The sequence below is a fragment of the Homalodisca vitripennis genome, unplaced genomic scaffold (assembly GCF_021130785.1).
Source record: "Homalodisca vitripennis isolate AUS2020 unplaced genomic scaffold, UT_GWSS_2.1 ScUCBcl_154;HRSCAF=1419, whole genome shotgun sequence".
Taxonomy (NCBI): domain Eukaryota; kingdom Metazoa; phylum Arthropoda; class Insecta; order Hemiptera; family Cicadellidae; genus Homalodisca; species Homalodisca vitripennis.
The window spans coordinates 139,174-211,262 of NW_025776275.1; the positions used below are offsets into that span (position 1 = coordinate 139,174).

The following is a 72,089-nucleotide window of genomic DNA, read 5'->3' on the forward strand; positions in this document are numbered from 1 at the left end:
CATATAACTATAATGTAGACCACTTGTAATTTATAAATTTATTTTCCACATGTTTACTATATGTTACATGAAATATGATGCATAAATATTGAAAGTAACTGTTCATTATTACTTTTTACATCTTTAGAAAGATAACTATCTCAAAAATAAATCCTTTAAGTTATATATTTTTACATTTGAAGTTACATAATGAAAACATGATGTACAAACAGAGCAATAGAGAATGAAACTAGAATTTCTGAACATTTGTACCTATTAACTTTAGAAAATAATCATTACATAATGTTATTATAAAAAGGTATGATATTCCTTTTGTGCGAACCATTTAGTATAAAAAATAAAGTAGATATTTGAATAGTTTTCTTTGAGAAGTGCTATATTGCATGAGTAAAACTACCTTACGAAATAATTATATATGATATATTCTTTTAAGGGTTTTACTTATAACATAGCCAGTGAAACTATAACCGAATACTCACAACACAGCTTTTGGATATTGGCTGGTTTGCACAACAAAATGTTTGTTATTGTTGTTGGCCAATTTTGTATTCTGTATATATAGGAACCATACAAATAAACATATGTCAGGCTAAGGTTGTTATGTTAAAAACTTACTAATTTAAATACTATCTAGGAATGAGCCTGGATAGTAATGTGATTACTGTAGAAATGAATACGAGTTTCATAAATACAAAAAATAAAATATTCCTTTGCTTAATTGATATTTAAAATAATAAAATTAATATTTGAACAAATAGTTGATATTTTATATAGAGGAAACAAACTGTAATCACTTTATATTTAAATAATATAAAAGAAAAAAATAATTAAAACTTAAACAAAATACGATTAGAATTATATAATTTTTTTCGAACCGATAGCATAGGACATCAATGAAACATATGTGATGTTTAGTATTTCTGTAAGACAGAGAAGAATACAAATCTTTTATGTTATTCAAAGGTATATGTAAACATGTTTAATACCGAATCAAAAAAATACTTAATCAAATTTAGGTAATTTCTTCTCAACAATAGTAATAGATAATATAAGGTCAATATCTAAAGAATGTGTAATAAAGGGGGAGGATATTTAAATCTCATCCAGTATACATTAAAAGTTTCTAATATTGCTTGTTTTCAGCTAAAACTACAAAAAATAAACGTGTCATAGTGTTTAGTGTGAAAAACAATATATAAGTTAAGTTAATTTTAAAATGTTTTTAATGACGTTAATAAAATATATTTTCCTGCTACATATTGTACTTGTTATTCGTTTAACTATGTTATCTCCAATAATATACATACATCCTTTTATAAGAGTTCATGAAGTCTTGTTGGCATCAAAATTAACGATGTCGTTTAAGAGATAAAAATATACTCTAGTGCAAGTATATACGGCATAATAAGGCTGACGTCTATGTTAAATACGTATATACTAGGAATCTGTGTCAGATGCAAGGACCCTCTAGCAGAACGTGACTCAATTATTTACTTTCAGGTTTCCTAGTGGCCATTATAAATTACAAAATATAATACACTAATAATCGGTTTATTACAGGCTAATCCCACGGAATGAGATGTCACCATATCGAACTCGTTGGTACCTATATACAAATGAACCCTAATTACTAATTTGTATGTCACTAGTTTAGTTCGTTATCGAGATTTCCCCTGAGTTTTGCTACACTCGGTGGATAAGGAGATGTTCTGCCAAAACGGTTGTCCTGTAAAAATGTGGTGTGAGCTGAACATCTTCATTTAAATTCTATAAATAAAATTTAAGCTCGTCTTTTATAAGAAAAATTTAGAGATATGTGATGTATCATATGGAGAAAAGTATGTTTTTAAATGGTTTAAAGTACCAGCATTTATTATTATTGAGATACAACCCGACTAACTGAAAGTATCCTGGGACTACGAAATGGAAAGCAATTGGCTACAGATGGGGAAAATTTCCAAAATCCTAAAAAAAATTAAAAGTTACAGGATGCAAGTATTCTTTTTCAAATAAAAACAATAAATTGTTTTGTTTCTTATCCCATTTTATACTCTTTTAAAGACATATAAACCATTTCCAAAAGAAGAATGGATGACATTAAATACTAATAATACGACAGTAATCAGTTAACTCCGCATGGTTCTTGTACAAAAATAAGAGCAGAAGCTTTTTAATCTTTAAAATAGTCCGGTAACACTCTGGTTGTACAACAACGATTAGAATATTCCTTTCATGACTTTCACGATCGAGATATTATTATTTTATATTAAATAATGTCTTACGTTACTGTATCTGTAGTGTCATATTCATTTCTTCTAGCGTTTTTCATGAATATGTGTGTTTCTTTTATTAAAATTACTTTTTTGATATCATAGTTCCAATAAAGATTAAAACTTTATTTTTATTACCACCTGTATAAAGAAATAGATTGTGATAAGTCTGTAATTATTAAGTCAATAATTGAAAGTATCTTAATAACAATACAGAGATTGTAACAACGCCACAATTAATAATCACATCTCGGTCCGTACTTATGACATTAAAACACCAGCAGTAATATTTATAAATAAGTGGTATATCTTCTTCGTAAAAAATATTTTAGAAATATGTATTTGTAATTCTTTTTACAGGAACTAAAACGTGATTACATTCAGATTCCTTTCAAAATAAATATCTTTTTTTATAAATATTATAAAATTGTATTATACATATATTTTCTTCCAAGAAATTTATTATAGTATTTGTATTAGTACATTAGTGACACATCCCTTACCGATAATTAATAATCCGATGAAACTGAATGTGTTAACACCGTGTTAACATTAAACTGTGTTAATTAATGAAATTTACATCTTCCTTGGTTCAGAATTGCGCTGTAAATTGAAGATAGAGGTGGAACGTGCTCCACGTTCCAGTCTTGCAAGAAGCCATTTGTCAAAGTAACCACCTCGTCTTGGCTTTCTGCTGACAGAACACATTATGTTTCTCCGTTGACTTTGAAATCTGTTCTTAGACTTGTTAATTATTGATACTTCTAATAAATATAATATACAAAACATATATGTTTAAACAATCGTATAAACTTAATAGTAAGCAGTAAAATTAACCCTTTTTAATATTTGTTCAAAATTTAAGTTATTTCGTTCATAATTTATTTACAAAGAAGCATACTTTATGTTTCAAAATTTGTACGACATGTTTTATGAACAGTATATCATAAATTCAGAATATTTATAGACATCAACATCCTAATTTAGAAAGCGGAAAATGCAGCCAGTGTCAAGATTGCTATGTCGCTTAAAAATACTATCCTAATAATTACTAATCAACAGAACAGTAAATGAGCGAAATTCGAAACATTAACATGGTTTACGTAAACTGAAAGTAAAATAAAATGTAGTTTCCATTCAACACGTATCAACATTCAAACTTATAAGTGAATTTTCGAAATCTTAACGATACTCTTACAGTAGGAGTGCGACAAATTACATGTACCGTTAACATGAGTTACTCGAAATCAGTTGGCTATTTTGACAATGTGTTTGATATTTTTATTAAGGGGTGTCTGTACCTTTTTACTCCACAATGTTATTTAAATGGGAGAACACGCCCTCTTTTAGGTACGCTTTGTTTCACTTATCTATTTAACAATTAAATGAAATTTTTACAGAATGCTCTTTATAACTTAGATTTCATGTCCTGATGGTCAATATTAGATTTTTTATTTTTACTTATTTTATAAAAAAAATTCTAACTATGAAATTTTTTTAAACCCTGTTTTTATTAAGTTTATACTAAAAATATTAAACTATAACTTTAGTTTATGAAGAAAATAAGTATCAAGCACTACTTACCATATTTTGAAGTACATCTGTGCCAAATTTCATGTTGTTATCTCTTTTAGTTTTTTTTGTAAAGCATACCTTAACTTAAAAAAAACACAAATGTCGGTAAATCGCACTTATAAAGTTTGATATATACAATATTTAAACTATGTTTGTCTTATTAAAATCCTCCTGCACAGTAAGTCTCCTCCTCATCTTCCTTCTTTCACTTTGCAAGTCTTTTTCTTTCTTGTTTTGTTCTTGTGCCTCAATTTCTGCTTCCGAACCCTGTGTTCATCGTACTTATTCAAGCCGTCAATCATGAACTTACAAGGATCTAAACCAAGTTTTTCCAAGACATTACATTTTGCCTTTTAGCCATCATTGAAACATATCACAGCATCAGTGACTCCAAGTTTAAGAGTCTCCAAGCCAACAAAAACAGTTTTTTTTGGAATTCTTTGCCAGATGGTACTATTAAAACTCTCATTCGGGTTTTGAGTCTTTCCATGTGTGAACCTTTCTAATAATTCTTTTTTTGACAAGTCCTTAAACACAGGCTCTATGGCCTTCATAACAGGAACAGGAATTACATGGTCATGGGTGTAGTAAGTTTTCAAAGCCTTAGCCTTGTTGTATTTGCATGACTCAGGTCCAAGAGGACCAACGTTCATGCTGCGGTTTATCGTCACTTGAAATTCTGTGGTAGTATATAGCCCAAATAGCATTTTCCATGGCTCCCACATCATGAGTATTATTTCTTATGGCCTTGCCATAATAGTTTGGAAGGTGATCTATTTCAGTATTAGTTAACCGTCCTTTTCTGCCAAGGCTCAAGCCGTCAGCTAACTTAGTTTTTTTTTTTTTTTGTTTCAGCCTTCAACCGTCTCAATGTTGTGCCTATTCTCTTTTGAACGTGGCCTACACATTCTAGTTTACTAATCTGTACATCATTTCCATATGGCCTATCTTCCATTGGAATCGCCGTCCCCTAAATATCGTGTATAGCGAAGGGAGAAGTTTTTTCCTCTGAACGAGGAAATAAAGCTTTAGCTTCAGCAACCTCCATTCCGCCACTAGAACCAGCATAATTACAGCTGCAAAGACCTGATTCTTTATGTAATGTCTGTTTTTGTTGAGGCCTATTAGATTTTTGCACACAGGCAGTACAAAACTTTGATAGACATTCAAAGTCTAGCACTTTCCCAGTATCAAATGCAATCACCGTTACCACCCCGTTCATCGATGTATGGCCTCGCTTTAGCCACGTACCGTCAAAGCAGGCGGCTATGTCACTGTTTCCATCATTTTCTGGTATAGCTTGACATGCGGCATTTCTAGTGGAAGCATCACCTACTTCAGTAGCGGCTCTAAGCAAAGGACTTAGTATATTTCCTACTTTAGTGCAAGGCGGTGTTCTCATTACAGCAGAAAATAATTGTCCTGCTTCCAATCCTTTGCCAATAGACCTTAGATCATAAACATAGCGTGTGTTCACCTCGTATGTATTTCTAATAATTTTGGAGGTAATTTTATATGCTTCAAAGTCACAATTTTTACATTTCAGGATTAGCCTATGTGCTAAACCTTATTTGAAATATTACTTAAGAATCTGTTTTAACATTTGAAAAAAAAATGTATATGATAAAACTAAATGTTATTACTTACTTATAAATTGTTACGCTTTGTCATACTGACGCCGTACCTAACAGAATCCACAATAACGATGACGTGACCTCAATGCTACACAGATACATAGCAGTCTTTCTTGTTGGACTATTTTGAAGACCAAGCGCCAGGGTAATACACTGCTGGTATTGAACTTCCAACCTCCTACATACATATGTGTTGACCCATATTCTCTTCCTAATTGAAAAATCGCGGCATCACCACTTTTATATTTCTTTATCGGTTACCAATAACAATAGAATACATGGTGTCATGGTATGTAAATAAATTAAAATGTATGCGATTAAATGGCCGTTATATTCGACTTGTACGTACCGTATGCTGGTGCCATTGATGTATAATACACCCATACATGATGGGTTGGTAATCGTCATCTGTTTACTGTCAAGCACCTACATTACTAACACGGATTACAGTTTTATAGTATGAGGCTAGTTGAGTAACTAAATGTAAAATTAAATAAATGTATTAAAATGCGTACTATTCTAATACATACGATTAAACTATTTTACCACCCACAGTAAAAAGCTTCCAGGCGAGAAGGTACCTGCAACTTCTGGTCTACTTGTTCTTAGAACATATTTAATATAAAAATTTCGCTCTCTTGTATTCTACTACTATTCATTTTACCTTGTGCCAATGTATGACCAATAGCTAATTACAGCTAGACTGTAATAAGTATTCACGGGTATTCCTAAGTTTACGATTTCACAACAACCTAGAAATTTATACGGGAGATTATGCACATTAGGAAGCTGTACCGAAGCTCTGTACTGGGATGTGTTGCAGATTATTAATGAAGATGACCGACAGACGCCCTAATCAGGAATTATTATTGACTATGGATGTGCGCAGCAACATTTATTTGAAGACTGTTTGTTTTGTCACACTGCTTACATTTACAATTTTACTGTACACACTCTGAAATTAGTTCTATATTTACAATAATATTTACATTCATGTCACTACTTACAAAACCTTTTTGTAGCCTAGAGTTATTTGTTTTCTTGGAGCTGGATGAGAGGTTAGTGGTAGGCCTAGGACTTTGAGTGCCACTTTCATTCACAATATTATTAGTATTGGACCTTTTCCTTTGTTTTGGTTGCCTGTAATTCGATATTTTGAATAAAATTTTCCAACTCTAGGCAATTTTTTTTGTCAATGAAGCACTATTTAGACCAGAAATAAATCAAAACACTTTCACAACACTGACACCAAACAAAACAATAACAAACTACAATCAAAGCAGAGAGACTTCAGCTGTGTTGTCTAAACATAAAGTAGGATTGCCAACATAACAAAGTAAATAAATTAAGAATAATCAACTGTTTTTACACTAAAACAAAGTATATTCTAAACACAAATTTCAGTGCTAATCCACAGCTTCTGACCCAGCACTGAATCCAAGCAAAATGTTGCGCAGACCTATTTGTTTAATTTTTTTTTACAGTAACAGCATTTTACAAACATAAAGTGTTATTATATCATCTTAAACACAAAGAATTGGAGAATGTTTTCTGATAAAAAACAAAAAAAACTATTTTTTTGTCCAAAAAGGTACAGACTCCACATAAGAAAAACAGGGTGATAAAGACAAACACGCTTCAATGAGCTATTCATTTTTTTATTACAGCCTGAAAAGCAATACTACTTCTATCTATAAACAATTATTTTGTAATATGAAAATCTAATACATTATACTGGAAGAAAGTTTAATCGGGGGAATAGACACATTTTAACAGAAATTTTACTCGACTTAAATGAATTTTTATATAGAATGCACATTCTCTTCGTCGTTATAAAAATGTAATCTCAAATATTTCACTAAAGATGTGTAATACCGGAAGTAGCTTACAAGGAACAACAGTAGACGATTTTTGACCTAAATTTTAGGTATACCAAACTAATTTTTCACTGTAGGTATATTATGCTGGAAGTAAATATGCATTTTGGGAAAGTACTATCTTAGAACTTTTATAGATAAAAAGGCCATAGATATAGGCTTCTCAGTCCTACATATGTAAATATTTTCTTATGGATATCAAGATACACTCTTAATATCTAAGACTGGAACTGTGCAAGAAAGGAAAGTATATCTTTTTTATTAACCTAGTTTTTGGAATCCTGCACACATATATACTTTCTTCATCGGAGCAATAAGAAACTCTAATGTGACATACTAAATATTGATTTAGTAGGCCCATAAGTGATTTAAAAAGCCGGAAATAGACGCTTTTACCGAAGTAGTCAAGAACGGGTTTCCGAGGTATATGTAAAATCACATTAACCACCAGATGTATTCTGCTTCATGCTATAAGAGACACAACATCCAGTAAATGGCATGTACTATCAACGAAGCCGGTGTTCACTTTATAGACATTTTAAGCAGGATGCAAATCTATAGTTCAGTTTATTCTTAGGACATACTGGGAATAGAAAAACAGATAAACAGAAAAGTTTATTTTTTCCAGCTTTTGGATTAGGCTTCGCTAACTTTGAGCCAATGTGTGCAAAACGTTACCACTTAGAAAAATACATTGCCTAATTGTCTTTGATAAAAGCTAATTAGTGACGGTGGAAGGTTTTAAATGATAACAGTATTTCGGACATTTTCCATCGTGAAGTTAATAAAATTTCCCTCTAAAGATATTAGTAATTAGAATGGAATATTTGCATGCATTCTAAAATCAGTGTTCCACCCAATTAGAGCAAAGCGTTACAACCAATACATGTGGATTGTAAATCAATGAAACTTGTTTTTTGGTAGAATATGTTGTACCAATGGAAAGACTGGCAAAATCCAGTGTTCCACCCAAGGAGAGCAAAGGGTTACAACCAATACATATGGAGTGTAAATCAATGAAACTTGTTTTTTGGTAGAAAATGCTGTACCAATGGAAAGCCAGGACAAATCAAACCATTGGCTGTACTAATATTATCCACCAAGCACTACACAGAGTGCATGTGTATATGTAAAGCAACGAAGGGCTTCAGATTATTTTACTGCATACCTATATCAATGTTCATAAATGGGCTTCCAGGCTTTCAGTTTGTGAAATTGGCATTTCTCCAATAAAGGGGTGGAGGCAATAGCAGGGAGTTGGTCAATTGTTATGGGAACTAAATCCATAGATACCTTTCTAACTCACACCATATTCAAGTTAAGCTCGGTCTGTTTCAGACTTACTGAGCGTTTATTACTGATATATACTTTTATACAAACCTGTGTTTAAAGTTAAAATACATACATTATGGACATATAATTTACTATACGTTAACTAAGAACGGCTTTGCAAACTCAGTTCGTATGCATGTAATATTACCTAAAGGATCGCTGATTACAGTATAGATTACTTTAATGAATACACATGATGTATACGAATAGTAAAATTGTGAAATGTTAGGACCTAACCTAAACAATGATTTAATCGTATGGGTTCCCTACGTAAATGTCGTTTTACTGATAATGTTGTCAAGCTTCCAGATTATGAAGGGAACATGGTTCATCAATGGTTGGGGCTTAATTACCTAAAATAAGACAGAGTCATCAGTGGGTAATTAATTCTAATATTTGAGATGGAGAACGTAACTCTGGAAGATGAAATGTTAATAACAATGTAAAAGCATTACGTAATATAATATTGGTTTGAGCGAAAAACACATCGTCTTATGTGAAATTTATCTTCTTTCTAAATAGGCTGGTAGGAATATTCCTATTATATTTGTTTGCTGTATGTATTTAAGATTTAATATATGCTACAATCTTTAAATTTTACTTGAAACTTTAGCGTGCGTATTATGGGGTTTGGCGTACTTATATTTCCTTGTAATTAAGGAACAGAAAGGGCATATTATTAGCGTGTCAACTAAATAGGTATGCAGATCTGCTTTATGCAAATGGGTATCTAATATTAAGTCAATATCAATAATTGGAAACAAAAATTTGCCTGTAAAATTAAAGGCATGCCATGCTATGTAAAAGCATGAGGTGCTTACGAAATATAATACGTATTAAAGGATTAGTAATGGATAATATACAATACATATTATAGTTTCTAGTTAGAAAATAATTTCAACCTGTCTACAAGTTTTTTTTTGGGGGGGGCGATTTTAGAAAGTTACATGACTTTAATTCCCTTTTATAATTAAAGAGACTCTCTAGTTAGTTGGATTTCATCCCAATAATACGAGTAATAAATGCTATTATATTTAAGTATCGAAACAATACTTTTCTTCGTGAAATACTCCAAAATTTCTTCTTACTTTGTCATATAAGGCAAGTTCAAATCTCTAAAATCAAATTTAAATTAAATTATTGTGGACAAACTAAATTCTATCTATGGACAACATTTAAAGAACGTCGCCTTTTATGCCAGCGTAACTAAACTCGGGGGGATCACTCAGGGAATATCTAGAGAATGAACCGACCTCATTACTCAAAAGTTTGCAATTAGGGTTAATTTTATGTAGGCAACAAAGTATTCGGTGTGGTCCATCACATTTTGTAGAATTAGACTAAGTAAATAATGGATTGTATTTTTTAGCCCTTATGGCGGCAATGAAATTTGAAAAAAATAATTGAGCTACAGTAAGTAAATTTATTAAATATTTGTCCTTTGTGGCAATGATGCACTACTCCCGTATTATCTCGTATGCTTGTAAAGGCCTATAATTAAATTGAATGAATCTGCGGGTAGACCCATCCCATTTATGACAGAACTTGAGTAGGAGGAATACAAACAATGCGGTCAACTTGAGCGAGATATAACAGATAACAAAGATGAATTTACCAGGAGCATGAATTCGAACAAACTAACCTGTCCATGCGCGATGTTCTACTGGCCGACACTAATTAACACACAAAACTATTTTAAATACCCCCATAAACAAACCCCTAATTTATCCATTTTATGTCATATGGTTGTGAGTGTAGGAATACACTGTGCATTTTTATTTATTTAAATGTGTCTTGTCAATGTCGTGATCGAGCGAAACGCTTCACGCTTAAGGATAATAAGGATATAATGAATTGCTTCAAGCTTTCAGTAAATAATATAAGATTATTAAAAGCAATATCTGTACCAGATCGAAATAAAAATATAAGATTCTCAATACAAACCATCCGGTTGTTGTCGATAGTCTAACTATGTGTAATATTTTGATACGTGCTATTTATCGACTGATCGAATAGTGAATCTTCTCCCTCCAATTCATTTTTAACAGATTTCAATTTACGACACTTTACACATAGTAACTGCTACACTAACTAGCCTAGATGATTAAAGTTTGCTCTAAATCTTTATCTAAACTAAATCTATTCAAGCTATTCATATGACTATCTTGAAATGGTAAACATCGATCCATTAGGAGTGTCAATTCTATCCGTAACTTAAGGAGAATGCATTGATTATGGTAAACTATTTTGGAGTAAATCTGTAACCAGAGTAAACATAATTCATATGACATGTAATTTATTTTTCAATTTTGTTTTGTAAGTAGCTTGAATATTGTAACTGAATATTAAATGTATTTACATAACAAGGAGAACAGTTACGTATTTGTAATGTTGACACAACTTAATTACTAACAAAGTTTTCATATTAAAATTTTCTGAAAATATTCTTGTTAAATAATTATCCATTTCAGTTTTTATACTAATTTATGTACTATATAATATAACTAAAAAAATGTTAACTAACATCTAACTATAATATGTCACAATTTTAATTCTGTGAAGGTTTATTTAGATATTATTGCTTTAGGTTACGTGGAAACTAATACCTAATTATTGAAGTCAAAAGTGTTCTTCTTTAAAAAAGATAACCATCACATATAGTGCTTCATTAAATTAAATATTTTTTCACTTGAATTCATGTTATAAAAAAGGGATACATCAAAGTAACCTATTACATATATTATTTATATTTATTGCTTATATATATATATATATATATATATATATATATATATATATATATATATATATATATAAATTTATAATTACACACACACATATATATATATATACATAATTATAATTATAAGCTATTGCTTACACACATATTCCTTTGCTTGGTAATATTTAAACTTATAAAACATAACAACTTATTAAATACACTAAATTCTGATTAAGGCAATTGTCACACGAGAGTAAGTTTTATAGTAATAAACGTAGGATGTAGCACTTACAGAGAGAATTCATTATTATTCAAACCAATACAATTGTATATAAAAGAAAAATATTGGTAGAATGAACATTGAAACAACATCATTAACAGTGCAAATTAACGAATAATTGTATTGAAAGTAACTGTGAAAATTTAATATAGTAAAGACAAAATAAAAATGAGGTATTTACTACTCATAAGAAATGAGCGGCAATTTGAACTTAATTTTTAAAAAGGGATGTGGAATATAAGGGGTGTTATTTAAAACGTACCTTGTAAACAGGTATTTTACATCTGAGAACTGCGAATAAAAAAGCTATATAATATAACAGGGTCTAAATTTTGAAACCTTAAAATATATCTAGTTAATGTTGCGATTATTTTATTGACGTAGAAATATGTAACCGTATTTTCTTTCATATATTGTTTTATTGGTTTATCCCCGTTAGGGTAAATGCACAATGCTGCAGGAATAAGTAAAAGGCCTTCTGGCAAAACCCGTATAACGACATCGTTTATGAGAAAATATTTATTCTAGAGCAGGTGAATAAGCCTCAAGAAGGCTGGAGTCGACGTTAAGTAACTATGTACATGCAAACCGCGTCAGATACAAGACTGCTGAGGAAAAACGTGGCAAAAATACTTTTTTAAATTTTTCATTGCTGGAGTCATCTTATAAAACATTAAGGTAATTATAATCGGTATCCAGTAATAATAAGCTTAAATAATTTATCACCCAAGATTTATTTAAAAGGATTATTTTACAGTTGTAATTTTAAGTAACTTCAATAATAATTTTTGTTTCCCCAATAATGGAAGCAGAAACGAAGTAGATCTATTTTGACCAAAGTAATCTTTTTAATTTAATTTTCTTCATTGGAATAAACAATCAAACTAAATTATGTCGTCATAAATGTCACAGTCCGGAAGTGAAATCGTTAATTATAATTTTTTTTCCGTAAATATGCACATTTTTATTAGTAGGGTTAACAGCGTAAAAATAATTTAAGATCTTTACCGTTGTAACTTTTTGATTATACGTAAGTTTGTATATATTATTCGTCGTATTGAAAAGACAAACTCAAATTAATATGAAACTTGAAATATCGTAGCCCGTAAGTAGGTTACAGGGACCGAAAAAAGATTTTTTTAAGTAGGTCTTCAAAATCTGTATATGTTTTATTCAAAGAAGAGTAGATAAAATCAGGTTTCCGAAGTAGGTTTTACTATCTTATTTGTAACAATAAGACAAAAGTAAATTGTGACATCGTTATAAACCTATATCCTAGGAATATCGTATGGACCTGAAGTGAATTTTTAAACACATAGAAATAGAAGCTTTTTACCGAATAAGGGGTTTCAATTATACTTGATAGTACGGTACATGTATCCTTAATATTCGGTGAGCAAGGCAATCTGTATTATGGCATTAAATATAGTTCTGACTGAGTTTAGAACTCTTTTAGACCTATGCAATTGTTCTAGATATACGTATAATATTCTTATGATTATACTTACACAAGTTTTTGTGACATAATATGTTTTTTAATGAATAAATAAAAGTTCCATGATTTAGCTAAATGGAATTTTATCGGGCAATTCAAACGTCATTGTATATACAAAGCTGTAAAAATGTTTTTATTTTTTATATACAGCTTACTATGCTACCGCATTCACTGCTGATATACAAACAGAGTGGATGTAAAATAGATTTTCAGTCAAGTGCAGGACTTCTAAACACTTCAGCGTATTGCATTGTATTGGAAATGTTTTCTATTACATATCACACCACATTTCCAGCGTAAATCTGTAAGCAATAAAATGTCTCATACAGGGGCATACACCCTAATCACACACACACACACACACACACACACACACACACACACACACACACACACACACACACACACACACACACACACACACACACACACACACACACACACACACACACACACACACACACACACACACACACACACACACACACACACACACACACAGAGTTTAATGTAGACTCCTTCTTGAAATACACTGTGAACAATCAAGCAGGCAGACAGTCAGAAAGTTCACTTGACCAGCTAAAGGGATACTTCAGTTAACGGTCAGTCGAAAAGGGCAAAATATAATATTTTAAAAATCCCACGTCATATTTTTTCCTCCAAATATATTTGTAACTTCAGTGGAATAGTAGCAAGACCTAGAGACACATATTAATATTATTTACCAACATTGATAATGAGTGTATATGTATAGCTTGGTTACAAAATTGTTTCAGATTTACTTTACTGTCCATGCCCATATCAAACTATATGAATGGGCTTTGAGTTTGCAAAATTGGAATTTCTCCAATAAAGGGGTGAAGATAATAGCAGGAAGTTAGCCAATTGTTATTGGCACGGTATCCGTATACAGACCATTTTAAGTTATCTTTATCTACGTAAACACATTCTCAGTCTGATTCAGAGTTACTGAACGTGTAATAACTATCTATTTTTCATAAGGTTTTAATTAAAATTCCGTACAGACATTACTAACAATTAACTGTGTAACAATGTGGGATGGCTGTTATTTCAATCTCAGTTCATAATTGTGTATGATAAACTACATGATAATTGATTAAATTTCTGAATAAACAGATATAAAACTAAATAAGACTCAGAAAGTTAAAATGGTTTAATTAAAATTATATTTTATGAAAGTAATTTTTCTGAACTTTTATCTTGATATATTTTAAATTTAATACGTTACTTAATAAAACGTAAATTAAAAAAATTTTCTTTGACAAAATGTATTTGAAATATTGTAATCTTAAACCAAAACTTAATAATTATACTATTTTATCATAAAAAGGGGAATTCTCTTCTATATTCTACTACAAATTGATATAAGTCTTATCACTATAATTATATTTTCTTATACATTATAATATATTTTGTATGGCCTTTTTGTTTAAACTTGCCCTTTTAAACACCTGACCTATTTTTGCAGCTTCTAAATATAAATGATATCTTACATGATTTAGTCCCTTGTGATAATAGTTACCTTCAGTTAGAAACCTAAATAGATATATGTTTTATTCAGTATCGTACGCCTTTTTACATTAATGTAAATATAAGATAAATTAATAAATTCGTTACCGTTCTAACAATGTACATTTACAAAGGTTTTGAATATTCAATCTCAAACTTAATTACTATCATGGGTGTTCAAACTTGTATACAAATGGGCATACATTTTAAATTTATAATTTCTAAGGAAATTCATTTTTATATATCGAGCCAAAAAATTCCCTTTAATAAACTCAATGAAATGCAAGTTGGCCTCATGAACTATGTAAATAAAACCATAAATTGGATTGAACACAAAAGATTAAGTAGAACAATACTTACCACTCCAGTGAGGTTATAATTACTCTATATTATTTTGTAACTATGTTTTTGTTAAAGATTAATGCAATTACAGTAAAACGTTATCCTGGTCACGAAGTTCATTTGTGTCTCATATTTGGAAACAAACCTTTCATTCTTGTATGTTAGATCTGTTGTAAAAAAACATATTTTAATTATTTATCTGCACGTTTAACTTAGAAGTAGCACATTGTACATTGACTAAATTAGATTTGTGTTACATGCATGCATTTGAAGTTTTTAAACTCATTTCTTTACTGAGAATTATGCAAATAGATAGGCAGAAAATTATCTGGAAATTAATATATAAAAATGTACCTTTTAATTACTCTTAGCATTATGCTACATTATATATGTACCATCATAGTAATTATTATTCTCCGTATAACAATTAAGTTCCGTGAAAAGGTTAAAGTATACAAAGGAAACATTTCTCATAGTATTTCATACAGTCAGAAAACCTGTTTTAATTTGTCTATAGTAAAAATTTCATATAATTGTAATAAAGTTAGTTTAGAAATTATTTTATTACACGTTTTCCTCATTGGTATCATTGTTACCAAAAGAAAACTGTAAAACTGTGTTTATTTTCACAGAGGAAATATACTATGACAATCACGCTCTACAACGCAAAATAGTTTTTTTCATAACAGCTTCATATAACCACGGTTAGGTTTAATTCAAGCGACGAAATTAATTTCATAACACATAATTTTAATAAGCATACCTTATTTCAGGTTAAAACAATTCTCAGACTGATATTTTGATTAAATCACTTTAAGTAAAACATATTAATGGCACATTATATTTTCTGTAAATAAACTTTTAGTTTAATGCTCACAACTGCATGCTCCAATTTATAATTGGGGCACGCATGAAGTTTCCTGATAACTTAATGAGCTTGGTATTTGATAGTAGCTATTCCTACTTTAATTACGTTATGTAATTTAGTAGTTTCACTGCAGATTGCAAAACATTTAAGAAAAACAATTTGAATACAACCATTGAAATAATAAGATATGAAACAAAGTTGATCCAATACAATTTTAATATTTATAATTGTGAATAATAAATGGTAAGCTACTTTTTTTCTCAGATATGATTTTTTACTTATAATTAAACTAATAGCTAGATGTAAGAATATAATTTTTACCTTTTAACAATGAACATTCTTTTATGTATGCTTATTTCCCAAAGAAAATTATTTTTGAATTAATGGGACTCATTCTTTCACGCACGGGTACTATGCACCTATGTGAGGAAATATTTCCACAATCATTAGAGCAGTCTATATATATATATATATATATATATATATATATATATATATATATATATAATATTATATATATATAATATTTAAAAGTATTTAATTTGTTTGCAATTTTATGTTTTGGTGTTGTACCGTAAATTAGTTAATTAAATTTCGCAACCAATCAGCCAGTATAATATAATATTATTTTACATCCAATGTTCCGGAACTAAATTATTGGGCGGAGTAACTACCTAATTGGCACGCGTATTAATGTTTTCTTCTAACCCTTTGTAGCAGCCCAACTACGTAACCGATCAGACCTCGCGCGCTTTGTCCGTAAGTAAAATTTATCTTTTCGTATTATTAAATTAGCCCTTTGATGCCAAACGTATAAAATGAATTTAACGTTAAGTAAAGATGTGAATAGTAAAGTAACTTACCCTTGAAGATCTTTTATTTGCTTGATGGAGATAGATAAAGATTGTGGCGTCGTCCTTATGACGACGAGCACGTTGTTATAAATAGTAATTTGTATCATTAAATGGCTAATACCGTCGCGAATTTGTTTTAGGCGAGTTTACGTAGCTGATGTATCTCACGTGTTGTTTGAATAGATGGCTACCACTTCCCAAATTCTACTCCTCTTCTAGAAATAACCGTTTTTAGACTACAGCCTCAATGTCTCGTGCCAAGACGCCGACACCCGGGTTGTGAGTCTACCTATTGCGAAGGGAAGTGAAATATTATTGTTCTGTAAAGTAAAACGTCGTACGCATAATTCAATAGAACATTGGATATATTAGGCCCACCTAGAAGATATACTTTTAGTTATTATATTCTAATTGGCAGCAACGTGGCATTACATAACTTTTCCCTTACCATCTAAAAGTGGTGCTTTTAAGTTTTCGTAATTAAACTGAACTTATAAGTAAACTTTGTATTTCTAGTATTTATTACTACGACCTCAGTAGTCACCACCCCCCTGTGTTATCGTCATACGGTACACAATTTTATTGCGCCAATCTGCTATTGATGTGCCTACTCTGACATCAACTGGGTGAAACTGAGTGAAAACGCCACAATGCCTGCCATTAAAATAGAATATTTGTCTGAAGATGAGTTGGTATTTGAACTGATATCTAGAGGTATTAAATTAAATAGTGACAGTACAGTAAATGAACTCAGAAAGTCCTTAAGACAGTGTTCGAGGAACAATATTTTACCTACTCCTAGTAGCCTATTAAAAATAGACCACAATCAGGAAGTAAAACTTCTCAGTGAAAAAGTGATATTATGAGAACATGGGTGCAGTGAATTGAACAGTGCTAGTTCACCTTTAGAAATCACCAAATTCCAATAAAAGTGTAAACATTTAATAAACCGTTTATTTTTAGACAACCAGCTAGAACTAAGTTCTGTACATAGTAAAACTTTATCAGCTTTAAAGTGTAGGCTAGTAAATGTTGAACAACAGTTAGCTAAAAACTTGCTACCTACAGTGAACCTAGAACAGCTTAAAGTGTTAGAAGCCAATTTAAATGAATCATTAGAACAAGATGAGGCTATGGAACAGGCAGTGAAAGAACAAATAGGCCCTATTTCTGTACGACCACCAACAATATCACAGCCTACTGCCAGTACCCCCCCACTTTGCCTATAATGCCTATTTATAATGCAAACAATGATTGTATTAGTCAACCTATGTCTGGTTTAAATATGTTTAATAAGTTAACCAACCTTGTAGAATGTTATTTACAAAATTTTACAGTAACAAATGGCTTAGTAGTACCTGAGCTAATAAACTTTTTGAAAACTTTGTTAAAACTAAAATGTGAAACTAGCCTATCACAAAATGAAATTTTAGCATTGTTACCATGTTATGCAAAATGTCCACTTTTAGCCAAAATAATACAGTGTAAGCCTGTCATGCCAAATGTCAACTATCTACACAGGGAATTAATTAGTGCTTTTATCCCTGTAGGCCTAATTGAAAAACTGAGACTAGATTTAGTTTATAGGCCACAAAGGTTTGATGAGCCACTGTATGAATACATCTATGACATCAAAGAGCTCAGTCAAGTTTTATTGTGTAACATAAGTGAACAGGACTTGGTAACTTGTATAAAAAGAGGTATTAAGCCTACAGATAGAAATAAGTTAATTTTTGAAAACAATCCCATTTGTTTTACAGATTTGGAAAATATGTGTATAGCTAGTAACAATATAACCTTTAATGATAACTTAAGGGACAATTTAAGTAAGCCATATGTTAACAACATGTATCCACCACATGTTGAACTTAGAAAAAGTAGGCCTACTGTCAAAAACCCAAAGTTATGTTTCAATTGTAATAGGCCTGGTCACTTAGCAAAAAAATTGTTTTAGGAATCCAAAAAACTAGTCGATAGGGGAGTGGTATTACACACAACACCTAAAAATATCCCTCCCTGGTTTCATAAGTTTAAGAATAATAATTTTATAAATAGTAATACAGTAAGAAAAGAAAAACACTATTTTATGAGAGTCTATAGTAAGGTAATTAAAAATTGGAGTAAAATTAAAACTATAGAAAACCTAATTTAAGACTAAATGTTAGACAGTGTAACAATATGCCTTTAATTGAAGCTATAGTGGGTAAAAAATGTAAAAACAAACTGCTTATTAGATACTGGTGCTACAAGAGATATAATTAGTAAAGAATTTTATGATAGCCTATTGTTGAATAAAAATGTTTCTAAATTAATGAAATCAGATGATAGAATGTTTGCTGCAAATAACACTGAAATAAAATGTTTTGGTTACTGTTATGCTAAGATAAAAATTTTTAAATTTTGTTGGAAAGTAAAATTTATTGTATTGGATAATTTAAAATGGAACATTGTATTGGGAAACCCATTTATATCTAATAGCAAATTAATTTTAGATCTTGATGGAGATTCATGTTATTTTAAATTGAATCGGTTTTTTTAAAAGGGCGTAAGTCAAGAAATGAAAACTTTTGGAAAACTAAAAAAAACTGTGTAGGTAAAAGATTATGTAACAAAAGTTGGTTTTTATTTTATTATCCTATAAAGTATAAGAGTAGAGGTATTTTTACAAAGTTTCATTAGTGAACGGTAAAAAACAAACGTAATATTTAACTTTAAAATTTGAAAAATATCGCCCTTTTAAAAAAAATCAAATCTTTGATAGAATGATTACAAGATATTTCATGAATAATAGGCATTTATTTACATAGCAAAGTACAAAATGTACATGAAATTACAATGTGTGTCCTTTATTCAAAAAATAGTAACTAACAAGTTTAAATAAATGTAGAAAACCATCAAAAAGTTTAATCAAGTTCTGTTTGTTCTAATTCAAAATCACTATCAACTACATTATGTTCACAGTCAATAGTTGGCCAGTTGTAAATTTCTTCATAAAACAGTGAGTGTTCCTGTGGAATGTAACTTCTTAGCTTCTTTATGTCCTCTATCTTAGGTTTTTTTATCGGTACTACTCGGTTTTCTGGATATGCCAAATTGGCTGGGGACAAACTGCTTCTTTTGTCTTTGACATTAAGAATGTATGTATGCGATACAATTCCATTAATATTTGGAAAAGCTTTGATACATCCTTTGCTGTCACTGTTGTACTCAAACATGAACAGAGAGCTAATCTGAAAAACAAACAAACAACCTTGTCTTCTTTTTTTGTTTGTTTGCCTTTTGTTTCTTGCGAAAAACATGACTTTTTGTAAAATATCCCCTGCCACTTCTTAAAGTCAAACACAACATCAGATGACACTTCATGGACTGTAAATTTGTCAAAGCGTGAGGAACACTGCAAAATGATTTGTGTTATCTCATGAACAGTAAAAGATTCGGTCATTTTTCTTCAGGGCCTTGGAAATGATCCCAAAATCCCTATCACAGGGAAGAAAACTGTGACCACGTAAGGGAAAGTATTGAGTCACTTTCCTAAATCTCCCCGAGTCTGTTAGATACAGACACAGTCTTGACAGGGCCTGATTTTTGTTCTGTCCAGAACAATTATCACTAAACAGTCGAAGTTCAGTATACTGATCAGACACCGACTTTAAGTACTCATTGAGGAAAGAACAAACTTCATTAGGGGGTTTTTTTGCCACTCCTTCATGGTACAAAAATATTGTTGTCTTGTTGTCTTTTAGGTTGTGTATCCCAAAAACATTAACTGATATCTGCCTCATGTAATAGAGCTCTTGAACCGGTAATTTTGGAATTGAAATTGTCTTCATGTAGTCAAAGGCTAGGGATAACACGTGTTTTTCATTTTTACCCTCTTCTGATTGCTCATGTTGTAAAGCTGAGTAAAATTTTTTACTTTTGGCTTTATGGACAAGCAGTTCAGCAACTGCTGCTCTTTTCGCCACATCATTCAAGTTTGGAGATTTTATTTTAATATTGAGCTCCTCACAAGGGCTACATACATCCACTTGTGGGCGACCAAATGGATAGTTAAAATTATCATGGTAATATTGCCAAAAGAAACTTAGGCTAACCTTAGGTATAACTTGCGGATGTTTTTCTTGATACATTTGCCACATTTTTTTAATGTTCAGGTCTGCAGACAAGTAGTATTTTTTTGCCACAATAATGTGTTTCTTTGAGTGAGATCTTTTCTTTGTTGAAAAGATTGTATGTGCTCATGCACTAAATGATAGATTTCGACAGGTAAAGCATGGCTGACACCTTTACCTCTTTTGTCCTCAGGAGTTTTGCCTAGAAGTTTTAGATTTCTAATCCTCCTAACTCGTTTCTCACTAATGGAGAACACGGATAAAAAAGCTTTGAAACATACCTCTTTCCGTGTAACTCCTACCATAAGATGATAAGAAAATGAAGCATTTTTCTTTCCTCTGTTCACGACGTCTTCTCTAGGCCGTCTTTGTTGCACATCTACAGCGTCAATTAATCCTTGGATATACAAGTCTTGCTCATTTTTGGAAGGAATGTCATAAAATCTTTGGAATACATCAAGACAGTCTTCCTCACCGAGGTTTTTTAAACATTTGTTGGCACATCTGTAACAACATACAAGAACTGTAGGCTACAATACTTAACCATGACAAAGAAAACCTGTAGTCCTATTCATAAACATAACCTAACAATCTAGGTAAAACTCATCATGATAGGTAAGAAAGCATTAGTGAGGTATGCCATATTGAGTTTTAATTTGTTTTAAAGTTTGATTTGTAATAATTAAACAACTTAAACATTTATTTAGCTTACCTGCAATCAAATTGTGGTTTCTGGCTGGCACTTCTTTCCCCTTATGGCTGACATAAGATTGCCCCTTTACTCGAGCCTCTTTAACAATATTTAGTTTGTAATTAGATGGATCTCGACGTTTCCTCTTACGAGGACTTCCAATCACAACATCATTTATCATCTGCTTGTAATGAAAGATAAAATATCTCAAGAAAGTAAGGTTAGAAAACACAAACAACACGTCTTCATTAAGAATGAAGATGTAATGATGAAACAGCTGGCGTGTTTCAATTTTTTTTGAAAGGGTGTAAGTCAAGCATACACACAGCAGCTTTAAAGGTTTGCAGCTGACTTACGCCTGTTTAAAAAAAATCTAATACTGACTTACGCCCTTTTAAACTGAATCAGAATTTCAAGTATTTTTTTATACCATAAATGATAACGATACAAACGCCCTTTTAATGAAAATCAATGTATCTAGTAGTATAGAGTTCGAAAAAAATTAAAAGTGGAAATCGGAAAAATGATGACTTACGCCCTTTAAAAAAAAAAAAAAACGATTCAATTCAATTGTAATGAGAAAATAACTATTGTCAGACAACAGCCTTTTGAACATGAAGTAAACAGCATTGATGTAAAAATAGGGTGCACTAGAGCTGAGGCTGAGATACAAAACTTTATAGGGGATTTTCCAAATGTTTTTAATCCAAAATTAGGAGAGGCTGTAGATTTGGAAGTGAGATTAGTTCTAAATGACCTCACACCTGTAAATATTAGGCCTTATTTTATGAGCCCTCCTACTGTAAATAAGATAAATTTATGGAAGCTAAATGATCTAATTGGTGAGAATTTGTCCAAGGAAACTTTTGTAAACAATTTAAAGAGAGCTGTGGTGAATGTAAAAAGGAGTATAGCACATAACAGTAATAGACAAAAGTACTCAGAGCAAAATGTAAAACATCCCTTTACGTTGCATTCCTTAGTATGGATTAGAACCCACTATTTAAGCAATAAGGTAGAAAAGTTTTGTGCAAAATTAGCTACAAAATATGTAGGAATTTATAGAATTTTATATTTTTAAGCCCTGTAACTTGTATTGTACAACACACTGAAAATGTTTTGAATGTAAAAAAGGTTCATATTGTAGATTTAAAATTAAATTAAGACCTGTTCTGTATAAAATAAGAAAAAAAAAATTTTGTAGCATCCCTAGTTTAAGGAACCACTTGCTGCCAAATTTAAAAGATAAGATAAAATCCAGGAAGTTAACTGTATGGTGAATTCTTAACGAATGTGTCAATGGAAATAAAATATAGAAAAAGAATTTGCAAATAGACTTAGTGTAAAGAAATGAGACAAAGTTGATCCTGACTGTTTGTAATGAGGGAACCAAATATGAAAAATTGTCTATGTTTTGTAGGTATGCCGAAATGTTGAATTTTGAATTTTGTAGATATATTTGAAGTGTTAAAATTCATGTAGATGTAAGATGTATAGGATGTTGTATGTAAATATATATATATATATATATATATATATATATATATATATATATATATATATATATATATATATATATTAAGAGTGATGCAGTATTAATACGAAATGTGAGACTTAGCTTCTCGTGAGGGGACGTTTCATTCCAAAGTATTCGATCCATATTGGTAACTTGTCCGCAAGTCTCAGGGTATTTAATGGCACAACACTATACACAAAAACACTGGTATGAATGCAAAAAAGAAGTATGAATGTGGCGCCTATATAACAAAACACTACACTACACTTGTTTATGATTTAATTGCCTTAAATGCCCTTATTCTTGCAACGACCCGCAAATTCTAAAACGCTGCAACGTGCACTGCATGAAAATAGTTTGCCTAAATTGATTTTCTATTTTTGGTCCCTAAGCGAGCAGTCATAGAACTGCATTGGCATGCGATCTAGCGGATTTCATAGGAAACTTTTAAAACCCCGCGCTATCGTATTGTTATGGTTGAATTTGAATTTATGTAATGAATAAAAGGTTGAATTAAGTTTGTTATTTAGAATATGTTTAAAGTAAAGCGACTAACTAGGTTGCGAAATCAAAATAGGGGGGATATTCTGTACCGTAAATTAGTTAATTAAATTTCATACTATGTAAATTTCGCAACCTAATCAGCCAGTATAATATAATATTATTTTACATCCAATGTTCCGGAACTAAATTATTGGGCGGAGTAACTACCTAATTGGCACGCGTATGAATTTTTTCTTCTAACCCTTTGTAGCAGCCCAACTACGTAACCGATAAGACCTCGCGCGCTTTGTCCGTAAGTAAAATTTATCTTTTCGTATTATTAAATTAGCCCTTTGATGCCAAACGTATAAAATGAATGTAACGTTAAGTAAAGATGTGAATAGTAAAGTAACTTACCCTTGAAGATCTTTTATTTGCTTGATGGAGATAGATAAAGATTGTGGCGTCGTCCTTATGGCGACGAGCACGTTGTTATAAATAGTAATTTGTATCATTAAATGGCTAATACCGTCGCGAATTTGTTTTAGGCGAGTTTACGTAGCTGATGTATCTCACGTGTTGTTTGAATAGATGGCTACCACTTCCCAAATTCTACTCCTCTTCTAGAAATAACCGTTCTTAGACTACAGCCTCAATGTCTCGTGCCAAGACGCCGACACCCGGGTTGTGAGTCTACCTATTGCGAAGGGAAGTGAAATATTATTGTTCTGTAAAGTAAAACGTCGTACGCATAATTCAATAGAGCATTGGATATATTAGGCCCACCTAGAAGATATACTTTTAGTTATTATATTCTAATTGGCAGCAACGTGGCATTACATAACTTTTCCCTTACTATCTAAAAGTGGTGCTTTTAAGTTTTCGTAATTAAACTGAACTTATAAGTAAACTTTGTATTTCTAGTATTTATTACTACGACCTCAGTAGTCACCACCCCCCTGTGTTATCGTCATACGGTACACAATTTTATTGCGCCAATCTGCTATTGATGTGCCTACTCTGCCATCAACTGGGTGAAACTGAGTGAAAACGCCACAATGCCTGCCATTAAAATAGAATATTTGTCTGAAGATGAGTTGGTATTTGAACTGATATCTAGAGGTATTAAATTAAATAGTGACAGTACAGTAAATGAACTCAGAAAGTCCTTAAGACAGTGTTCGAGGAACAATATTTTACCTACTCCTAGTAGCCTATTAAAAATAGACCACAATCAGGAAGTAAAACTTCTCAGTGAAAAAGTGATATTATTAGAACATGGGTGCAGTGAATTGAACAGTGCTAGTTCACCTTTAGAAATCACCAAATTCCAAGAAAAGTGTAAACATTTAATAAACCGTTTATTTTTAGACAACCAGCTAGAACTAAGTTCTGTACATAGTGAAACTTTATCAGCTTTAAAGTGTAGGCTAGTAAATGTTGAACAACAGTTAGCTAAAAACTTGATACCTACAGTGAACCTAGAACAGCTTAAAGTGTTAGAAGCCAATTTAAATGAATTATTAGAACAAGATGAGGCTATGGAACAGGCAGTGAAAGAACAAATAGGCCCTATTTCTGTACAACCACCAACAATATCACAGCCTACTGCCAGTACCCCCACTTTGCCTATAATGCCTATTTATAATGCAAACAATGATTGTATTAGTCGACCTATGTCTGGTTTATTTATGTTTAATAAGTTAAACAACCCTGTAGAATGTTATTTACAAAATTTTACAGTAACAAATGGCTTAGTAGTACCTGAGCTAATAAACTTTTTGAAAACTTTGTTAAAACTAAAATGTGAAACTAGCCTATCACAAAATGAAATTTTAGCATTGTTACCATGTTATGCAAAAGGTCCACTTTTAGCCAAAATAATACAGTGTAAGTCTGTCATGCCAAATGTCAACTATCTACACAGGGAATTAATTAGTGCTTTTATCCCTGTAGGCCAAATTGAAAGACTGAGACTAGATTTAGTTTATAGGCCACAAAGGTTTGATGAGCCACTGTATGAATACATCTATGACATCAAAGAGCTCAGTCAAGTTTTATTGTGTAACATAAGTGAACAGGACTTGGTAACTTGTACAAAAAGAGGTATTAAGCCTACAGATAGAAATAAGTTAATTTTTGAAAACAATCCCATTTGTTTTACAGATTTGGAAAATGTGTGTATAGCTAGTAACAATATAACCTTTAATGATAACTTAAGGGACAATTTAAGTAAGACATATGTTAACAACATGTATCCACCACATGTTGAACTTAGAAAAAGTAGGCCTACTGTCAAAAACCCAAAGTTATGTTTCAATTGTAATAGGCCTGGTCACTTAGCAAATAATTGTTTTAGGAATCCAAAAAACTAGTCGATAGGTGAGTGGTATTACACACAACACCTAAAAATATCCCTCCCCGGTTTCATAAGTTTAAGAATAATAATTTTATACATAGTAATACAGTAAGAAAAGAAAAGTAGTACAGTGTTAATTACTGAAGTAATTTTATATTATAAATGTAAAATTGTGCTCCTGTGATTTCTAAATTTTTTTTACCATAATGGAAATAAAGATGTTTGTTTATTTGATTTTATTTTATTTTATTGTAATAAATGGAAGGTAAACTGGAATTCGTTCTTTCAACGTAGATTCAATGTCTCCACCAAAGAAAACATTATTTTCCAAAACGTCACCATGATTAGTTATCGTGTCTAAATTATTTGTGTGCATTTTATTGTGAACCAGATGTGACAGTGAGATTTACATTTATTGAGACTATACCATATGTTGTTGTCTCTTATGTTTAAATTATGTAAAGTGTTCATTCTAAAACTCCTGGGGTCAAATTTGTGACAGCGCCAAATTCTGTACTCTCTATGAAGAGCAAGGCGAACTGGTGCTAATCAACATGTACATTGATTTAATATTTGCAACCATAACTACGTTATATATACTTAGTATAGTTAATAATTACTATTACATTTCCATTGAATTAATATTTTCATACCCAATTGCCTTAATGCATATTTTTACAAATATTCATACGTAATGAATTGAAAACATAATCATATTATATACCATCAATGATATTCCAAGAAATAGAAGTTTGACAGATCCCAAGTAACATGACACGATCTCATTTATTTATTGAGTTTAATGGGGACAGTCAGATGTCGTGCAGACATGAAATGTATTAACGCCATTCCTTCTAGGTCGGTAAGAATAAAGATACATTTTACATGTAGTAGTCGTCTCTGAATTTCAAAATGAATTTGCATTATTAGTTTAGATAATTATTTTGCTAATATCGATTTAAAAAGTTTAACACTTTCAAAATCTCTAAACTCTTAAATGAAAAAAATTTTTAGGAGCATGTAAGTTAATAAAAAAATACTACAATTTCATTTAGACAACAACAAATAAAAAGAATGATTATTTAATTATAACGGTTTAATCGTGTGCTTATACTTATTTTTATACTTATTTAAAACGAATCATTTATAAAGTGATCGAAAGAGTTATTGAAATATTTGTAAGAATAAATGTCGCTTCAAAATGATCGTAAATTTTTAGAAAATGTTAATTGCGGTTTGTATAATGAAATATCTGAGATAAATATTTTCCCAAGTGTGAAAAGCCGTTATTAAAACGTTTTTATTCATTAAGATTGGCTAACAAACTTTACCAAGCTATGTGTAAACACAAGCACTATTAATTTGTTCAACGATTAGTATGAATCGATAAGGACTAGAGGACGTATCGTGTACACAATAATTTCCGCTATATTTTATACAACTTAACTTGAATGCGCTCACAATATCAGAAACCTTGCGTCATATACAAAATAAAAATAGGAAAAAACATATTAAAATGGCTTTAGAACTCTGACATATTTTTTCACATATAAAATATTCTTTTTCAAAATATTATTGCAACTATCTTGATACACTGAAATATATCGAAAAATGTAATAAAATATTGTTTTATAAATAAACATGTTATTGAAAAACTTATAGTTTTGTTTATATATATATATATATATATATATATATATATATATATATATATATATATATATATATATATGGTAAATAAATGGTTCAAAGTTTTGGATGAATTGAAAGTGCTGCCTTCTTGAATCTGAATAATCTTAAGGTTGATTATTAAACTCACGTAAGCTATGAGTTGCAATATCCAGTTTTAGAATACATATACGTAATAATGTGCTTCACAGACCCTTAGTAAAGTCCCTTGGTTAGATATGAATTGTCATAGAATATTATGAATACTTGATTATGGAAAAAATGACGTTTCATGCTAAATGTAAATCCGTTTAAAGATTTATTGCTTACAATATATTTCGGATATAAGACAACCTGTGTTATTACGTTCCGTTTTAAAATGCCACATGATTTTACTAAGTTTTTTCTTAATTAATTCATTTAGAAATTATAAAGTTGTAATACTTTGTACTAACAAGATCGCTATGGATGTTTTGATAATGTTTTTCCAAATTGTATGCAGTGCTGTACACTAGTATCATACTTTAAAATTGGTAATATGTAGATACAGTTCGATGAAAAATTTTGTGCTATATGTTATTTTTTCTCGAGGTATCTTGCGGATAAACGAACTGATACCAAGTATAAATTAAGTTTTTTAGGCCTTCGCTTACACTCAGCCAATATTAATACACAAAAAGGCTATATTATCTGCAGGTCTTACAGTAGGACTGCATATCCACATAAGTTGCTGAAAATGGGGAAGGCAGAAGTGAGAAACACCCCGCATCATACATCTCCACCAGCAAACAGTACAACTCCAACTACTTAGCAATAATTAACATAAACCAGACACTTACCACAGTGCTGTCACTTTCAGTCTGCTCTATGATATTCTCAAAGGATCTTACAGAGTGTCACTATCTCCTTCCTATTTTGTTAGCTCACCTGTCTAGCCGTGCTTGATACTTAGAACTTGTCTAAAGTATATGGGAGGCACATTTTTTTAATTTAAAATATGTTAATATTGATTTTATTTTTTACTAATATACTAATACCACTTCCATTTTCATGTTTCAATTACAGTAATAATTTTTTTATTTGAATTTAAATATGTAAATTTAAAATCATGAGCCAAGTAATTACTTTTATATAGTGAGATGTAGATTTACATGTTACATATAAACTCTAAGATGCCATTTTAAGAATAAATCGTTAGTATGTATATTATGTTTTGTCACTGCAAGTTTTTTAAATTATTAATATTGAATTTGATAATTAAACCTGCACCCCATGGGAATTATCTAATCGGAATTAAAATATGTTATGTATAACCATTGTGGCAAAATAAAATTATTATTACATTAATTACTAAAATATTTACAATCATTTTAACATTTTAATATTTACAATCGTTAAAAAATTTTAACGAGTGACGTTTGTGGTATAAAAAGAAAAAAATAATAGACAGAGGAAAATGTCAAAACTCAGTAACAATATTAGACTTCAGCACATACTTGCGTTGTGGTACCCTTGCTAGATTACAAGATTTTATTATTTCACAAATGCTTAAAACTTAAAGTCCTGAACATAAGTAAACATATCATATGACAGGATATCTCAAGATATATTTTACCTGTTAATTTAGAAGTTTGAACATAACTTAATTTTAACACAGAAAAGGATCAGGTTTATGATGATACATGTCCAACCATGGATATAGCCTGAGTCATTTATGCCATCCCGGTTCCGCGCAGAAAATCTAGATAATAAAGTGAGTTATATACATTTTAAATTTGGCTTGCAGGTTTGGAGAAGCCTGTTATGGTACAAGGGGTTTAGCTATTATTACTTTACAGGATGTAATACTTGAAGGTTTTAAACGGAAAAACTAAATATTTTGTGTATAATTTAGTATAAGGGGAATTTCCAATACTAATTATCCAAACTAAATCTGTGATAAATTTACATTCTCTTAAACTTAACCCATCATAGATGTACACTATTTCAGTCGCTAAATATTCTACACTCCTTTTTACTTTTCATACTGTAATTAGTGCTAAAGGAATGATCCATACCAAATTTATTGAAAGTGTACCTAATGGTCAAGGCAGATAGCGTCAAAAAGCAGAACGGTACTAAAACAAGAACTCTGGTAAAAGTGAAGTGGTGTCAGATGTGGCTGATACTACTACCATAGTACATGTGGGTGTAAATGAGGTACACTCAAGAACCGCACTAACATTATGGATAATTGAATGACTGCCATGTTTCTGACTTCTACATTCCTGGCAGGCTAAAGTTTTTAGTGAGTGTTTCGATAAATTAAGTAAGTCAAATTCACAAGTACTAGAAAATGAATTAAAATGTACAACAAGTTTAGTCGGCGCCTATGAGGTTTATATTGTTGAACTTATAAAACTGTAAATTTTAAATATTTTAAATTTACTTCTACGAGGTAAGTACCTGTCAGAACGTAACAAAGCAAGTTACTAATGAAACAAAGCAGCCTCATTAAATCTATTGCTATATTACGATAAACCTTTGTAACATTGTTTTTGGTTTATCCACAAATCTGTTTGGTAATTTTGAAATAGTCAACCTCTCATCAAATTCACCCATGAACAAAACATCATCAACTGCAAAACAGTTTTAGCTACCCCTCTCTATAATCTAAAAATTATAAATTTTTATAACACTGCACATTTCCAAAAGAAAAGGAACAGGTATAAGGATACAATATCGTGAGGCTGCCTAATCTAAAGGCTTACTCGTAGGAGACATAACTTAGCCTTACACGTTAAGCTCCTTACAAACAACTGCTCCCGTACATCAGATGGATTAGAGCTCCGTTTTACATTACCGTATCTTTTAAGTGTTCTAAGATTAAAAAATTAACGTTGATATAGGTATTAATATAATCAAAAGGTTAATATTAAGTTCTTACCTTTGAACTAATTAGAACAAAAGATGATATTTATCAGTTGAATCTAGTAATAAGTTAACATGATTGGAAGCAGATTTTATTTTTAAAGTATATCAACGGAGCGCTCATAAATAAAATAAAAATAAAAGAACCTATACTAAAACGTCTCAAAATGTTTTCATGTGTAAAAGTAAAGTTAAAACCTTTACAGGGCCTTATATATAATGGCATTGGCATTTAATTATTGAGGCTAGACACAGTCAGCATGACGTAGGCCTATATAAATGGATACATGTTGTTTATCAGGTTAAGTGTAAAAAAGGTAGTAAAGGGCTACCACTTAATTTATATTCCTAAGGAAAAGTTATTCCTACAATTAGTTTTCCCGCCAAAATAAAAAAAAATTTTCTCGAAGTTGGAAACATTGAAATAACATATTTTTATATTCTTATATTATCACTAACCGGTTTAATATTGAATATATTTAAGTTATGTTTTGTTTTTGATAAAAAAAAACATGATATGTTTACTAATTAATAAACTACTGTACAAGTGTGGAAAATTATATGAATTTAAATTAATTGTTATTATACTTCAACCTTAGTTAGAATTACTATAACATCTTAGTAGCTGTAGTTTAAACATAATTAATTAATTAATTAATGGCAGATAATTTGTAGGAAGAAAATACTCACATTACTAAATAAATATAAAATTAAATTTGAGTTTACAATATAAATATATTTTTACATACATACACATATATATATATATATATAGAAACTCTACATTTAATTACTGTGTGATCGGAGTAATTAATTAGTAAAAACTAACACTATATATGTATATATATATATATATAATTTCAATAAATATTTAATCACAAAAAGTACTTGCTCCTCCGGGACTCAAACCCGGATCTCTCATTTGCCGTATAAATGTGCTACCATTACACCACAGAGCCCTTACTTTTTACGATTCAATTATTTTGTATTTGGCAGTTTCTTTCACAAATGTGTTTAAATAACCAAACTAACATATAATCGCTAGACCAAATACCTGTCAAAGACTTTTATTTTTATTAATTAAATTGTATAAGAGTCAATCACAAACTGTTTGTGATTCAACGTTTAGTGAAATTAAATTACGCTATTTTTTTATTATTATAATATTAAAAAAATAAGTACCACTATTGGAATGGAAATATCTTTGATAGGCATTATAAATATCTCATACAAAATTTAAAGCTTTAAAATTAAATTTATGGTTTAAAACTGATGGCCAATTGCCATATAAATATTAATTATAGGACAAATAAGTTATTAGATGCATATTTCAGTCAAAAAAATTATAATTACAAAAATTAAGAGATTTTTACTTCATGAACTATCAATTTTATTGCCCTAATTTATCAATTATAACCTAATAATTTCTGTGGTATTACAATATCTGCAATTAGACGTGGCCCAAAGTAAAACATTATTTGCATATTATATAAAAACACATAGAACGTATTCCAAAACTTGTAATAATTTTGGAACATATACTTTGATATTTCAAACTTAACAAGGAGGTTATTAATATAAGCAAAATTAATGTTGAATATAAAATTACCCAATAACAGTGATATTCTTTCAATATATAGAAAAAGGTCAAACTATTCGTGTGAAAAACTACCTTAAAATATATTTTAAGTAATTTACACGCTTTGGGTGAAAGTTACTAGAAACACGGATATTGCGAGTCATATGGCTTGCACGGTATTTTTAGTTGGTCTGGAATGAAACACATATATTGTTTTCTTGCATACTGGGTGATTAAAGTAATATATATTGTCTTTATATAACTGTTAAAATTGGTACTTTAAACTTAGTAGTTCACAGATTTCATCTAATAAAAATAAATAAATATATTTAAAATGCGATTTACTTACTTAAATAATCAAAAACCAAACACTTAAATCTTTAAATCCATAGCTAAAAATGTAGTTCATTACATAACATGTAATTTACATTAATTTAAACATTCTTACTGATGTTATTTACATATAATTATACTTAAATGAATTAAAACAACAGTGGAATAAAATGTTCTTACCAGTGGCACAACCTGGCGGAAGTGGACGTAAACAGTCACAGTTGCGCATCGAAGATACAAGTATGGTGAGAGACTCAAAGACCAATAAGGCAAGCACTGAAAGCGATTCGTTTTTGTTAATAGGAGAAATAATATGTTACAATAATCAATAAAATATGTAGGATGTTTTTCAAATGGTATTTTCTATTGGGATATATTCGTCAACAATCAATTTCCAAAAAGAATATTTCACTGCCACTGCTATATATATATATATATAAAATTTATTTACTCATGTATATATATATATATATTACCGATCCACAACCAGATGAGTATATAAATTAAAATACTCTTGCATTAACTTAATTTTCTAGTTAATCCTATCACACGAGAGGCTAATTACTTCTGCATATGTGTCTGCACGATATCGCGAGCACTAATCCTGGTACTTGTAGTTTTTATATGGATCTACATTCATATATTAGCAGCATGAAGGTCGCAGTTTCTGCATGCCACGCCTCAGAAACGATGTTATTGGTAACCATGGTGGTTCAAATAAAATGGGATATTTAATATATTTCATAAAAACACTGAGGAAAATTAAACGAATTAGAAAAACATGACAAAAAAACAAAATTAAAAGTATGCATGCGACTTCAGCGAAGCCTGTTACGTGACACGAGGTGTGGTTACTCCTCTCTTGTGGACAAAAGGTCCATCAAAATGTAATTTTAGTTGTTTAAAAAATTAATAATTACATTTTCAAATATATATAAATTATCATTAATGCATATTACACTGTTTGTCACTTTTTATATAATAAAAGCAACAGTTTTTTTTACTATAAGTTTTTTTGCTAGTTCTACGCTCATACACAATTTTATGTCAAGATGAAATAGTATTTATCTGTTTCTTTGTACCAGTTAACTAACTCTTGTAATTAATAATAATGAGGGTTGCATTAACAATCAAGTTGGTCGGTGCATCTCAGTTATGCAACTAATTGAACATGCTAGTCAGGAATTAATTAAGTCAGACTTCAACCATGAACCACAAGATGTTACCGCTACAAGTATAACGCTAAGAGAAATAAGCAGAATGGATTTAGTTATTATTGAAAATACATGTTGAAATTATTAACTATATTCATATTTCACATGAGTATTAATATTGTTTTTTTTCACGTGTAATTACATGACAGGTTTGCAGTAAAACACGTGTAGGGCATCGAATGCAGTGAGTTAGCGTACAAAGGTATATGGGTTAGTTGATTTTCGAGGAATAAGGTGGAGAGACGAATAATAGTTATGTACACAGACAGAAAATTACATGTTTTAGGCCCCGGAACTAAAAAACATTGTTATATTTCATCCAGAATAGCATTTATAGATGACTAGTTCAAATTTATTTACTCAATTTTGAAATATCGATGCATTAGGGTCAAACAAAACAGTTTAATTTAAACCTTTGAAGAAAACCCTATCTTACGTGTCCGCCCTCTTTAAATCCCGATTAGTTTTAGTTCTTTTACAAAACTATTATTTTCCATCGCCACTAAAATGCAACGTTCTCCCCTAGGGGAATTATGCAAATGTCCGGTATCACTCAGTGGAGAAAGGGGGTGGTCCTTGACAGCGCGCCGTAAGGGTAAACGGTAACCTACGATTAGTACTTCTTCTTCTTTTAGGTTGCTCGGTGAGGGAAGGGCGCCACCTTGTTGTAGGACAGGTAACAGGCAGGGCTCCAACAAGGAACAGTACCCCTGCTCCAAGTAAAGTACCAATCAGGCTCCCTACTACCATACACTAAAGCTATCGTTTGTCAACCAGGCCTTTGGACTACACAGATAGTTGTATTGAAATAATCTGAATACAATATTCAAGATAGACTCCTAATACCTATGCGATGTTATCTCAACCTAGTCACTAGGACTAAACAAAAAAACAAAAACAGAAATTTTTGCAATTAAATTAATTATTTAATGTGTAGAAATTGTATAAAATTATCACGACTAATCCAGCCTTACAGTAAGTAAATGCTTTTAGACAGAAAACAATTAACAACAAATATAGCGAAGATCAATGTTACCACTTATTAGAGAAAATTACAAATGGCTAAATGAACTCTATTTATGGTAGGGAGCGCTCCACTTCTTCAAAAACAACATGCAATATGCATAAATAAATGCAATAAATACATGCAATAAATGGCCTAGACATGTAAATAATAGACGACACAAGTAAATACACTAAAGATACACTATAATGCACTAAGGTGTGCAGTTAACGTCTAGAGGGTAGCGTTGAATCAAATTTTAAGGGCTCCTTCCACAATACAAAGGCTCCTGGGCCAGAATTAGACATCAGTCCGCGTCTGATTCACTAATCCATAAGAGCACTCTGTGAAATAATCCAAGTCTGTACTCACCAACTGGGAGTCACAACACAAAAGGCCTACTAAGTCCGGTCCAGACCGTGGCGCGGAAGAGCGCGGTGCGGCGCGGCGCGAGCGGATCCGCGGTGCGGTAGTGGTAGGTGTAAGGCGGCACGGCTAGGTGCAGATTCCAGTGTCGGGGTAGTGCAAGCTGGAGTACCCACTAGCGGCTCGGCAATAAGTCCACCAGGCTCCGGGCGCAGTCCAGAGTTGTACCAGGACAAATCCCCCCAAAAAAAGCCCTTGGCCAATTTATTAGTCGGCTCCCGAAAATCCAGCGAAGCTGAAGGGCTCGTAGACACACACAGCACCGACGCAATCCCACTCGCAAGCTTCCTCACTATTCAATCCACCAGCTGTTAGTTATCAGTTCACCTGCCGCAGCGTGTCGTCCGGTCGTGCGGTGAAACAGTCCACCGGAGATAAAGGTTACTCAATGGGCTATTCTTTTATGCAGAACAGGCAAGAGTGACGTACGGGCATTGGTATAATTGGTACAATGTCGGCGAGATACGACATTGATAAATTGAAATTTATATAATGTAGAGTGATCAGTTCTACATTATTTATACCAGAACTCCCCATAAACTGCACACGTCACAAAAAACCTATCTTACGTGTTCGTTCTATTTAATTCCCGATTAATTTTCCTTTTCTTTACATAATACTATTTTCCACCGTCACATTAAGCAACACATAAAGAACTATAAATAATAAATCGATCAGTGTATATCAACTTATTTGTATTAGGCGTAAATATAACATTTATATAGTATAGATTCTTATTACTTATTTTGTCGACGAGAAAACTCCATTTATTACAAGTAAAAAACTATTTTATACGTATTTTAGTTAAAAATCCAAAAGTAAAAGCTATCCATAAGCAGGACTTTCTAACACTTATTCCCATAAATGCTATATGTGCATGCACACGATCAAAGTGTATTCTGTTTGTTGTTTCGTCAGATATGTTTGGTAAATGTCTCTTTACATAATATTAAAATAAACATTTCAATGTGCTTAATACATTCGGGGATTTTTTATTTTATGAATCATAATTACAATATTTAAAACATTTTTTTATTTTGTGGTTTACTTCAAAATATTGAGTTCAAATAAGAAATTATTGGTGTGAAGAACATGTAAGCTTGTAAGTGCAGGGTATTTTTACACGCAGAATATAAAGGTCTTAACGATCCGAAAGATCAAAGTGACGGAACGTACTTGGAGTACAAGGACGTCCTTAGAACTCTGAATGTGTAGCCCTTAACGCGACTTGAGCACAAGTAAAAGTATTTTTACGTATGTGACATGACTTCTAAGAAAAAGTTTATAAATTAGGAATATATTACCTATTATTTGTTCTGTTAGTACTTAATAAAACAAGCTTTTTGCACGGATTAAAATACGTTTTCAGATACTTACAAAATATTTATAAAATTTTAAGTTATTTCTACTAAATTAATAACATATACAAGGATTTAAAGAAAAGGTATCCTGGCAACGAGTATTTTTTATTAAACGATTACAGTATGTTGGAGATTTAGTCAAACTTGTATTAAGTTTTGTATTTTTAGTGGATTTTAAATTCTTACTACATTTAAATATAGAAATTATGCATTAAATTATAATTTAAAGTAATGTTATATTTATATGACAATATATTTACCAGTCCACAGTAACTATGCTATTATTGAAATATAGCATTTTCTTTTTAAATCCAAATAATTTGTAACTAAAAAAATAAATTGAGAGTCCAAAAATATTTCTTTTTTACTTATCAGAAATGCAGATATATGAAAATGTTATACTAAGTATATTAGGAACATTATAATCTCGTATTGTGACTTACAGAAAATAGCTTGAGATAGCAAGTTATTATTTGATACTTAGGTAACAAAATATTAAATTTTACCACGTTTAACTACATTTTATAACTAAAAACAAATACCACTTACTCACCTTGTAAATTCGTACTACTAACATTACGAGATTACCCCTTCCTCTTATTGTTAACTTCGGAAGTAATGAGCTGTTTGGTTTAAACATTGTAGGTAAAATAAATACAGACTGTGAAACCCTACAAAACTTAAAGGTGGATCTCATCATAAAATAACACAAAGTAACTGTAGAAAATTGCATTACATTATTATTAAAAAAGATTATGTCTCAACAAAGGTAATGATTTTTTGGATATTTTCAGAGAATCATTGACAGTCCTCTGATTTGTTTTAGATTGAGATTGATACCTATTATTTTGGGGCAGTTCCTTTCATTATATTTTAGGGTTTACAATTAAAAGTTGTACCTTAATTTTCAAATATACCAATGAGTGTAGTTATTTGAGTTCGCATATGAATCCCCAAAACCATCATTTTTATTACAAGTCTTTCTTATAGATATAAGTAATAACGAGAGGACACTTAGTAAATATTTATAAACTTTTATTGAAAGAAATTACCTATTTAAACACTCCTCAAGAAAATGTCATAATCAAAGTCGTATACAATTTTATTTCAAATCTTGATATAAGAGATATACTTTGATCATCTTACCTATGGTTGCTAAACTAATATGTACCTGGTGTACACTTGCTTACTTTGGGAAAATGTCTAAGGTCTTAAAATTGAGTGCAAGGATCAGTTACAAACTAGTTATTTTACTCATAGCAAAATATTCGTTAGGAAGTTAATACATGTTCGGTTAAGTTAACACATTCCATCATCATACAGAACCCATTCATAAAAATGAAATAGCATAGTATGTGTTTGGAACTAATTGAATGTGGCATTTACTGTTTGTAAGTAATTCGTATCTAACCTAATAAAAAAGATATTATCTTTGTACCATTTTAAAGCATGATAACGCTTCCAAACAAAGAAGCTCATTTACTAAAGAGTGCATCATGCCTAAATATACACAAAGCATGTCCAATATCCTCAAACTAATTCTATACGTACTTTGTATCTCTCTTATTATAATTGAGCAACTCAAAGAGGGGAGGGTGATTTTATATACCAACAAATAGAAATTAAGTCATATGTAACATATAATTTCACATGTTAAAATAAGTTTCCTAATAACCGATTATTTTGTAGGAATACATGTTTAGACATAATTATTTGTGAAATTTTAAGTTAAATAATTAAATATGTACAAAAACATTACAATACAAAACGCTCTGAATAAATCTGTTCAAAAGAATACAAAAAGGAACATGTATTCTTTAAATTTATTTTTCAGCAGATCATAGCTAATTGTTCAGATTTCTATTATTGGTTATTGTAAACAGTACAAATAAATGTAAGTCCCCTGAGACAAGGTAGCTGATGTCAGGTATATTGACAGTGAGCTACATTACATGTAATACTGACATGCTGACAGGCACTACAGTGTCTGCGGTAATAGTTGCCGCTTCTCACGTCTCTTGCGGTGTTTTGTCAATGTGAAACTACAGCCTCCAGTGATTATGAAACAATACTCGGGTATGTCACTAGTGAACTGTCAAATTCAAACAATTCTGCATACTCGTACCTTATTGACGTTCAATAAATTGAAATAGAACCTTGCTGAATTCTGTGAGTTCATCAACAAAGCTCAAACGTAATAGACTGTACGAATATACATAAACATACTGTAATGATAAAAAAAATTAAAGCTTAGAAGCTTTTAAACATCCATCACATTATTAATTAGTAAGAAAATGATCATTACCTTAATTTGTATAAATATTTCAATACTCTCCTTAATATTTTGCCATATAAAGATTTTACTATTTAAATTTTTAGTTGTAAATATGCAAAGCTGATAACTAAAAAGGGTGAAAGATAATTAATTATATGTATTCTCTTAACAAATTTTGAATGGTATTTTGCGTCGGATGTAGTTGGTTAGTGGATTCGACTTATTCATTTTATTTAGTGATCGTGCAATATCACCTATTACCTAATCAGAGTTTTGAAGGCTTTCGTTTTATGAGTTACTTAATGTTATTAAATTTATAACCTATGAAAGCCTGGTTTCGAGTTTGCTCTAAGAGGAGATTTTTATGTAGTCCTAAATAAAATAAGTCAGACTATTTAATGCTAAAATCTGCCCTTTCTAATTTAATATAAACTATATTTAGGCGAAAGATCGGATTCTATACATAAAAAATCAAGTATTTATCAGACCGTAGATTCATCATAGCCAATTATAAACTTTCCAAAGATAATAGAACCTATATTAATCCCTAGCTACCTAATATAGACCTCGTCATGTACACGATTGTAATTCTGTAACATCTTTGTTTCCAAATAAAAGGACAGGAAACTATAACTATAACGTCCCATATAATAAAATTAGAAATATACCTAACCATAGACGCCCACTTACTAATAACTCGGTTTGTACTGTACCATATCCAAGAAATCTAATACTTTTGGTTATAACATTATTTACAGTGGACGCCTGTTTTTGGATTGTCACTTATAAACAGGTAAGAATTTGTCTCAATTTAACCAAAATAAGTGGACTACAGCAATCGTAGAACTAAAATAAGTCTTAGGACTAGATTCTTGTACTAAATCAAAGCATTTCTCTGTTTGCTCTCTGGACTAGACTATTCAAACACTAATATATTAGAGGGCTTAATAATGAATTAAAACGAGTATAAAACTAAACCTATGAATGTTTCGCTGTTGGAATCCATTGCTGGATTACACATCGTACTGAAACTATTACGCCATTATTGTTTGCAAAACTCAGTGGATTACATCATTGCCTGGTAACAATACTTAAGGTCACTCCGTCATAACCTAAATATCCCTTGAAGGTAAAGGTAAAGAAAGAAACAAGGTATCCCCATGCAAACAACAGAGTATTTCGCTGTTAAGTAACTCTTGGTAGATTACACGGTTTCTAGAACTTGAACTACTAATGCATTCGTAGTTTTTTATGTTGGCGTACTGAACAGTTTTAAAAGTTTTAAATTTGTGACCATCTCTGCGTTTGCATGTTCAATTTAAATTTATAGATCAATTCATTCTTACAGTTAGCTAGATGTGTTACTATTTTCAGCTATTACAAAAGTTTAATGCTAAAAAAATTAATAATAACTATTGTAGAAACATTAATGTAGCAGTGTTGTTTGTCTTACAATCACACATAATCTAACAAGAATTGTTTCGTTTAAAATATTTTGAATTATGCATGAATTTGTAAGTGTAAACACATTCAAATGTTTATATTATTTTCCTAGTGTTTATTAATAATTATTAATATAATTAATATTATTAATATTAATTATTTTTATGATAATGTTTATGCTATAATAAATGTATAAACAGCAATAACAAAATCGTCCACACGCGTCCATGAACAAATTTACTTTAATAAATAATGTTGTTACAACTAGTAACGTTAAAATTTAATTGAAAACTAAAAAAAGTATTGTTGTTATGGAGATGACATATAAAAATAATAGATGCATTATTATTAATAATAATAATAATATATAATTGGGATGATAATAAGATAAAAAAAACAACACTTTACGAAAACTGTCACAGTGAATATATAGGATTGATCTGTATTTACTATATGTGTTATCTAAATAAAATTATACCGATTATAAAAATAAAAATTACGTCCATTGAAATATATATATATATAGCACTCTGTGTACAGTGCACACTAAGCTTAGGTATAATTGTTTTTGAAAAATAAAAACACTTATACATCTAATCTGACAAATAACGAAATGAAATCAACTCTGGCTTTTCATTAATATAGTATAAAACTTCGTGTTCATTAACGTTTATAATATTTCAATATTTCTGTTTATTTAAAGATGTGGCTGAAAGTTAAATAAAACATGTTTTGTGTGATAGGATCGTTATAATAATGTAATAGAAATAAAATTTACAGCTATCGAAATTAATATTTAAATGTGAATTTGGTTTTACTATATGTGTGAAAGATTACTTTTTACATTCAAAACCAGCTGGCTTTAAGATTGGTAAATATTAGATTCTAATCTTACCTTCTTCCCTCGCAACTGAAAAGATTAATGTAGTATTACACTAGTCATATACAGGAAGTAAGTACATTTCTTTGGTTCAGTGTATTTTTAAACAAGTAAACTCTTGAATAGTAATACAATATAAAATATATTCTATTATTTAAATGTCATTCAAATTTATGTTATTAACATCGCGTCATCTCGACCGGAATTTGATTGACTTTGCTGAAGACTAATTATTTACCGTCGATTCGCTACTAGATTTCCTTTAACAAAACCTGGCTTTGATGGATATAAAATAATTTAACCTCTTATGGCCTGAATTATGTTGTCAACAAGAAAAAAATATTTTTACATAAAAATAAGTTGTTTGCACCTCAAATAACATGGACATTTTTTAAAATTTTTATCTGCAATAATAAAAGTATTAGGGGTGCGTTTCGATAATGCAACAACAGGCCACAAAAGAAAACCAGGGTGACTAATAAAAGAGACAACAGTTTCTTTGAACATTTATTTGTTTATTTTCAAATTACAAAGTAATGACTAATAGAAATGAAAAAAAACATCAGTATGTGTATTGATACAAGGAACAAAAATAATACTTTCGACAAACACCTTACACTCCATGAAAGGAAGAACTAAAACAGTTTCTGTTTTTGGTAAGACAAAGATGCACTTGGCATTTGTTGCATTTTACAGTAGTTATTCCCTTGCAACCACTTTTTTACACCGTTGTCGGTCTTCAGCTACAACAGGGCAATGGCCTAAACCATCTTTCCTGACGTTGACCTCAGGCGGAGCTTTGGCTGGACCCTTCTTCTTTTTTTCTTTATATGCAGCTTCCTCTTGGTCTTCAAGGGAAGGCCTTCCCCTTTTCCGTGCTTGCTGCTTTCCCTGGACGCAGAGAGCTGCAGCAACATCGGACCTAAATTCCAGCAGGTCTTTTATTTCTTTTTTCGGGTAGTTTTTTTGTGAACAATCACAGCAGTACACAAGCCAGGCATTGACAACGCCCATGTCCACAAAGTGATGCACCATTTTCATGTAGTACTTTTTAGATTTGGTGGAAATCCGATAGTATGCTACAAGACCGTCAAGCAGATCTACTCCGCCCATAAATTTGTTATATGTAATCACAGCTTTTGAACAAGGAAAAAGTATTTCCTTCTTTAACAGTTTTGTCAAAACTTTTGACATGTGTGAGGGGCTGAGCGGATTCAAATGATGAGACTAATACCACACCCCTATTGTCCATCCACTTTACAGCTCTGATTTCTACACCGGTGTTTGTCACATGACTTTTTTCAAGAACAGAGCCTCTACCAAAATCATGTTTCATGTCTTTGTCAGTAGGGAAGTTCAGGCCTTTGAATCGGTCAATCCTTACTGTGCCTAATGATTCAATGCCAATTTGTTTGAGCTCAACAAAGAGAGGCAAGGAAGAAAACCAATTGTCGAAAAACAATTAGTGGTTCATATTTCTAGGTACTGAGTCAACAAGCTTTAGTACAATATTTGAACTCGCACCAATATCAGGGAACCCAGCAACAGGCTGTATTTTACCACAGTAGATTTCAAAATCATAAACCAAACCAGAAGTGTCGCACAAAACAAAAATTTTGAAACCGCATTTTTGGGGTTTTTTGGGTTGTACTGCTTCAGACCGGATTTTCCCTTGAACGGGACTATTTGTTCATCGATGCAAAGAAACTCACTTTTAGGTAGGTTCCTAAATTTTTTCTGCAATGAGTCAACTAAGGGCCGGATTTTAAACAGCCTATCACGGTTGGGATCATCTCTTCTCAGTTTCGAGTTGTCGTTGCAGTGCAATTTTGATTTAATTTCCTTCCAGCGGTCCCTGCTGATCACATTTGCAATTTTATCTATCCTAGTACTCTTAGCCCAGTACATACTGGCTCTATGAAGATTGTAAATCGACATCAAAATACAAACACCTAGATATTGCTCTAGCTCTGGAGTTGTCAAAATCAGGGTTTTTTTAGGGTTTATCTGTATAGCATACAGGTTAGACTGATCTGTAATGGTATTCAAAAGACCTTCATCAAAAAAGTATTTGAAGTACTAAATTGGTGTATCAATTTCAAACTCGTCAGGGTTTGGGAGGGCACCTAGCCATGCAGACACCTCTTTTTCACTATCTTCTGGAGCGACATCTGTCCACAGTGGAAGGGGTGTAACAGGGGCATCTTCGACAGCAGGCTCCTCAGGGTGTGCTTCTTCGTGATTTTCTTCCTGACGTATCTCTCCTTTTTCTTGTTAATTCGCAGTTTCGTCCTCACGTGAGTCATCATCTGGAACATAAACAATATTCTGCTGATAAACAAAGGTAGGCCTTCTTGTGTAGGTCTATATTTACCTGTAGAAATCAATAGGTTACAAAATTATTATTGCATAAATAATAATTATTATAGGTTACAATATTTATTATTCCAGAACAAACTTTGGTCTTGATGCATGAGTTGGGCTGTTTATTTACCCAACTTACAATCCTCCCCTTTCAGCCACACACAACACACACTCACGAGCACACTTGCTTAGATAGGCTGTATATAACCTAAAGCCTACCACTTTGCTCCCGAGCAGCTAGAATTCTTTGCAGCCTAGTCATTCCAATTGTATTTGGGTCGTAGTTGGGGTCAGTATCACTATCGTCTGCCTCACTCTCTTCACTTGATTCTGGAGGCAACAGTCCCAGGTCAGGTATGTCAGCTAGAATCCTCTTCGACCGACGCATCTAAAAAAACACAAGTGAATTACTCCATGCTCAATGTCACTAATTTAGTAAATAATGAGATAAACAAATAAATGTGGAAATATATTTTCTATTGGCTACATTTTCCTTTATGGCTTGTTGTTGCAAAAAAAGAACAAACATATTTTAGGTTATAAAACTACCTTAATCAGGTGGAAAACATTAATCAACTAGACTAATCTGTAGCTTATGAACTAATAACACTGACAGTATTTTTTTTTAATCTGTGACTTACCTTTTTTGAGAAATAAAAAACAATTAAAATCCAGTAACCGGCTTATTTCTGAAAACTGTGTCACCAAATAACAAAATGGCTTGTAAACAGCTTAAACGCAGCAGTTCTGCCACTACATTATCACAAAATTTCCCACCGGTTTGTTGTGAAACTGTAACAACAGTCCACAGACCAATAAAAAATAGTTTTCATGGAGAAAAAAAAATTAAATTCGGTTTGTTGCAAAATCGCAACACCCGCCCATAAGAAAATTAATGATTTAGAATGTTCCTTAACCGCATAACCTAGAACTAAACAATATGCACTGCTACCCGTCCTATTGTACACGACTGCCGCAAAAATCCACACATTTACCGTTGCAGTATACCTATCGTTGCAGGAACATTCTTACAAGTAGGAGGCTCCCATTGTGAAAACTACAACTGAGTTTGCATCCCAGCTGAGTATACAGTTTGGGTATACTTTTATTTGTTATAAAACAATTCACTATTTTAGGTAAAAGGTACTTAGATGTTTGATTTTTTTTTCATAATGTAACCACCTTTGAATTTATAAGTTACAACTTGACGATCCTGTTCACAGATTTATCGACCTTTACCACTGTCCGCCGGAAAGCCGAACACGTAGAGCGGTTTGTGAGAGGTAAACTTTGTGATCCAGGACTTATTCTACTTTACTGAGGTCAGAGTGATGTTTTTTTGTAAAAATATCATCGTTTAAATAACATTTTATCTACTTTATGAATACATTTTCTTAAAAAACATTTAAATCTCTTCATTTATGCAACATTTTAATTTAAAACTGTCTTACCATGAATACTTTTGTACTATTTTATGAATATGTATAAGGTTTAAAAATATTACTGTTAACTAGTGGCCAACTCTTCGTGTATGGTGGATAGGAACACTGTCACTGATCACTCTTAATAAGAGGTATTGTGGTAGCTATTATGAATTTTGACATAGCTTTTAGGTTTTGCATCTCTATTTTTTACTGGAACAATGAAATTTGTATTTTATTATAGTCATAAATTTAATAATCTATTTTCTACCAATATTTAGTTTCTACAGTTATATACTTTTCTTTAAATCGCGTGAAGAAATACACACTGGCCATTTTTAATTCTTTTTATGTAAAAGTGATACGAATAACATTATGTAATATTTTATTTGGAATCAATTTAATTAACACAATATTAAGCTATATCGTAATAAAAAAGGTTTTGAGCAGTAAAAACTACTAATGGTACATACAATTTTTTTACTTTCAATTCCACTGTTTACTTTTTCTTTAGTTACACAGCTTGAATACTGACATTTCTTAAGAAATGTGGATTTACTAAAAATGGGGATAATATGTTTGAAATAATAACCAACTATGCATTTCCGCACAAAATGCATTTTTTTAGCTTTAATAAAAACAGCAGATTTTCGTTAGTCACAATAGTTTTAAATAACGCTCTAAACATGACATAAAGAATAAAGTATACTCCATAAAAGGAGGCAGTGGATGGAAGACATATTGCCTGGCCAGCAAAATAGTACGCAAAGAGAACATGTTCAGAGATTTTTTGACTGTTATTTTGACGACACCAACATTTTAACCCAATAGCAGTTACATCCATGTTTGTGAATCATAATTACTAGTCCAGGATATATATTATACATTACAGGGGATTGTCAGATAGCAAAAATAAAAGCAGATATGCAAAAATAAATTACAACATGTTAAACATTATTCTCATTCATTACAGACACTCAATTGTCATTAAATTTATTTATTCGTTAATTTATCACTGACACATTACAACAAATAATTTTACTTTCGTGTAACCCTTCTCACTAATGAAAGTATCATCAGTCCCATAAAACTGAAACGAACTGATTAAAATAATAATATGAATAAATATATTATAATCAAATAATCAGGTTTTCAGACAAAGCTTCCTTTATACGGAGTTGGAAGTAGGCATATAACTTTAGTAATTGTCAAATAGATTTAAATTTAACTCAATCTCTGAGTTTAAATTTAAATCTATTTGAATTTAACTCAGAGATTGAGTTAAATTTAAATCTATTTGACAAACAGTACAAACATTAAAAGTATTACCTCTTCTTAGAGAAAACTCTATACTCAACTTGTAATAAAGTGTGTCGTAATATTATTGTAATAAAGTTGTTGTCGTGGCAATAACTCAAGTATTGGGCGCGTGTGACGCTAAGTCACGAGCAAAGTGTTCGATCTTAAGCAATTATGGGGGCCACAAATACTCGTATATAATTGAATGGATGATTAATATTCGAGAACATAAATGTTATTAACAGTAATAATTATTAAAATATCATACAATAATCACGCGTAACATTTAATGTAAAATTTTGAAAATAAACAGCTCATTAGTTCGGTAGTTTATAAATAAGAGGAAGGGATGATCTGGTGGATTAGTACTACTAATTTACAAGCTAAGTAAAAGTTGTATATTTTTAAATTCTGTAAAAGTGTAGTTAATGTTGTGATATTATATATTTCTTATACCCAAGTATTCTATAATTAACTTCATATCTCAAGCCTTCTGCGATTAATTACAATACGAAATTAATAACAAACTTACTATAATAATTATCATTTGCATTTCTCTTAATTAAAAAAATCTCTCCAAATTAATTTTTTATTCGATGATATAAATAAATGATTCATCAATCGCACAGTTAATGTAGTTATATATATATACTTGTGCAATTGATGAAACAATTATTTATATAACTTATTTATATAATGTAACTACGACGTTAATTCAATTATAATTTATTGTACCATTTCCATATTTCGATATAGAAAAAAATTACAAATCGTTAGAAATACAAAGGTAAATACAAGTTTAACTACATATATAACATAGTGTAATCTTTTTATAGACAAAAAATAGTTGTCAGGAAAATGTTCTAGCCCTTAGTTAAATGTTTTAATGTACTAGCAATATTTTTAAATTTTAAAACTTTTGTATGTATTTTAAAAATTTATTTTAAAACGTGCCTGAAAATTGTTTGATTAAGTATGAACAAAGCAAATGATAGTTAATATGTTCCTAATTTCTAAACTTTTTATGAAAAATTACGTATAAACATTTTTACTTGTACTCAAGTGTCGTAAAGGGACTACACACTCAATGGTCTAAGGACGTCCTTGTGCTCTAAAATGCGTTTCAGTGAATTTGATCTTTCGGATCGTTAAGACCGTTCTTCTCTGCGTGTAAATATATCCTGCAACTTACAATCGTACATGATTTTTATACCGATAATTTTTATTTGGGTGTAACTTGTTTGCAGTAAATCACAATATATAAAACAGATTTTTAAATAATGTTATTATAATTTATCAAAGACAAAATCTCCGACAGGGTTAAGAATTGCGAAATGCTTATTTTGATAAATATTGGTGTCGTGAGACACTTAGAAAAATATTTCTGACGAAACAACAATCAGAATACTCATTGAACGTGTGCATGCACATGTAGCCCTTTATGGGAGTAAATGTTGAAAAGTCCTGCTTTATCGGTAACTTTTAATTTTTTTGATTTTTAACTAAAATAAATATAAAATAGTAGTTTTTAATAGTAATAAAAGGAGGTTATGTACAAAATCATGTTATCCTTTCAAAATATAAATTTTAAAAAGTCTAGTAGCTCTTAATGCGATATTTGTAACACAATATTCAATAACAGATGGATTGGCCTAGAAGGCATAGTTTACTTATATAACACATTTTACTATTATTACTTCAATGAGGTTTTTAAAATGAAATATTAAGCCAAAATTTATATAAACAAACAGTCTGAAAATAAGGTATAGATTAATTTTATACTTTACAAATATCGCAATAGTAATTCAATATACAATTTAAACAGTCTATACAGTATTTCATTAACTAATAACGAAACCTAATCTGTTTATTTCTCTTAGCGTTAGACTTGTAGTGGTAACATCTTGCGGTACATGGTTGAAGTCTCACTTAATTAATTCTAGACTAGCATGTTCAATTAGTTGCAATAACTGGGATCCACCAGCCAACTGAATTGTTAATCGCAAACGTAGTTATTAATTATAAGTCTTTTAGTTAAATGGTACAAAGAAACGGATAAATATTATTCCGTCGTTACATAAGTAGAATAGTATATGAGCGTGGAAAAGTAAGAATTGATAAAAAAAAACTAAACAAATTACTTAATGTACAGTTTGGTTTATACAGAAAAGGAAGTAGTGTATGTTTTATAAAAATAATATAAGTTAAAAACTGTATAGTATATATTAAGAAATATTAAAATATATTTTGCAAGTTTCTTTATATATTTGTTCAACAAATCCGATTATGTGTTTATTGCCGTTTTATCCACAAGAAAGGATTACCTATACATCGTGTCGCATGATAAGCTTCGCTGATATTGCATGCATAATTTTTGATTGTTATGTTGATGTGTCACATTTATAAATTTCATATAATTGCCCTCAGTCTTTACCAAATACATTTACTAGCCATACAATTTTTTTAACCATAGTTACCAATAATATCGATTGCGTTGCTTGACATGCACAATCTACGAACGTCATAATGCTAATGTATGAATAAAGCTCCATATCAAAACTACAAGTACGTAGATTTGTGCTCGCGATATTGAGCAGATATATATACAGAAATAATTAGCCCCCGTGTGATAGGATTCAACTAATGTTTGGCAATATTAAACTAATGCATACATATTTCAATAATATACTCATCCGGACGTGGATCACGTGTATAAATAGTAGGAGGAGTAGAATAATCTTTTTGCCGATTATTTATCGACGAATATTTCTCTGTCAAAATCCTCTTCAACTAATAGCCTTTATAATTTTGAGTGATTCCCTAAAAAAATTATTATAAAAAGATCAAATTATTTCTTCTATTACCAAAAAACTTATCGCAGTCAGTTTTTTCCTTATTGTTTTTGAGGCCCTCACCATACTGTATATTTGATGCGCAAACGTGAGTATTTTCGTTTACTTCTGCCAGGATGTTTCACTCGTAAGAACATTTGGTTTCACTGGAGTTTAAATTCATTTAAATAAATTAAAACAGTAAACAAGTGTAATGATTATAAATGACTTAAACTGTTAAGGTATACGTCTAAAGATTTAAGTTGTTGTAATTTTTACTACTTAAGTATGTAAAATACATATTAAAATATATTTTTATTGAAAGAATTCAGTGCAATACAAAGTTTTTAATGTACGCATTTTGACAGACAAAATTGACGTATATTCCTTAGGCACCCAGTATGCAAAAAAAACAATGTATGAACTACATTCCAGACCAACTACAAATACCGTGCAAGCCACGTGACACGCAATATCCGTGCTTCCAGTAACTTTTAGCTGAAGGGAGTTATGTAAAGGATATGTCACACTAGTTTTTTCATACGAATAGTTTAACGCATTTTATATAAATTGAAAAAATATCACTTTATTGGATAATAGTTTTATCCATCCCCATGGCTTAGCACGCAATTCATATGTATATACATTTTCAAATATACTAGAGACTATATAAAGCTAAACAGGTCGTGGAGTATATGACCGACCTAGTAGTCAGCATTTTCTTCTTTACTGAACGAACTATCATGGAAAAATGTTTGTTCATATTTGCTTAGCCGTCTAATTAGACGAGGTTGACAAAAATTGACGATATACACTGTCAGACTTTGTATATATAAGGAATACCCAATTTATAGATAAATAGGCCCAATCCGGTTCCTAATGGCCTTCAAGAGGTCCTTATATGACACCTTTGGACTTTTTGTGTGAATAGGTAAAAGATATAATATAAAGAGAAGAGAATCAGGAATCCTTAAAATATAAAACAAACGCATTACTGTTTCTCTAGCAGCAATCAACCAGGGTCGAAATAGAAAGTCGGCTGAACATCTGCAGATCTTCTAAAGGAAAACGTTTTTCAAAACGATTTTTTTCGATTATTTGGTATAAAAAAGATGCTGTAAATTGTACGTATGTTCATGTGTATGTAACTGGTGAACTAATTCCTCTAGAGAGTTGGAATTCAGGATAAGAATCATCCTATACTACTCGAACTTCTGTAGTTATTAGCAAATATTGATCCATCGAGAATCTTAATATCTGTGCCAAAAATTTATGGTAGATACAAAGTCTTTAACATACGTTTTAGTCTTTACGTCAATTATTTGATTAAACTTCTTTCGTAACATCTCTGTATGCTAGAACATAGTCAAGAGCAATGAGAAAATTTAATACTGGATTAACGTTCTTTTTTTTTTTTTTTTTTTTTTTTTTTTTTTTTTTTTTTTTTTTTTTTTTTTTTTTTCACGTGGCAAACTCTCCTATAAATATTGGGAATAGCCGAAAGGGTACTAAAACATAGGGTGTACTGTCTGTTACCTGAAAATTAATAGATAGAAATAATTGGATCATGTTTTTTAAATACAAGTGTTTACAGACGCTAGTGAATTTCGCATAATTTCCCAGTACCAAACTTCTTATGTACTATTATACATACAATGTATAAAGACCTGTCAGCCATAAATATCTCGAAAGAAGATGTATGTATATGGCTACACACGTGTGTACATACCGATATTTAAAAATAATTGAATATAAAGTATTCGAACTTTGTGTTAAACTAGAACATCTGCTTGTACCTTTTCCGATATCAAAGCCTACCCCGTTGAGGTGGCATTTAACCATTTTAGAAATCCATTAATTTATATAGTAAACTGCTTGTTAATTTTTCGTCTCTAATTTTATCATCTGCATGGCCAAACACAATTCAATAATTTAAAACCTATTTTTATCAGTAGCAGAAACGACAGGTGTTGATGTGGTTAGTTAATTGAGTTTTTGCAATATCTTATTGCTAAAGAGTAGGCATTTGTTTATGGAATTTAAATTATTCAGTTTTTAATGAGAATGCTTAATATAGTAATTTAAATAATACTAATAAACAATGTAGGGGGGAGGCTAATGTTTGCTGTGATTGAAGATTTTCAAATGGCCACTCCTGTTTTATTCTAATAAAAAATTACCCAAACATCGATAGTATAAAACGAACTCATAATTTTTCGCCGTAAAAATATACGTGTGTTTATTATTTAAATTAGTCATAAACAGTAAAGGATTTGAAATTTCCATGAAAGATGTGTAACTTACGGCCCAAATTTTGTGTTTAATCTTTTAAAATTAATATTTATATTATTATATATTATATTAATAATATACATTTCTTCAATAAAAGTGTAAAATTAAACAATGAGCCAAACCAATAATTCTTGCCAAAAAAAGAGTAATGCTAGAGACCATGTTGAATGGTTTGTGAACGTGTATGCCGATGATACCAACATTGTTCAAATCTATTGTGATCCAACCCATATTAATCATTTATATTTATGAATTTAGTATAATTATTTTATCTCTATACAGGGTTTTGATGTAAATAAAATATAGTGCAATCTACGTGAAGAGGTAATCTCGTAGTCTCATCACGTGCACAGATGAGTGCACTGATCCTTTTGGTCAAACATATTTCATGATTATAAAAATGGTAATTGTGAACATTAGGACAAAATTTAAATGATGTTAGCGGCGGGGGTTTTCTGTCAGCTAGTACTAAAGAACAAGATTTAAAATATTTTAAGGATCTAGGAAAATATATAACGTGGGAAAGAGTAACCTGCAACTTTCATAATAAAATTGAATAAAGCCTCTCTCAGACCACAGGCCGTGTACTCCCGATTTCCTTGTGGACTTTGTTTCATGCACGTTAACTCTGTTTAACACTAAGATTTATTCTTCCAAAATATTTAATAATTAGGTACATTTTTTTCAATTACCGAAAGACATTAACAGTTACTATTGCTTAATAGGTTTTAGTTTACTCTTATTGCATTTTAAAATTATAGAGCTATTCAATGTAAAATTTATTACTCTCAATATATATATGTTGATATGTATTTGTTTGTTTATTGTAAAGTCAGATGGTCTTCTTTAATATTTATGTGGCATTTGTAAGTGTTTTACTTCTAAATTTTTATCTGCCACTCATTCACAAGTTAGTTACGTTTCCAACACGGCTACTAAAATATTATTATCACTCTTACTAGGTTAAAATTATAATATTAATAAAATTATAAACGTATATATTTCTTCAAAACATTTTCATAGATCATGTTTAACAGGTGAATCCTTAATCTTTTAGTTTTTTATAAATAACAAGAATTACGATTCAAATGAATTTGAAACAAAACCAATGTGAGATAATATAATATAAAAATATGTTATTCCAAACTTTCCAACGTTGAAAACCATTTAGTTTTCTTTTAGCGGGGAAACTATTTGTATACATGCCTTTATCCTAGTAAGATAATTTTGGTTTTAGCCCTTAAACATTGTTTTATACTTAACAAGTTACAAAACATGTATCCATTTTGATACATCATCCTGTCTGTGTCTAGCCTCAATAACTATTTTTTCAATTACATTAAATATATAATGCCCAATAAAGATTTAAACTGTAAGTATACTCACTTAAACATGTTGAAGCGTTTTTATCATAGGTTATTTTTGATAAATAAAATCTGCTCCATATCCTGATATATTTAATACTATATTCAACTGATAAATGTGATCTTTGGTTTTAGTTTGTTCGAACATTTTTTTAATTATTCAAACTATTTAAACATATAATTTATTATTAACCTTGCTATTTAAATTACCCTAACTCATATCAATACATACATCAACGTTAGTTTTTTTTTATTGTTGAAAAACTTAAAAGATATATTTATGCAAAACAGAGCCCTAATACATCTGATGTACGGGAGCAGTTGTTTGTAAGGAGCTTAACATGTAAGGCTAAGTTATGTCTACTACGAGTAAGCCTTTAGATTAGGCAGCCTCAAGATATTGTATCCTTGGAGCTGTTCCTTTTCTTTTGGTAATGTCTACCATTATAAATATATATACATTATAATGCAAGTTGTTAATCTCTATCTGTACGCTACAGATAGTTTTTATTGTTTTTACTTTAATTTGTAAACAGTAATTGTAAAAACCTAACTATTCGGTTGTTATATATTAGTAATCTGACATCCAGAGCATCTACTTCTTAACGGAAGTGACGTTATGAATCGTACATCTCATTAACAATCGTTTTTCAATTCCACACCGGGATATGTGGTCAAACGAGTATATTTTTAGGTAAGTATATATTTATTGCTGTAATAAAAGACCAGTATATAATAGTCGACTATTTTGCCGTTGCGTTTATTCCATTACAGATTTAATACATGAGGCCTTCATATTTCATTATATAATTTATCTAAAGTAACCCTGGTCTTATTCCTATAATTTCTTATGAACTTATAGTACCAGTAAATATTTGTATTAATTATTTTCTTTTTCTTCTTCTGTGGATCCTTTTTAAAACTAAAATTATTAGTAGGTAAGTCCTAACCTAGAAATTGTATAAACCTTTTTAATCCATGAAGTAAGAAACTATACTGTATTTCCTTATATTCCACCAACAATTTTTAAATCATATTTTTTATCATTTAGAGGTTAAAACAAAATTTATAAAGCATTACAAATTTACTTTAAGTAAAAATTCACCCTTTGCAAGCATTATTCTTTTTTATTCGTTTAGTGACTAGGTAGTAGCAAACTTCAGACATGCAACATTATAAAAATCATTCTTAGGTATATAAAAATGAAATTGCATTCAATATTTCCAGTCTATAGATGAAATCTATGTCGAGGCTACAAATTTTAAAATATCTTATGAGTAATACTACTATGTATACAATTATTTAGTCGTTTACCATCACTGTTATACACAAGACCAGTGTAAAAATATGCCCTAACGCCCAGCCGATTCTCATAGAATGATATACGCAAAAATTAAAATCAGTATTCCACAGATATAAATGAAGTGCTGTGCATAATACCAAGCCTATAGTTAGGATTTTTATATAGACCGTGCGTACAAGGGAAACAGACAGGATTAAATGAAACTTTTACAGTCCCACGAGAGGTTCATTTCGCTAACGCCTCAGCTAAACTTGGTATATCTCACTTACAATTATCATAGAGTATGAAACTTTAATATTATTCATACCGGAAATATCAAAAGTTTGTACGATACACATTTTGACGAACAACTGTTACAAATATTTAAAGGTAACGCCAGTTATCTGCAGTGTTATCAGACGCTTTAATCCGTCATTCCATCTTGGGACGTAATTGCTATTTTAAATGTTTTAACGTTTAAAACAAAGTGTTGTAAACAATGAATTTTTGTTATATAAAATTATTTATTTGTAAATTTTACTAAAAATGCGGTTTATGATATCAATCCGCCTAATATTAGATTATACTCCATCTTCGATGCTTAGAGTTTTATTAATGTAAGGAAATAAAAAGGATATCAAAAAAGCTATCTTCAACACGGCATAAAGTTTCTAAGTACAAACCTCTGCTATTCTGTATTGATTAAAACGTTTGCGATTGACTTTTCGGTACTGTGTTTTCCTAACAGGAACTTGTATATAACGTAAATATTGTGTGAAAGTTTGAATCAAATAGAATGTTGAGTGTAGCTCCAGTTCATCTTCTTCTTATTGATTCTGCTATAATACGCTGTCTCTGGCTTGGCTTCTTAAATCTGATATCACTAAGAAGTTTTATTATTCGGTCTACGTAATTATGAAATTAAATGTTAAGAATGGAATAACAATAACCGAGAAAACAGTCTTAAACAGTTTATAGATTTATTTATAAAATTAGAATACTGGAATAGGCATTTAGTATCCAATTTAAAAAGTTCGGATAGTCATTAATCAAAAATTACGTAAAAACGTACATTTGTAAGCCAACCTACTATTACTTAATTACTTACCACTAACTCTCATTCTTCTCTTGGTCTTTAAGGGACTTTTGGAATTACCATTTTCTGGTTTATGGTTGAAGCCATATCAATTTAAGACTGGCATGTTGAATCATCTAGATAACTAAGGTGCAACGGCCAACGTGGTTGTAAATGCAAAACTTGGTTCTTGTTACAAACATGTAAAGAGTATTGATGCGAAAAACATGTTGTTCTGGTTTTATAGCAAGAACAGAATACAGTGGTATATAGGAAGTGAGCAAATAAATCATACTTGTGAACAATTTAATTAGTAGCTAAGTGCAGCACCTTATGAAACAGATGAATATAATTAAAAAACTAAATTGTTCCCCTAAAAAGAGAAGAAATAAATTATGAACCTTACATGCAAAATTATCTCTTAAATTCTTTTCATGTAATTCTTACAATAAACTCTACTATTTCTTTTGTTGGGTACAATTGACTATCAGGAGCCAAATAGGAGCCACCACACCAGATGTCACGTAGTATGCTTCGCTGAGTTTTAATTCAAAATTTCACGTCCTTAGCTTATTATTTACGGTGCACATATTACTATGGAAAATAATTCTACTTAGATTCTTTTACACTTATATTTATCGTGCAATTTTATCTTTGCCTTATTGTTAATAATTATAATCAATGTAAAAGTGCACAGCAACGATCAATTGAATCCCATTTTTCCCCTAACTTAATATAGCTAATATAAAAAATAAAGTTTTATAAAACTGCAAAATACATATGTACAATTATAACTAAACTTAAATTCCTAATCAGTGTATCCTAAGTGCTTGAAAGACAAAAAGAAGTGATTTTAAGGTGAGCTTCCCATGCAACTTCGTGAAAGCTTAGCCAATATTGCTCCAAAGCACATACTACTGCGTTATTCCCATTAATATTGGAAACGTCAGATGTAGATAGAAGCTGCAACACTATACTAACTTATCGAATGCTTCATCTAGCTAGCTTACATTTTGTAACGTGTTGGTAGTCAACTATGGATATTGTGTAATGTTTACTTGATAATCTGTAAGCTGGACACAATTAGCAGTGAACACCTACACAGGCAACCCATACTACGACCACGTTATTGTTTTTATTCAACTAACATATAGTAAATAGGTTCGTTATTGTTGGTTCGTTATTTCTGCTAAGAGAGCAGAAAAGTTTTACCTTTTTCATTTCTTTTGTTCTTTAAGGGCAAAAAGGTTACGAACTGCACGTAGTCCTGTAAGAACCTTTGCGCTCGTTTCGGAGTGACAGGATATTAAGGAGGGCTACGGTTAGGGAGTAGGGGCTCCTATCGAGATCCATGAAGAAGAATTAAAGCACTACATCGCTTGAGCAACTCCTGCGGTTGAAGTTGTGGCTGAGACGTCTAGTGACCGCTTTGTGGACATTCCTAGCTTAAGTAGTAATTTATTGGAAATGAGGCGTGATAAACGTAAGCTAACTGACGATGAGGTATGGGAGGGACTTAGGGTAATTGACAATGAGGGAGTGCTTGTTTTAATACCTTCAGTATGTCTTACGATTAGATTTGCAGGTAGCACACCAACCCCATTGTTGAGGCACTGGGGGACCTGCATAATACGAAGGTGGTACTTGCTCCAATTAGTAATTGTGCTTTAAGTGCTAATTTTAACTCTGAAGGTACCCATTGGAGCCTGGTAATTATTGATGTTGTCAGGCAGGAGTTCCAACATATGGATTCCCTGCCAGGTCTTAATCATGAGCTTGCACACTTGAGTTCTGTAAGAAAGTAAATAGTGTTTTGATGTTTCCTAGGTTTTGTGTTCAAAAACCGTAAATGTAAGAAACAGTTGGATGATTTCAGCTGTGGATACGAAGTTTTGTTAAAAATGCCAGGTCTCAGGCAACAATATTATTGTTATAAAAGTAAGGTTACCACAAATTCACACATTTCCAAAAGAAACACATCACTTTAATTTTGCATACTAAAAACACGAAGCAAGAACAGAAATTATGTCGAAAATCAAAAGGTCAAAATCAAAGTACCAACACAGAAAACTCACAACATGACCAAAATGTCTTATAGTAATTGTACAGATACTCCTAAAATTAAAAATTTCAAGACGCAAAGTAGTGGTAGTTGTTGGCGACAGTCATGTAAGAGAGACCTTGGCATGGTTGTTACAACCCATTGTTACCTCAGCATAATGTCATGGTTCAATGTTACCACTGGAGCTCCATTGGAGTATGTTTTTGGAGTCTCTTGTCTTGATGCGTGAGGATTTGGGAGCGCAGGGACACTGTGATTGTAATGGGTGGGAACCAATAAACACTAGCTCTGACCACTGCTCAACGTGGTAAATGAAAAACTTGTTTATATAATTAACAACTTTCAAGTGTAAAATTGTTTTGACTGAGATACCGTTGCTGTTTGGTGCCACTAAAACTAAGTTAAGTCAAATCAAAGCTTGTATATGGCACGATTTTTTCTCTTGCAACTCAATCCAGAGTACCGTTTTTGATTTTCAACCATCTTCTAGAGAAAAAATCATTACGTAAGGAGCGGTCAGCACCTGAATTTATCTGGTAAGAGATTGTTGTGTACGCATTTGTATGCTCTGTTGTCTCATTATACAAAGTTCTCTCGAGCTGACGAGCATCACTCACCAGCCTCTTTTTTTATTAGAATCAGACACCTTTTCTTATAATTGTAGTAAGAAGTCTATAACCTTGTTGCATCAAAATGTACAATCTGTTGCCTCAAAAATTGGGCCCATTGAAGCCCATTCTTCACAGTAAAGATGTAGATATAGCTTGTTTTAACAGAGCATTGGCTAACCCCCGACAAGCGTGAGTAGTTTTGAATATACAGGGGTACTGGGTTGCTGATATTTACTGTAGACCTAACCTCGCTAGAGGTGGTGTTTGTACACTTGTCAGTAACAGATTACCTCATCTCGTCACAGACCGCCAGGTTATCTCTCACCTCAACTACGAGAAGCACTTTGAGTCCTCTGTTGTTGTTGTCCATGTTCTGAATTTGACATTACTGTCACTTTACAGATCTCCAGATGGCGACTGTGACGTTTTTCATTGAGAGACTGGAGAAGGCTCTCAGAATACTTATGAGAAGCAACAGGAATATTATCATATGCGGAGATTTTAATATTCATTTTTGGGAAGTAACTGACAAGAAATTTGTTTCAAACATATTAGATGTTCTCAATAGTTTTTTCACTGAAAATTTCTTATTCGGAGGAGTGACACGTCCCTTGCTCTTCTGGTGGCTCGTGCATTGATAACGTCTTGACTAACATTGAGGTCGATCAGGTCTCAGCCGAAATACTCCCTACAGCCTTATCGGACCACGAAGCCCCAGTTGTTCTCCGTCTCAGACACCTCTGGTTCGACTGGTAAGCGGGCCGAAGATGGTAAAAGCGAGAAGGTTCTCCTCAATAAACGTTGATAGATTTTCTAGTCTTTTGCAACAGGTTAACTGGAACAAACATGTATTCAATGATGATAGGGAGGATATTGAGGTCCAATTTTCTTCTTTTATGGATGTTCCTGTGTACATATCTTTAATTTAGCATTTCCCCTTGTCACTCGCAAGGCCGAACGTAGAGTACGTCCTAAATGGCTCACTGTTGGGTGTCGCCAGAGCGAGGGAGGCGTTGAAGGATCTATATTTGCTCCAGCGCGATTATCCATCGGCTTTCCATCGCAAGTTGTATAATAAAAGAAAATCCGAGTATCGAAAGCTTATCCAATCGGAGAAGAGCATTGTGGCTAGGTCTCATATTGAGAATAGTGACAATACAGGAAAGGGCGGTTTGGCAGATTGTGGCTGAATATTCAGGGAAGTGCAAAGGTAACAAACGCATAAATGGTTTGATTGATGATGGCTTTTTGGTCTCAGAACCTAGTTTGATAGCTGCAAGGTTTAATTCTCATTTCGTTAACGCTTGTAATCAGGTGGACCTTCAGAGCAAAAATAACATCAACTGATGTTCGGGGTTGCCCAGCTCTCCAATGTTCATCGAGCATTTTTTTTTCTCCTGCCTCGCTACAGTGAAGTGTTGAGTGTGACTAAGGGTCTCAAGGCCAGCTCCTCTTCTGATGTATTTGATATGTCTCCATCCATTGTCCTAGGAGGGTTGCAGATTCACTCTCGTGTCCCTTAACTGTCCATGTTTAATAATTCTATTAACCAAGGACTCTTTCCTTCTGCGTTAAAATCCGCCAAGGTCATTCCTGTCTTTAAGAAGGGAGATAGAACCTCAGTTAACCAATATCGCCCCATCTCAATTCTTCCCACGTTGTGAGCAAAGTATTTGAACGATTAATTCACAATAGAATGATTAATTTTCTTAACGAAAAAATTCCTTACTATCTCCTTCACAATTCGGGTTTCTTAAAGATAAATCAACCACTCACGCGATAAATGATTTCCTTAATACCGCCTTCTCTTCTGTTGACTCCTGGCAGTGAGGACTGCGGGCATTTTTTGTGATCTTTCCCGTGCCTTTGACACCGTCAATCACCAACGTCTCCTGGACAAGATGGAAATGTACGGTGTTAGAGGCATCCCTCTAGAGTGGTTTCGTTCCTATCTTTCTGGTCGCTCTCAAGTTTGTTGAGATCACCAAAAAAGGGGGTAGGGGTAGGTCTGCTCTCTTACCGGTCAAGGTTGGAGTGTGCCGCAAGGCTCAATTCTTGGCCCTCTTTTATTTAATATATACGTGAATGACCTTAACTCATCTGTGAGGGGCCACTTGGTGCAATATGCGGACGACACCAGTGTACTTATTCAGGCTGACACAGCTCAATCTCTTTCCACCGAGCTTGCTTTTTCACTCAAGAGCCTTAGTTCTTGGTTTTCTGCTAACTATTTATTTCTCAATCCTGAAAAAACCTCAATAGTCCACTTTAGACCCCACAAGAATGAGAGTGCGTTAGTTACTCTCCTTGACAATATACCTATCGAGCATTCTTCAACGGTCTGCTTCCTGGGACTTCTGTTCCACATTGATTCCAGATTTGATTGGTCAAATCACATCAGTCATGTCTGTCAAAGACTTGGTGCCAGCATTTACTCTTTAAGGTACCTAACAGGTTTTCTGTCTAGAGATAACCGTTAGGTCTGGTGTACTTTGGTTACTTTGCGCCCATTTTAACATATGGATTGATTTTCTGGGGGACGGCTTCAGGTAGGTTGATCAGTAGGGTTTTCAAACTGCAGAAGAAGGCTGTTCGACTGATGTGTGGTCTGGGTCATCGTGAGAGCTGTCGGGAGGTTTTCCCTAGGGAAACGCCTAATGACATTGCCATCACTTTATATATATTCGGTTGCCACATTTACATTTAAGAACCTTCAATCCTTCCCATCATTTAACCACGTGTATTCTACAAGAAACAGAGATGCTCTAAATCATTCCGCAACACCATAATAACACATTTAAAAAATCAATGTCATATATGGGCCCTAAAATCTTTAATGCTTTGCCTTCTAGTATCACTGCATGCGAGACTGAGACGTCTTTTAAAAACAACTTAAAAAAATACCTAATCAGACAAGCATTCTACTCCATTAAACGTACTGGTGAGCGGTGCTCCAGCCTAGTGGACGATATAAATTAGATTGTTTGTAGTTTAAGTTGTACTATTTTATATTTTAAACTGTTTTAACTGATATTTAAATGTGTGATGTTTGTTCTGTCTAGTATTAATCGGTTCTATAATATCTGACAATGTTCCATGCATGTATCATGTCAATGAACAGTAAAGAATTTGAATTTGAATTTGAATTTGAATTTGAATTTGAACATCTCAAAGTCATGTCTCCGCGGAAGAAGTGGAGGCCAGCTCTTAACCAGCTTTTCCAGTCAAAGTAGGTAGGGGGTGGAATACCCTTGTTGAGGCTAGCAAGAAACCTCTGAGGTTAGGAAACAAACCCAACCAACTCCAACAGTCATCTCCCAAAGTAAGACTAGACCTATCGAATAGTCCCATGAACCCAAGAATCTCGATATTTGCGGTTAGTGATGAGCCGCTCCTGGACATCCATAAGGTTGCCCAGATTTAAGTGACACTTCAGTTTTTGCTGTTCCCAGTGGTGGGTTCAACTGGAAGGTATACACCAGCCAGAAGGGATCCCTGCTGGGTAAAAAGTTTTAGTTACTATACTGTCATTGTGGCAGACGACATACTAGTTTATTCAATCACAACTAAGATTTTATTACTGCCGCCAGGTTTCGCTAATAATGAGAGCATTTTGCAGTGTTTTAAATTTTTTAAATTAGTAAGCTATAATACTACATAAAGTATTATAGTGACATAGTTTAAATAATTATGTAAAATTTCTATTTAGCCAAAGAAAGTGTAAATTTATAGGTTTCAAGATTTAAATAATAACAGATTTTACGATGAATTCAAGTATGTATACTATATTTCAAACGGCGTTTAATTTTATATTTCTGAATTAAAATTTTACACTAAAAATAACGGTAAAACGTGCATTACGTATTAACACAGCTGTATAAGATATATATATAGCTATATATATATATATATATATATATATATATATATATATATATATATATATATTATATATATATATATATCCCATTACGCAAATGTACCCAGTATACAAGTAAACTATGTATCTATTGCATACCAGACCGACTAGACATACCTAGTAAAACCACAAGGCTTGTATCATCCGTGCTATTATTAAGTTTCCGCCTGAAATGGTAAGATACAAGCTTACCTCTTAATGATATTTTTACAAGTAGCGTAAAAGTCAATTGATAGCTTTAAAATTACTACTTTATAAATATTTACAATTTAATAATACTTGTCTTGTCCAATTGTAAGTATGAATATTGCTAGCACGAATTATTCAGATTTTGTCTAAATTCCATGTACTTCATATAATACACTAGTAATTTTAAGCTTGGTCTAATGCTTTGTCCTTTCTCTATTTACCTAATGAAGAGAGCAAGAATATTTGTATTGTTTTGAATTAGATAAAGATTAATAAAAGATATTCTCAATACAATAAACGTCAAGTTTTTATTTTTTCTAATATGCCTAATAGTCCATATTTGACATACATCTGCTTAGACGAGTTAGGCAATTTTTTTTTACATTTGCATTGTTATGTACTTGTAAATATTGTTTATTTACATGTATGTATAACAATAGAGAACTTTTTGTGGGTTTTAGGAAGATTTAACTGGCCTCATGATGGAATGGAGATGCCTTGATGTTTATAAGAAAGGGTCTAATAACACGGAGCTTGTTGATCCATCACCCACTTTAACTAGATTATATGGAGAAGGTAGTTTAACATTTCCTTCAATAGCCATTATCATCTTATCTTGCAAAAATCAAGTGTATATACACATGATGTGTAAGAAGCTCAAAATATCGATACTGTAAGGAAACGTTATTACTCAGAATTAGACTTAAAACGATCTACTAAAATCTACTTAGACACCAGTTTAACCCATGTAGTATTAACCAGGACATGTCCCAGAAAAACATTTTTACAAAGTTAACATATTAAAAAAATAAAACTTCCAGTTATTACTATTCAAAACTAAATGACGCACAGAAACGTTTATATACAATTTTGAGACACTATCAATGAAGGATTCGTAATGAATACATAAAAAAATTGTCTTCAGAAAAAACAACTAGAATGCTTCAAATTATTAATTATAATGCATACTGCTGTTTTAGCTGAAACATGCCCGACATGACGTAGTGAATCTGAGAAGAAACCGATTATCGGCTGGATGGTTGCTAATATATAATAATTTATATCTGGTCATAATCTTTTCAAGCTCTTCTACTTAACGAAACAATAAATATTCATTAATGTAATTGAGGTACGGTTTTTTGCATTGCTATAGATTTTGAATTACCAAGAAAAAATATAAAGTGTAAAAAAATATACAAGCACTAAAGAAAGCGAATATGAGTTCTTTGTCCTTTAAGTATATAAAACCATGACAAAGGTGGGGGATAAATGATTTGCATGTTTTTTATTGTATTATTTTTTAAAACCTGCTAATAATTTAAATACACTATATATATTATCTACACTTTTATTATATATGTAAATTCCAAACTATGAAAGATTCTCTATGTAAACATTAAAAGTGTAAAGAAGCTGTATTTAACCGTAAGTTTGAGTTCCTAATTATTTGATGTGTACAGATTAGGTATTTATACTATTTACACACATGCTAATAGTTATATCATTTACTATGAGACCCTATTTACCAGACTATATCCTGATTTTTCTAAATGAACGCTGAGTTTGTATGAACTAATTCAATTTTATAGGAGAATTCATTAAACTACGTATATTACTTTTGTCACAAGTCATATCATTATATTATGATTCCACCCTGTATGTTTTACATAACTTTTTATCCTGCAACACTGTAATCCTGCCTGTGTTTAATATAATAGTTACACGTAAATCCAATATAATAGTTTTCGCTATTACTCTCCAATCCCTATGGACTGAGGTGCACCATCATGAAACTCAATAGTACTTGTAAAAGGAAATTAAGCTTCATGGAACATCTCGACGTCTATGGATCGCACAGAAAGACAGGCAGACGGTATTATATAATACAAAGCCCTCTAAAATTAAGTTTTCAGTAATTATAAGCCAAATAATTTATGGGATATTTAGTAAAATATATCAATAATTACATTAAAGTTTACTAAAGAATACACATGTTTTAATCTTACATCAGGGTTACACTTTTAACAATCCTCTTATGACAATGTTTAATTTTAAGTATAATTCCATTTAACGAAATTAGGGTTCTCGCTTGGGTCCATACAATTTAAATGTATCGTAAGAGTTGTGGTGAGTATTTAAGTAGTGAATATATTTATCTCCATAGATAAATTATCACTGATAATGTTGTTGAGCTTACAAATTATCATGAAAAGATCATACACCATTGATAATTGTGGCTTATTACATAAATTATGAACAGTGAAACGTTTCAGAGGCAGCAGTGATACATTTTGGAGCAACTAAACGGAATATGTCCAAATATTAATACGAATATTTCTGAATTATGTATTTCGTGAGATCTTAGATATTATTGAATAATCTGCATGATAATATGGCGCTATATATTTTACTTATTTTTCTGTTTTACGCCTAATATCTTGATAGAACATATTAGAATAAAATTTTAGCTTAACACTTAATTTCCATATAGGAAACATTAATTTTGATGATAATGCGTATAGGACTTTTATTAGCGCTGCAAAGCTTAAATTTCCGCAGTGTACGTATTAGATCGATTATTCTATAGACTTTGAGTTGTCTAAAGACACAAATCCTATTTTACCTGCTTATGGGTCGGTCTGTCTGTCGTAACATATTTGAGAAAGGGACATGACGCATTGTATAATACAAAAATTTTTGATAAAATATTTCACGTTTAAATAATGATGAATATGCATTTTACATATTTTTCCGAACGTTAACGAGACCCATAATTCCAAAAAAGATATTGATTTATGGCTTTGGTGTGTATTTGTATTAAGAAAATTCTATGTTCTTTTTTAAAATTGTGTTGTTTACTCTCTCTCTATATGTTTTCACATCCGTCCTTTAAAAAAGGTAATAGAGTCTTGAAAAATGTTACATCTTAGCTTAAGAAATAATCCTCTTCGCTAAGTATGAAACATCAAAGATAAACTATAAACTAAATAATGAGAGGTATCTTAATACTATTTTTCAGTTAATGAAGTTTTGTTGCTTAGTAAATTTGATGAGAAACTGAATATTTAAGAATTAACAATCAGATTTGTCAATAAACCACAAACGATCTTACAAAAGTTTATCGTATAATATAGCAATAGATTTAACGAAGTTACTTTATTTCATTGGTAAGTTGCTCTTTAGGTTCTTACGGGTACTTCCAAAGAATCAAATGTAAAACATGCCATTTTCAGTGTTATAAGTTTAACTATAGAAAACTCATAGGCCACAATTATAATTCTTATAAATTTTAATGACTCTTCTAATACTTGTGAATTTGACTTAATTAGTTTATCGAACTATTCACTAAAAACTTTAAACTGCGGGGAAAGTAGAAGGCAGGAAAATGGCAGTCATTCCATTCTGCACAAAATGTTAGTGCGGTTCTTGAGTGTAACTCATTTACACTTACATTCAGTATGGTGTCCCGCCACATATGACGCCACTTCACTTTTACCAGATTTCTTGCTTCTTTTTTAAATGCTATCTGATATGACCATTAGTTACATTGTCAACAAACGTAGTGTGGATCATTCTTTAGCTCTAATTAGTATGAAAAAGTGAAGAAGAGTGTAGAATATTTAGCGACTAAAATAGTGTACATATTTAAGGTTAAGTTTAATAGAATGTAAATTTATAATAGATTTGTTTTGCGTAAATAGTATAGGAAATTGTCTTTATATTAAATTAAACACAAAATATTTACTTTTACGTTTAATAACTTCGAGTATTAGATCCTGCAAAGTGAGAATACCCAAACCACTTGTAGCGTCCACAGGTTTCTCCAATGCTTCAAGCAAAGTTTATAACCTATATACCTCACTTCACTATCTAGAATTTCGGCGTGGAGCTGGAATGGCATTAATGACTCTCAGGCTATATCCTGGTTTGACATGTACCATCATAAACCTGATCCTTTTCTATGTTAAAATCAAGTTTGCTCGTAAATAATGTTTTGAGATATCCTTTCACATGATGTGTTTGCATTTATATTAAGGACTTAAGTTTTATAACATTTGATTATATAAAAAATCCTGTGATACATACCAAGGGCACAACAGCGCCCCTTATAATATTTTCCCTGCGCTTTAACATTTTCCTCTGTCTATTACTTTTTTTACACTCTAAATATAACTCGTTAAATGTCATATGATTGTACATATTTTATTTTAAGTTTAAAAATAATTTTATATTGCTACAACGGTTATCTATACCATATTTTTATTTCGTTTTGATAACTCCCATTGGGTGGCAGGTTCAATAATCAAGTTCAATATTACTAATTTCTAATTGAAGCTTAATGCAACATGTCTAATCCTTTCCCCGTTATTTTTAAGTTACAAAGAATAAAATATACATACTAGGGTTTTATACTAAAATGGCATATTAGAGTCTACAATTTACTTCTAAATGTACACTTCACTATTTAAGCATAATAACATGGATCATTAATTTTAATATACCTAGTTTACTTATGAAATAAAAAAATCTATTAATGTATTTGAAGCGTTAAATTTGAATGTTTTATAAGCACCAATAGTCAATATAGAAATTACTTGCATGAACAATGGCAGGTTCTATACTTTGGAAAAGCACGGCTAGACAGGTGAGCTATCAGAACATGAAGGAGATAGCGACTCACTGGAAGAGCCTTGAAGAAATACCATAGAGCAGACTGAAAGTGACAGCACTGTGGTAAGTGTCTGGTTTATGTTTACTGTTGCTAAGAAGTTGGAGTTCTCGTGTTTGCTCGTGGAGATGTATGATGCGAAGTGTTTCTTACGTCTGCCTTCCCGGTTGTCAGCACCTTGTGTGGATGTTCTGTGCTATTGAAAGACCCCCAGATAATATAGCCTTTTTGTGTAGTCACTCCATACTAGCTGAGTATTAGCCAAGGTCTGGAAAAATTTCATTTAAGTTGGTATCAGTTCGTTTATCCGCACGATACCTCGAGAAAACATAACGTATAGCACTGCATTTTTGCATCAAACTTTGTTTACATATTAGTAAAAGTAAGTTTTATAATAGTGTATAGGATTTGGAAGAACATTATCGAAAACACTTAACAGTGATCTTAAAGTACAAATTATGACAATTGCTAAATGAGTAAATCGAGGAAAAATGAGTACAATTGTATGGCATTTTAACACGAACGCAAAACACAGGTTTTATAACTATCCGAAATATATTGCAAGCAATAAACAGCATATATTTAGCAATGTTTTAAATATGGTGAACAATATTTTGGTAACAGAGTAGCTTATGTATCAATTACTAAATAAAATATTTTATTACCCAAAGCAACTATTTTTAGAATCCTAAAGGAATTTTTTTAAAAGTTTTTCATTTACTTTTTGTATCACGCAAGAGATTGTGGGAGTATTCAAATTTAATTAGTATCAAATATAGCGGGTATACTTGTTGTACACGACACGTACCTTAGTCCTTTTTGATTCAAACTACACGTTGGGTACATTAAGCGATAGTGTGTACACATAGCTTGGTCATGTTTGGTCGCCAATCTTAAGGAATAAAACTGTTAAAATGTGCGCCAATTGGCACTTAGGTAAGAATTTAATCTTATATATTTCATAACATAAATCATAATTAATATTTTCCTACAATTTTCGATCAATCTCGAGTGACATTTATATTTACTGATATTTCGATTCCGTTTAATGTTGTGTAAGAAAACGACAAATCGTTAAAGTTGATCAATCATGATTTAGAATTACAGTTACTACAGAATAAATAGTTTCAAAATGAAACATCTACACTAATTCAAATTTATTTTGACATTCAAAGACAACGGCCACATGTAAAAGTTATCTTTATTTTAACCGAGCTAAAAGGAATGGATATATTTCTTTCGTTTCTTTTATAACAAATAATCATTTCAATAATTATCTATTAATTTCCATGTAAACCTAAATAAATAGCTCTGAATAAACCTTTAAAGAATCAAATATTGTTTATATATAATAATTAAATGTTATTTAAAATATTTGAAATATATTCTATTTATCATAAATCAATAATAATAACACAAAGTTTGATATTTAGTTATCCGGGATATATTCTGAATATGTAAATATAAAAACTTTGTTAATCATTAAATTGCGTAATCATTAAAAATTCCGTAACCTTTCACCTTCTCTTAAATCGACATTCAAGATTCAGGTAAAATATTCACCGCATTTTATACAGCTATTTATCCTAATTACAATACAATATTGAAAAGTAACAAAACTATCATATAATTCACCTTTGAATACACTCTGGTTAAACATTTACTCCAAAATACTTTACCATATGATAAATTTATTCTCCTTTTCCAAGTGACGGAGAGAATTGAGACCCTCAATGGACCGATGAAAGAATGGCGTCTCTTGCGACCTTCGACAGATATCAATTACCATTTAACTTATACCAAGACCCCCTCCACATCCACAAAACCACGATGCCAATTAGTCTTGCTTAAGGTGTGCGAACTATGTATTTGCGACCTTAGACAGATATCGATTACCACGTAGCCTATCTTATATATATACCATAACTCCCACCCCCCAACTAATACACCACGATTCCAATTAGTCTTGCTTAAGATGTGTGAATTTTACTTGTTCCCTTATCTCTGATTGCACTTCCAAATGTGCCTGGCAGAGTGAAGACGACTGCGATGAGTGGCGTCATTCCTCTTTTCAAACAACTTTTCTCTCTCGATATATATATATTATTATATATTAATATATATATATATATATATATATATATTAAGACTAAAATTTTTCTTCAGCAAACAACAAAAACATTTGTAATGATGAAATTCTTCCTTGCTTGAATAGGTTCAAAACAAAAATCGGATTGGGAACCTCCCCCTCTCTCCCTGCAGATCACCCGATTGAACAGTTTATTAACATTGTAGTGTCTAATTTGTCAAATCCGGAATTTCAAAACTCTTTAAATAAGAAGAATAACTTATCCCAAAATGGAAATTCGAGCCGATTAAATCACTGAAAAACAATCGCAATATAATCATTCTCCCGGCTGATAAAGGAAGTAAGATTGTTATTTTAAAATTTAAAAAATTACATTGAAGAAGCTACTACACAGTTATCTGATACAAATACATACAAGCCTCTGGAGGAAGATCCTACAGATAAATTTTACGAAGTTATCAAAAACTACCTCAAAGATTATGGTCCCAATCAAGGTTTGTCTTCAAAGAATATTGAATTATTTAAGTCCAAAATGGCCCGAACACCAATATTTTATACACTCCCAAAAATCCACAAACCCATTCGTCCTCCACCTGGTAGAACCTATTGTTTCTAGCTATGGGAGTCCAACAGAAAGAATTTCAGCTTATATTGATGATCAACTGCAACCTTTTGTAAAATCATTACCATCCTATATAAAAAATTCTACTGACTTCATTGAAAAAATTACTACTGTTAAACAACCAATTCCTGAAAATTCAATTCTAGTAACAGTAGATGTAAATTCTCTATACACAAACATACCACATAAAGAGGGTCTGCAGGCTGTAGAGAGTGTTCTAGACGCTAGAAAAAATAATGTTATTCCATCGACCAACTTTTTGATTAATTTAATGCAATTCGTCCTTACAATGAACAATTTTAAATTTAACGACAAAAATTATCTACAAATTTCGGGTACAGCTATGGGCACCAGGATGGCTCCCCTCATATGCTAACCTATTCATGGGCGAATTCGAGAAGATATTTCTAGCCTCACAAAATCTTCAACCATTAAAATGGGTACGTTTCATCGATGATATATTTTTCATATGGCATCATGGATTGGAATCTTTGCAAGAATTTTTTGAAGAATCTCCAAGAGTTCTCTCCTTTGAAGTTTACATGGAACTATTCTGATGTTATAATAACTTTTTAGATTTAGACATTTTCTTAGAATCATGGCTACATCAAAAACAAAATTGCATGTTAAAACAACAAACACAATGAACTATCTAAATTTTTCAAGTTGCCATCCAATATATATAAAAAAGTCTATTCCAAAAAGTTTATCTATACGAGCCAAGAAGCTATGCAGCAATGATATAGACCTTCCTAAATTACATTGAAAAATTAAGCAACACTTTTAAACATTTAAATTACCCAGACAAAATTTTAAAAAATCAAATAAACAAACCAAAACATCCAGCAAGCTTCAATTATAAAACACAACCAAAGTTTATTACACAGTTTTTTCCTGGACTACACAAAATTAACAGTATTATGAAAATTGCCCATAATGTCCTACTTTCCTCTCCAGATACCCAAACTTTTATGGCTAAAGCACCTAGAGTAATATTTCAAAAACCTCCAAATTTGAAAAACAAACTTGTCCAACCTAAACTACCTAAATTACACCAACCCGTTACTAATGGATTGTGAACCGTGCAACAAACCACGTTGCGGTTCTTGCAAAATTATGAAAAACTCTAGGGAATTCAAAAGTAACGTAACAGGTTTAACTTATCCCATCATTGGCAAAGTAAACTGTGACTCTAAGAATGTAATTTACCAAATTAATTGTAAATTTTGTGACAAACAGTACATTGGACAAACATCTAACCACCTTAGAGTCAGAATAACAGGGCACAGATTTGATATTTTCCATAAAGACAAGGAGAAGCCATTGGCCAAACATGCTGCTGAGCACAAAAAAGACAAAATTGAAGAATGTTATAACCTTAAAGGAATTAATAAGGTCTTCCCTTGTCATGAAGAAAATTTAAATAGATTAAAATTAAAAAATCTGGAACAAGCACATCAATTACTTTTAAAATCAAAAATAACCCAAATATGGTTCTTAAAATTTAAGATAATTTTAACTTTTCCAAAATTTCCCCATATCTGTGCCCAATTATTACATTGATATATCAGCTGGTGTTTTTTTTGAAATGTTTTTAGTATGCGTATTTAAATTTTTTGGTTTATTTTTTATTTTATATTTTGTTTGTTGTTTTTCTTTTCTTGTTTCTTCGTTTCTTCATTTATATTATGCTTTCCTGAAGATGTGTGGGTATTTTAAAAAGTCCCACCGAAAGTATTATAGAAGCCTTTGTAATCTTCGTTTCTTTCTCATTTCATATAAGTGAAGATTATATATATATAAATATATATATATAAACCCTGAACCCCCTACTCCACATGTGTTTAATTTTGTTCATTTTTTTAAAATAGCTAACTTGTCCCCTCTGGGGTTCTTTTTAATACGTATTATATTATTTTAAGTAACCTAATTCCTTATGCATAGCATGTAATTAAACAGCCATCGCTAATTTGTTTTTTTTTTTTTTTTTAAAAATGATTTTGTATATTGACTTACTATAATAGTTAGACCACCCCATTGGCATAACAGCAGATGCTAAATACCTAATCATTTGACACAGTTATTAATATTTACTTTCTAATTTTCTAACCTACAAAGGACAAAAGAGAATTGTAACCCACCCAGTAACCTATATCGCCATATCATAACACGCACTCTAACGTTTTCATGTAAAATTTTAAGAGGTCTGTATGCATAATTAACAATCTGAACCTGACAGACAGAGAGTGTAAATAAAAATATAATTAGCTTAGCCGCTACCAGCCTATTTATAAGAAAATTGAGATTTCACACTCAGAGTCATTTTTTTCTTCAAAAAAAATTTTATGCTTTTGAAATTCTTGGATTTGGAAGAAAGAGAGTATTTTCTTTAATTTAAAAGACATTTTGTCATTTAAAAGCGCTTTCGCCCGGTTAAGGCATCCATCAGTTTGATATTTTTTTACAGAAAGATATGTGTATAAAATTGAAAAAAAAACATGATTATTATAACAATAGAATCAATAAAATTTTAAAAACTAATTTGGTAAAGATCCAAAAAAAATAATGTAATAAATTATAAAATAATTATGTAGAAAATAATGGATTCCAAATCATCAATAATACGCCTGTGTGAATGCGGATTTATTTTTTTCTTTTAAATAATTTTATTAAAATATCACAACAATTTACAGAAGGTTTCGGAAAAAAATACAATTATCTTTTATCCCAAACTGTCATATATGCACTTTCAAATTTTATTTCTTTTTAGTCTAGGGAATGATAGAAAGATTCTTTCTAAAAGTCTACAACTTGATGATTTCAAAATTTATATAGTTAATTTTCCTTTACACCATGATTCAACTAATTCAGACCCTTTTCCAAACGTTTTCTTTTTTTATGATTTTTGTTAAATAGTTTTCTTTTTTTAGGCCTCGTTTCGCCACAGGTCATTGATGTTTGCCCATAT

General features: G+C 31.2%; 1 protein-coding gene across 1 annotated transcript; it reads right to left on the reverse strand.

Moving 5' to 3' along the window:
* Positions 1–20,929: 20,929 nt before the first annotated feature.
* Positions 20,930–42,067, reverse strand: LOC124370396. The gene is made up of 3 exons (XM_046828680.1): positions 41,780–42,067; positions 21,604–21,623; positions 20,930–21,395 (listed from the first exon to the last, which is right to left on the reverse strand). Exons 1-3 carry the CDS (start codon positions 42,065–42,067, stop codon positions 20,930–20,932), a joined length of 774 nt encoding a protein of 257 aa, XP_046684636.1.
* Between the last annotated feature and the right edge of the window lie 30,022 nt (positions 42,068–72,089).

Coding starts and splice junctions, on each gene's coding strand:
- LOC124370396 (XM_046828680.1), bottom strand. CDS start 42,067: ATGGTGCATCACTTTGTGGACATGGGCGTTGTCAATGCCTGGCTTGTG. Junction 21,624..41,779: donor GTTTAGGCCATTGCCCTGTT/GTAGCTGAAGAC, acceptor AGTGCCAGCCAG/AAACCACAATTTGATTGCAG. Junction 21,396..21,603: donor AAACCACAATTTGATTGCAG/GTAAGCTAAATA, acceptor ATGTTGTTACAG/ATGTGCCAACAAATGTTTAA.